Source organism: Homo sapiens, chromosome 4, assembly GCF_000001405.40.
Source record: "Homo sapiens chromosome 4, GRCh38.p14 Primary Assembly".
NCBI lineage: Eukaryota > Metazoa > Chordata > Mammalia > Primates > Hominidae > Homo > Homo sapiens.
In genome coordinates this window covers 62,627,811-62,699,899 of record NC_000004.12, presented here as the reverse complement: position 1 = coordinate 62,699,899, position 72,089 = coordinate 62,627,811, and positions in this window count along the sequence as shown.

Genomic DNA, 72,089 nt, shown 5'->3' with positions numbered 1-72,089 from the left:
AACACAGTGTCTCACACATATAAATTCACCTCAATAATTTTCAGATTTTCTCAGGAATTAATAAAACTATCCTTGTACCCACTTAGTCTCCATCTTTCTATGTCCTCAACATCAGAAAATTGTGATGGTTAGTTAATTAACCATTTAATCTTAGCTAATAAATCACAGACATATTATGCCTCATCACTTTTCACTTACTATAATGGCAACATTTTAAATGAATAGTCATTTGAAATAACATTAGAAAAATAATTTTGTTTGGGTACACTTATTGCTAGATTCCAAAATAAATGATTTTCCATAGTTGCTTTTAAAAACAGAAAATGCAAAACCTTAACTTGGCAGATATCTCATTTTATATGATCTTGCCCAGTTTCATTAGCAATATTTTTCATCATTCTTTCACACTCATAACAAATGTAATTTGATTTTTCTCATTGTATTATTACTCTCTCTCTCTGTAGATGCTATTTTCTCTTTCTACTCCTCCCTCTCCACTTCTCTTCAGCTGTTTGAAGCACACTCTTTTCTCTAAGTATAGTGCATATGTTAATTTGTTTTCCCAGAAAAGCAATTACGTTGCTATCTTGCAGAACAGTGTCTACCAGGAGTTTCTTGAGATGGGAGTTATTTCTCTATCTCTATCCTCTCATATTTAGGATAAAGCCTGGACAATCAGCCCTAAATAAATAATTGATGAAATAAAATTAGAAGTGTTCACAGTGAAATACATAGAACTCTTCTGACATGCTTTACTAGTGTGTAGTATTACAAATAATTTTTTGAAATCTAAAATGGACTGAATGTTTGTGTCCTTCTTAAATCCATTTGTTGAAGCCCCAACCCCCAGTGTGATTCTTTTTGGAGATAGGATCTGTGAGGAAGTTATAAACGTTAAGTGAGATCTTAAGAATGGGGCCCTAATTTCATAGGACTGATGTCCTTAAGAAGAAGAGACACTAGAGTTCTCTCCCTCTCTGCCATATGAATAGGCACCTTGATTTTAGATTTTCCACCCTCCAGAACTGTTAGAAAATAAATTTCTGTTGTGTAGGCCACTAAGTCTATGGTGTTTTATGATGGCACCCAGAGCTAAGGCAAACCCAATTAAACTTTATATAATATAGTGGATATTACACTCTATTTAATATTCTTCAAGAATTAACCCCACACTAAAATAACTCTGCTAGTTGAATGTGTATAATTAGTTTACCAAATCCAAATTAATATTAATAAATTGTGGAGGAAAACTGCATTTGGCATTTAAGACTTAGCTAAATGATGTGCAGATGCAAATGCAGAGTCTATTAAAAATCCCACTGGTTGCCAACGATTCTACTTAGAATTGAGCCACCTCCAGTTTTATACTTCCATTACAAAATTTGTTCTACTTAACGTATTTTAACCAGAGTGTGTTTTTGAGAGCCAGATTATATCACTTAAGAAAGCTTTGAACCACAAAAACATAGCTATAGCTCCTCTAAGGAACCTACAGTGAGAACAGCATGTAAGAAGATATTTCTTTGGTGAAGCTACTCTGAGATTGAATCTTCCTAATATTTTATTGACATGTGAATTTGGACTTCAAAGTTTAAAATAAAAACCAAAAAGACGTTCAAGCATTTAGTAGGAATTCTTCCTGAAAAGGAGACCTCTACCTCTATAGTAAATTAACTATATTGTCCAATACTTCTTCCCAGGTAATTAATTTGCTATTATTTTAATCTCTTGTAGTTTATCTCCATACTGATCAAAATAAATGAGCTAAAAAAAGTTTTTGTCATCTAGCTGATTTATTAAAGGGAATGTCTTTTTTCATAATTTCTCAATTATGATCTGAGTCTTAAAGACACTTATAAAATATGCATATTGAAAGGAACCCCCATATTAATTTACAGTACACAGAAGGGAATTATACAGGCTAAATGTTCTTAAGTCACCCTCACATCCATCCTAAAAAGTTGGTGTTACCCCTGTTTTATAAAACAAATGAGTGGAACAAAGAACTGGTAAGTAACTTGTTTAAAGTGGTATTAGTAGAGAGTGGTAGAACCAAGATTTAAATTGCATTTCCTTTAGAAAGTCTGATATTTTTACAAAACTAAGGAGTAAATAATAATAGCAATAATGAAATGGTTTCCTCTCTTTCTCAAAAGTTTTTATAACAATGATGGAAAAATAAGTCTTTCACCTGATCAAAAATGTATATAAAAGATATTAAGTTATGTGTTCATAAATAAAATGCAAAGTCAAACAGAAAGAAAATACACTACTAAAGCCATGGAAAGGTTCACACATAAACCCATTGTGCCAACATTGTTTATTTTTCATCTTAAACAGCATATGTTATGTGCATTATATCAATATTTTCCCTTGAATTATACAGTGCCAGGATGTGTTATGTGTTTCTGTTTTGAGTATTACCTTAATCTCAATTTTAAAATGAAGAAACTGACTTTAAAATGGTTAAGTGACATGTTCAAGGTCACTTAGCCAAAAGATGTCAGTGCTAGGTCAAGAAACTTTTCTACTGCTGCCCCAGAAACCTTTTCCTAAAATCTTCAAGGCCAGAACAAATGCCACTTCTTCCTCCACAAAGCTGGGCTTAAAATTGCCCTCAAGCTATAAGTAATCCATACCTCTTACAATACGAAATGCTAAAATTCATTAATCAAAGCACTTGTTTATTAGATTTGATACCAAGGCAAAAGACGTACATTAAATAAATATTTAATTTCCTCCTCAGGGCACAAAACCAACAATACCATCTATCTTCTATCCCTTGTATACACAGGCAGAGAAAGGTTGCTGAGAAATAAAGAGCTTGCAGGGCTCAATATTAGACTGTTTAGACTTACAAATTATTGGTGGTAACAATGTTAGTAAACATAGGCCACTTGTCACCTTTAATTTTAATCGCAGAATGAAAAAAATAACCTCTTACTTCCCACAGTACATGCTGAGTTATGAAACCAACAAAACTGAGATCAAATATTAAGTAAAAGGACTGACATAAGCAGAACAATGGATCTAAAGTGATATAAATTTACTAAAATTTAAACTTGGAATAAAATGCAAAGAGAAAGAATCACTGAAACTGTGTAATAGTTTCAGAGTACAATCTCATTTTCAGTTACATCCCCTACTAGCATAGAGATGCTACATGAGTGTGTTTGTAATAGGTTTAAAAGGCATTTAAAGGAGGCATTAAAGTCTTACATGGTAAACACAGCTTTAAACACTTTAAAAGGCTGCCAGCTTGTTTTTCGTATAACATTTTCAAACGTAGAAATGGTATAAAACATCATACAATCTAATGATCACTTACGTTACTTGTAAATTGGAAGTTTTTTACTCATTAGGCAGATGCTAAAATAATTAGTAATTAGGATACCAATAAGGTTGTGCTGCTTCCAATTCTTTTAGTAAATTCATATTTTGATTAATTGCCTTTTTCTTCTTTTTGATGCTGTTATTGCCCAGAAGAATGTCTCTTTTATCACTAGGTGTTACTAAGTAGCAGCAAGCTAAGGAGAATTTATTAATGTCCTCCTTTTACAGGTTAATATTTGTACACTTAAATAACTTACTTACTGCTGACAGTTCAACACATTGGATTAATTATACAAGATAAGAGCAAGGTTTTATCTTAGCCATTTCTAGTCATTATTCTTTGAGTTAAAAATATATGTAATTGGTAATGATACTTGTTGCTACCAAGACAACAATCCCAGAGTTCATTAAAATCTGCAATGCAAATTTTTATTTTAAAACTTCTATGAAATTCTAATTATGTTATATTTCTCTGTATTTATCTACTTAATTATATTTTTTGTAATTATAATCATTATATCTTCCATTGTTCCCAAGGGAAGTTAACCATTAAAACACGAAAGATGAAAAAAATCCAGGGATCTCATTTTATTCTTCTATTTCTATAAAGTAGAATACTGTAATTTTAAATGGATTTTACACATTTGACATATAAAAGTAAGTGTATTTTAAGATACTGACTTACAGGCCGGGTGCTGTGGCTCACGTTTGTAATCCCAGCACTTTGGGATGTTGAACTGGCAGATCACGAGGTCAGGAGTTAGAGACCAGCCTGGCCAACATGGTGAAACCTCGTTTCTACTAAAAATACAAAACATTAGCCGAGCGTGGTGGTGGGCGCCTGTAGTCCCAGCTACTCGGGAGGCTGAGGCAGGAGAATGGCGTGAACTGGGGAGGCGGAGCTAGCAGTGAGCCGAGATGGCACTACTGCACTCCATCCTGGGCCACAGAGCGAGTGAGACTCCGTCTCAAAACAAAACAAAACAAAAAAACAAACAAACAAATGAAAATACTGAGTTACTAATAGGGAGTCAGTTTCTACTAACATTTTTTCATCTCTGGAATTCATATTAAATAAGACCTCAGGTCCTGTATATGTAAAATGGTAAAATATAAAACGTTATACATTATACATATGCGTTATACATTATACATATGCATTATACATTATACATAAAACATTATACATTATACATACAGAATGATGTAAAGTCAATGAAATTCTATCAAGAAAAAATACTTAATAGATAAACATTTCTAATATTTTCTATTCTCATTCTTAGTGAGTTAAAATCATTTTAACCAGAGATCAAATATTCTGTGTGAATTTTATGATGGAGATTTGATTAATCACTCCATATCTATTTCAAAATTTTAACATTTTATACTTCTGTTATTTTTAGGTCATTATTTCTTTGAAGTAAAATTTTATCTGAATACATTGGGCAGATTAAAATAATACATAATAATTTTCTTTCATTTACAGTGATCAATAACTATTTTTGCTCCTTTAATGGTTGTCTATTTTATTTTATATTGATGTACCAATGTATTTTACCAGATAATTGTTTGTATTTTTTAACATTACTAATTAGATGAGATTTTTCTGTCAGTTTTAATTCTATTAAGAATTTTCCTAATGCAGTTTTAACTTCTATCAGGATTATTTTGAATAGCTTATATTCTGCATGCAACGATTAATACCTTTTGTGCATTCTTGGGGAGGATCAAAGAGTATGCCTAGAGCAAAGGCTTAGAATCCAAACATAGTCAAATGAGACAGTCCAAAATACTGAGACATTGCTTTCTGTAAAGTAAACTAGGAGTAGGTAAAGAGTTAGTTACCTTTATATTCAGATTTAACCCAGCCCATTTGTCCAAATAGAAGATATAACTTGTCATATTTTATTTACCCTTATTACTCATATGCTTTGTAACCTTAAAGAACATCTCATTTATTTAAGGTAATCTGTTTGTGCATATAATCCATAGGTAATTCCAGGCAGACCCTTGACAAAACTATTAAAATGAGAAAATGAGAAAATGAGAAGCTTAATTTTCAAATACTCGGCTTCTCTTTTCCATGTAAGTATTTCATAATTTATAATCCATCACAGTTTCAAAACTCTCATGTTATTTTCTTCCTCTGTCTCATTGATGACTTTGTGTGACATTAAGTCTGCATGAATATAAGGATTATTAATTTAGTATGAATAGCATGCCAAACTCTGACAGGTTCAAATTATTTTTACTATTCTCACAAGAAAAACAGATGGCCAAGGAGACACATCTGATAATAGGCAAAACAGACATTTGAACTCAGGTCTCTGATTAATTTAACTTTATCTTTGAACAACTGAATGCTTCTGTTTTTTAAAGGAATTTCCGACATTGTCAGATGCTCAGTGTGAAGCCTAACAAGTCAAGATCTCTCCTCCTCCGTATCCATAAACATTTACAACTAACCAGTCTACATACACACACACACACACACACACACACACACACACACAGAGAAAGGAAGCATTCTTATTTTCAAAATATGCAATATTGAATGATAATAGATTGATCTTCTTTTTATCTTAAAAAAGTCGGTTTCTGACTCCTTCATAAACAATAGCTGAAAGTCTGAAAGTCTGAAAAAAATCGGTGGATGAATGGTTAAGCAGCTAAACAATGCTTTCTCAGTTTCAGGCCAGAAAGGAAAATAATTCAAATTCAGAGACAAACATGGTGGAAGATCAGTCTTTAAATTGTGACTAACAGCAAAAGCATACCTACCACCTAGGTCTTGGTGTTTTAATACTATTATTTACTAAAAGGGACTAGAACTCCTTGGAGAAATGCCTAAGTCCAAGTCTGGGGCAGGGAAAGACCAAGATAATCCTGGAACATTTTTTTTTCCCCCAAATTAAGGAAGTGCTTAAGAATGATGGAAAACATTCAAAATGATTCTGAAACTAGCTTAAAGGTGATTTTACTTGTCAAATCTGGGGGAAAGTTAGTTTCAGAATAGTTAAAAACAGTAAGTTTGTAGTGCTATGAATGAAATATGAAAATATGAATCAATACTAATAAAAATTAATTAATAGAAAAAAAGAAAATTTGAAAAAAAATTGGATGCTCTTAAAGATTCATGTACCTCACCATGAGGTGAAAAGTAACTTTACACACACCTATGCTATACAGGCACTTCTATCATTAGGTGTTGATGTGCCAAGCAAATAGATCTGCTGAGTGAAGTTCTGGATGTCCTCCTGACATTATGAAGTGGAAGCCAATTAGATAAGGCATTGTATCACATTCCTGCGAGTATTTTCTTGCCTTGCTTCCCCTTTTTAAATCACCCTCAATGTTCTGGCCTTATGTCTCCTTAGTAAAGCCTAAGCATTTTAATCATAGTCTAAGCACTGCTGTTTCAGGACACTATAAGACATTTGGTTTTACACTTAAAAATAAAACATACAGCCAAGCGTGGTGGCTCACGCCTGTAATCCTAGCACTTTGGGAGGCCGAGGCGGGTGGATCACTTGAGGTCAGGGGTTCGAGACCAACCTGGGCAACATGGTGAAACACCATCTCTACTGAAAACACAAAAATTAGCTGGGCATGGTGGTGCATGCCTGTGGTCCCAGCTACTTGGGAGGCTGAGGCAGGAGAATCGCTTGAACCTGGGAGGCAGAGCAGTGAGTTGAGATCATGCCACTGCACTCCTGCCTGGATGACAGAGTGAGACGCTGTCTCAAAAAAATAAATAAATAAAAATAAATAAAACATAACAACTGCCATATCAACAAAGTCAAATAGAACAATCTATATAATTATCATGATAGATTAAGGAAAAACATTTAATAAAATTCAAAATTTAATTTATAATAAAGCTATTAACAACCTAGTAACAGAGATAACTTCATTAGATTAATATTGAATATCTAGAAATGGGTATCCACAAATAACAGCATAGTTGATGTTAAAAAAGAAAATTTTAAGTTGAAAGTATAATAAGGCCTATCAGCACCTGTAATCAATATCATATTCAATGTTCCATGAAATGTAAGACAAAAATAAGAATTTCAAAGAAATAAATTAAACTGTCATCATTTGTAGCTGGGATGATTATTTATACTAAAAATTTATTATCTAAATTACATCAATAGGCAATTAAAAGGCAATAGAGTAAGGTCATTTTACTTAAGTTCAATATACAAAAAGCAACTGTGTTTCCACATACCAGCAAAAATATTTAAAAAATTAAAGTATAATAATATTTGTAATTCATTCAATGTCACAAGAGTCTTGTGAACAAATCTAGTTGTTAGGAATTTCACACACATGCAATACAGAAAACTGTGAATATTTTCAAAAAGATTAAACTTCCTTAAAAATTTAAGAATATAATATGTCCATGGATGAAAAGATTCAGTTTTATTAAAAAAGTGATCTATAGATTCAATGCAAACACAAACAATGTCTTTTTTTAAATGTGTGTGTACATATGTGTTGAAATTTGTTTAGTTTTTTTCCTAAATTTATATGTAAATGAAATAGATAAAAAATGCCAAGGCAATAATGATAAATCAAACTCGATAAAAGACTTAAAATGATGTATATCAAGATATATTTTATTACTTTATTAATTGGGACTGAAGCTGTTGATGCAAGGAGAGTCAAAATGAACTAATGAAACACAACATTTAGTTTATGTCAAATATGGCATACCAGAGCAATGGGAGAAGTCTTTACAATAAATCATATCAATGGACTATATATCCATTAACTCCTAACTCCCACCATATACAAACAAAAAATTAGTTATATGTGAATTGTACATAAAAATGTGAGAGGTAAGGCATCATGCTTCTAGAAAAATAGCAATAACAAAAGAAAATAATAGTAAATGGGTGTATATAAGATTAAATTTTTATTTTAAAATCTTTTGCTCATCAAAATATACAATTAAGGGAGTAAAAAAGCAAGTCACAGAATGATAGAAGATATTTACAATATATATAACCAACAAGGTATATAGAAAACTACAAAGCTTCAATGGAAAAGAGGGCAAAAGTTTTTTGGGGGTAGAGGAATATGAATTTTATTAGATATAATTAATATACAGTAAATCCACCTTGTATACTTTTATGTTGACAAATATAAAGTTTATTTTTAAACACCACAAAAAATGCTATTTATAAGAAAAAATACTATAATAAACTGTACTATGTAAAAATTTGTAAAACTCTGATTTTCAAAAGACATTATTAAAAAGTAAAAGGTCAAGTCACAGAATGGAAAAAAAATTTGCAATGCTTATATCCAACAAAGTATTTGAATACTAAAAATATGAAGAAAAATTCCTAAGTCAAAAATATAAGCAAAAATAAAAGAAACGATATGAGCAGACACTTCAAAGCAAAAGATATTAAAGTGACAAACAAACTAAAGTATGCTCCAACTCATCAGAGAAATGCAGTTTAATATCAAACACTTGATCCTATCTTACATTCACCAATGCAAAAATAGACAAGTCTAGTTTTAGGAAGATTGTAAAGTGACTACAACTTTTATACGTTGCTGGTGGGAGAATAAGGTGGTACTAACACTTTGGGAAGCTGATGGTATACTAAAGCTAAAAATATATAAACTCTATATCCCAGTAACTCCACTGTGAGTATATATCTAAGAGAAGTACATACCAAAATATATACGTAAGAATGTGCATAACATCAATAATAACTACCAAAAGTCTTAAGACGACTCAAATATCCATTCACAGAAAAATGGATAAATAAACAAGGAAAGGTAGTATGTTCACACTATGCCCCATTATACAATATAATAACTGAACTATTCAATGACTTGTGTGCAACTGAAAAATATGCTGTGAAAGAGGCCAATAACAAAAGAATATATAATTTTTTCATTTCACTGAAATAAAACACAAAACAGGAAAAATTAATCTATGGCAGTGTTTATCTTTGCAGACGAGACTACAGGGAGAATGAAGGATGGTTAAGGAATTGCTTCATGCAAGTTAAAGAGTGGTTCACTTCATGATAATTCATCAAGCTTTATACTTGTGATTTGTTTACATTTCTTTAAGTATGGGATGCAGAGATAAAATATTTATTAAATTGATTGGTATTCTAGTCTCCTACATCTTTTTAATATAAATAAAACCATGTTAACCTAAGTGCCATAAAGAAAATTTGGCATTCACAGAAGATGAACCAGGTTTATCCTATGGTTTTGAATACTCCCTGAAATACCATTTCTGTATTCCTAAAATTGCATGTACAAAAGTTTGAGAAAATGGTAATCAAGCTATCTTCAGCTAATCTGAACTTGTTAGATGATAATGTAGCAGCAAATAGTAAGAAAGTGCAATGGTCACCAAAGTGAGCGTCAGTCCAGCCTCTCTCCTGGGGACGGCCTGTCCTAACCGTAAGGTTGGTTCCTTGTGTCAATGTTTCTTCTGTATGATTCTATTCCCCTGGATGCATGCGACTGACTATAGGAAGAAATAACACCCAAATTGGGACATTTTTATTCTATCTCTTGGAAGTTTAAGTTGGAAAACAGCAAGCCCAACATGAGCTAGTCCTTTAAGTGAAGATAATCTAAACCTGGAAGCCATTACTGGGCTAGTTTTCCCCCCACTTTGGACAAAGAAGCAAAAAGTGCTGTTTTCAGAGAAAGAAAATTGAGAAAATATGCAGAAAGTAGAAAAATTGAAGTCCAGGGAGAAAGATTGGCTAACTTTCCAGTATAGAATTTCAGTTCCTTGTTAAGTATCAACCCAATTTCTCCCTTGCATTACACAATTAATTCCACTATTGTTGTATTTATTTTTGCTCCTTTTAATTTTTATGACAAGCTTACATGCATTATAATTTTATATAGGATAATGTATATTTTGTATTTGCATGTGTGTACATGACAGGTAGTGGAAAAGAGGGGTAACACAAGATTTTTTTTCTATATTTCCTTTTGTTTATTTCCTTTTTCCTTTATCATGTGACATAAGATTTATTAGCTTCATATCAGCGTTTAAGTATAATTAACTTTATGTAATAGTATTTAGGATGAGGATGGTGTGTTTCCAGTTTTATGAAGGATAGTTGTATTACATTAGGCATAATTATGACCTTACTATTGTCTTTATTTGAAGATTATGTATAATCTCAGGAGACGTGTTATGTGTTCAAGTTGACAAGGGGTGAACTTGAGATGGTTAATACTGAGTGTCAACTCGATTAGATTGAAGGATACGAAGTATTGATCCTTGATGTGTCTGTGAGGGTGTTGCCAAAAGAGATTAACATTTGAGTCAGTGGGCTAGGAAAGGCAGACCCTCCCGTAGTCTGGGTGGGCATTGTCTAATCAGCTGCCATTGTGGCTAGAATATAAAGCAGGCAGAAAAATGTGAAGAGGCAAGACTGGCCTAGCCTTCCAGCCTACATCTTTCTCCCCTGCTGGATGCTTCCTACCCTCAAACATCGGACTCCAAGTTCTTCAGTTTGGGGACTAGGACTGTCTTTCCTTGCTCCTCAGGTTGCACATGGCCTATTGTGGGACCTTGTGATCATGTGTGAATACTTAATAAACTCATATATATATATATATATCGAGATATATATATATATGGATATATATGGATATATATATGGATATATATATGGATATATATATGGATATATATATATGGATATATATATGGATATATATATATGGATATATATATGGATATATATATATGGATATATATATGGATATATATATATGGATATATATATGGATATATATATATGGATATATATATGGATATATATATATGGATATATATATATGGATATATATATGGATATATATATATGGATATATATATGGATATATATATATGGATATATATATGGATATATATATATGGATATATATATGGATATATATATATGGATATATATATGGATATATATATATGGATATATATATGGATATATATATGGATATATATATGGATATATATATATGGATATATATATGGATATATATATATGGATATATATATGGATATATATATATGGATATATATATGGATATATATATATGGATATATATATGGATATATATATATATGGATATATATATGGATATATATATATGGATATATATATGGATATATATATATGGATATATATATGGATATATATATATGGATATATATATGGATATATATATATGGATATATATATGGATATATATATATGGATATATATATGGATATATATATGGATATATATATATGGATATATATATGGATATATATATATGGATATATATATGGATATATATATATGGATATATATGGATATATATATATGGATATATATGGATATATATATGGATATATATGGATATATATATGGATATATATATGGATATATATATATGGATATATATATGGATATATATATATGGATATATATATGGATATATATATATGGATATATATATATGGATATATATATGGATATATATATATGGATATATATATGGATATATATGGATATATATATATATATGGATATATATATATATCCTATTACTTCAGTCCTTCTAGAGAACCCTGACTAATACATCTGGATTTCAAAGGGAATGCTTCCTGCTTTTGCTCATTCAGTATGATATTGGCTGTGGGTTTGTCATAAATAGCTCTTATTATTTTGATATGTTCCATCAATATCTACTTTATTGAGGTTTTTTAACATGAAGAGATGTTGAATTTTATTGAAGGTGTTTTCTGCACCTATTGAGATAATCATGTGGTTTTTGTCATTGCTTCTGTTTATGTGATGAATTATGTTTATTGATTTGCATATGTTGGACCAGCCTTACATCTCGGTCAGGAAGTTGACTTGATCATGATGGGTAAGCTTTCTGAAGTGCTGCTGGTTATTATTGGCAGTATTTTATTGAGGATTTTCACATAGATGTGCATCAGGGATACTGGCCTGAAGTTTTCTATTTTTGTTGTGTCTCTACTAGGTTTTGGTATCAGGATGATGCTGGCCTCATAATATGAGCTACGGAGAAGTCCTTTGTTTTCTGTTGTTTAGAATAGTTTCAGAAGGAATAGTACCAACTCCTCTTTGTACATCTCGTAGAATTGGGCTGTGAATCCATCTGGTCCCGGGCTTTTGTTTTTTTTTTGTTTTTTTTTTTTTTTTTGGTTGGTAGATTACTTACTACTGTCCCAATTTTACAACTTGTTATTGGTCTTTTCAAGGATTTGGCTTCTCTCTGGTTTAATCTTGGGGGAATGTGTGTGTCAAATAATGTATCCATTTCTTCTAGATTTTCTAGTTTATTTGCGTAGAGGTGTTTATAGTATTCTCCGGTGGTAGTTTCTATGTCTGTGGGGTCAGTGAGGATATCCCCTTTATCATTTTTGATTGTGTCTATTTGATTCTTCTCTCTTTTCTTCTTTATTAGTCTAGCTAGCATTCTATCTATTTCAGTATTTTTTTCAAAAAATTAGCATGTGGATTCATTTATTTTCTGAAGGATATTTTTGCGTCTCTATCTCCTTCAGTTCTGCTCTGATCTTAGTTATTTCGTGTCTTCTGCTAGCTTTTGGATTTGTTTGCTCTTGCTTCTATAGTTCTTTTAGTTGCAATGTTAGGGTGTCAATTTGAGATCTTTGTAGCTTTCCGACGTGAGCATTTAGTGCTGTAAATTTCCCTTGTAACACTGATCTAGCTGCATCCCAGAGAGTCTGGTACATTGTCTCTTTGTTCTCATTGGTTGCAAAAAACTTTTGATTTCTGCCTTAATTTCATTATTTACTTAGGAGTCATTCAGGAGCAGGTTGTTCAATTTCCATGTAGTGTGGCTTTGAGTGAGTTTCTTAATCTTGAGTTCTACTTTGATTACACTGTGGTCTGAGAGACTGTTATGATTTCAGTTCTTTTGCATGTGCTGAGGATTATTTTACTTCTAATTATGTGATTGTTCTTAGAGTAAATGCCATGTGGCACTGAGAATACATATTCTGTTGTTTTGAGGTAGAGAGTTGTGTATATATCTATCAGGTCCACCTGATCCAGAGCTGAGTTCAAGTCTTAAATATCCTTGTTAATTTTCTGTCTTGATGATCTAATATTGATAGTGGGGTGTTAAAATCTCCCACTATTATTGTGTGGGTGTCAGTCTCTTTGCAGGTCTCTAAGAACTTGTTTTATGAACCTGAGTGTTCCTGTATTGGGTGCATATGTATTTAGGATAGTTAGCTTTTCTTGTTGAATTGATCCCTTTGCCATTATGTAATGCCCTTCCTTATTGTTTTTGATCTTTGTTGGTTTAAAGTCTGTTTTGTCAGAAACTAGGATTGCATCCCCTGCTTTTTTTCTGCTTTTGATTTGCTTGATAAATTTTCTCCCATCCCTATATTTTGAGCCTCTGTGTGTCTTTGCATGTTAGATGTGTTTCTTGAACACAGCACACTGATGAGTCTTCACTCTTTATTCAATTTGCCAGTCTGTGTCTTTTAATTGGGACATTTAGCCAATTTACATTTAAGGTTAATATTATTATGTGTATTGATCCTGTCATCATGATTCTAGCTGGTTATTTTGTACATTAGTTGATGCAGTTTCTTCATAGTGTCATTAGTCTTCGTATTTCAGTACGTTTTTGCGGTGGCTGGTTCCGGATTTTTTTTTTTTTTCCATATTTAGTGCTTCCTTCAGGAGCTCTTGCAAGGCAGGCCTGGCAGTGATGAAATCCTTCATCATTTGCTTGTCTGTAAAGGATTTTATTTCTCCTCTGCTTATCAAGCTTAGATTGGCCAGATATGAAATTCTGGGTTGAAAACTATTTTAAGAACTTTGAATATTGGCACCCCCTCTATCCTGGTTTGCAAGGTTTCTGCTGACAGGTCCACTCTTTGTTAGTCTGATGGGCTTCCCTTTATAGGTGAGCTGGCCTTTCTCTCTGGCTGCCCTCAACACTTTTTCCTTCATTTTGAGCTTGGAGAATCTGAAAATTATGTGTCTTTGGGTTGATCTTCTCCTGGAGTATCTTACTGGGGCTCTCTATATTTCCTGAATTTGAATGTTGGCCTGTGTTGCTAGGTTGGGGAAGTTCTCTTGGATGATATCCTGAAGTGTGTTTGCCAACTTGGTTCCATTCTCCCCATCTCCTTCAGGTACCCCAATCAGTTGCAGGTTCAGTCTTTTTACATAGTTCCATAGTTCTTGGAGGTTATGTTTGTTCCTTTTCATTCTTTTTTTCTCTAAACTTGTCTGCCTGCTTTATTTCAGAGAGATAGTCTTCAAGCTCTGATTCTCTTTCTTCTTCTTGATTGATTCAGCTGTTCATACTTGCATATGTATCAAGAAGTTCTTGTGCTGTTTTTCAGCTCCATCAGGTTATTTATGTTTCTCTCTAAACTGGTTATTCTAGTTAGCAGCTCCTATAACCTTTTATCATGGTTATTAGCTTTTTTGCATTGGGTTAGAACATACTCCTTTACCTCAGCGAAGTTTGTTATTACCCATCATCTGAAGCTGCTTCCTGTCAATTCGTCCATTTCATCATCTGTTCAGTTATGTGCCCTTGCTGGAATGGTGTGATTATTTGGAGAAGAGGCACTCTGGCCCTTTGAGTTTCCTGTGTTTTTCCATTGATTCTTTCTCATCTTCATAAGTTTATCTAGTTTCAATCTTTGAGGGTGCTGACCGTTGGAGGAGGTTTTCGTGGGTACTTTATGGTTGGTCCTGTTGTTGTTGCTTTCTGTTTGTTTCTCTTTCAATAGTCAGTCCCCTCTTCTATACGACTGCTGCAGTTTGCTGGGGGTTCACTTCAGGCCCTATTCATCTGGGGCACTCCTGCACCTGGAGATGTCACCCAAGGAGGCTGGAGAACAACAAAGATGGGTGCCTGCTCCTTCCTCTGGGGTCTCTGACCTCGAGGGCACCAACTCGATGCCAGTAGGAATGCTGCTGTATAGGGTGTCTGGCAATCCCTGTTGAGGGGGTCTCACCCAGTTGGGGTACATGGGAACCAGGACCCATTTAAGAAAGAGCTTTGGTTGTCTCTTGGTGGAGGGGGTGTGCTGCGCTGGGGGGAACTCCACGCGCCTGGGCTGCCTGGATTCCTCAGCACTAACAGGGGGAAAGACTAAGCCTGCTGGTCTGCGGAGACTACGGCCAACCCTCCCTTAGAGGCTCAGGCCCCTGGAGATCAGAGCTCTGTCCCTAAGCCCCTGGCTGGAGTTCCTGTAGGGAGGCCCCACCCAGTGAGGAGAGATGGCTCAGGGTCTGGACTAAAGAGGCAGTCTGGCCACCATCTGCCACAACCAATGTGCTATGCTGTGGGGAATAGCTCTTCAGACCAAGCCATCCAGTCTCCCCAGCTACAGCAGGGGAAAATCTTGTCCCGGAGCTATAGTGATGGCTGCCACCCTTCCCCCTCCAGTAGTTCAGTGACTTAGGCAGTTAGCAGCCACAGTGATGCCGGCTGCCCCTCCCTTGGGATCTCAGAGCCCCTGCCCCACTGAGCTCAGAAGGCTTAGGCAGCAGGCACTCGCAGTGATGATGGCCGCCCCTCCCTCCAAGAACTTGGTGATCTTAAGGAGATTCCAGCTGAGTGGCTGTTGAGAATCTGCACGGCTCTGTGGTTGGAGACCAAGCCTCTGGTGGCATGGGGTCGTAAGTGGGATCTTCTGATCTGTGGGCTGCACAATTCTGCGGAAACAACACGGTTTCCAAGGTTGGGTAGCATGCTCACTCACCGCCTCCTTTGGCTGGGAGTAGGGACTCCCCTGCTCCATGTGGCTCTCAGGTGGGCCCAAGTACCACCCTGCTTTTCCTTGATCTCCAAGGGTCGCGCCAACTGCCTAGTCAATCCTGATGATGGAACCTGGATATCTCGGTTGCCGGTGCAGGATTCGCACTTTCTTCTCGTTCTTCTCCAAAGAAAAAGTGGGAGCCTCCGACCACCACTTCTTCTAGTCGTCAATTTTGGCCCCACCCCCCACAAATTTTTTTCTAGTGAAGATATTTATGATGGGTTAAGATGTACTTTTATATTAAGAATTTAGATTTTAAAATTAGAATGTCTTGGTTAACTGATGATTTTTATAATTAACTAGAGAAACGCATTGAAATCAAAGAAAAAAAATGACAGAAATTTAGGCATAAAAATAGAATAAACCAGAGTTAAACCAATAACTATTTGTCCCTCATTAACCAATAACATTATCTGAATTGTAAATTTGCACTCCGACAGACCACTACGTTGTGATAAAAGTTTGTACGAATATTGTGTTTATACAGAATGAACATCCCTGAACTGTCTTCACAAGCCATTCATTACTGTTGTATAAAAAGCACTCCTTAAGTGACTTATAATTTAGCTGCAATTTTCAGTTTACAAGTAATCTTAATGATTGTGTATAATGCTAACTATGGACATAACACAAAGTTTGGAGAATAATGTGCATGTCACAAGATCAAAATTATAATACAAAAAATTTATTCACTATATATTTGTGCATTTGACAATTCTTCAGAAATTAAAACAAAACAAAACATGCTTCAAAGGAAGGAATTAGGGAAGGGGTGTGTTTGTGTGTGTGTATTTGTGTGTGTTTGCATAAGCAAACTTGCTTCAGATAATATATGAATTAAACATTATAAAAATAAACAAAAAAATGAAAAGCATTCTACGTTAAACAAAATTATTGGTTGAAATACACTATCTGTTTACCCTAGTTTTTTGTAGAAAAAAGTGATCAACCAAATATAAGCTTTACATCAGAATGCCATTTTAACTCTTATGTTATAAGCATCTAGATTAATAACAAAAACAAAATTTTTCTGTTTTGCATCCCTTGTAGAATTTTTCCTAATACCCAGTGGTCATTAGTGGCTTAAATAGAAATCTTTCCTCTTTCTGCTTTCACATCCAGTAATAAAGTCAATGTTATTTTCATAGGCAATAATTGGGTGCACAGCGTTCAAGTCAGTATCATTCCAAAAGTTCTGAATTTGAGGTTAAAAGACTTGGGGTTATATCCTTGTTCTTTGACTAGCTAGCTGTGTGACAAATGGGAACTTGCCATTTCTCTGAATGTCATTTTTCTAATTTAAAAACAACAATGGTACTTTTTTATTTGCAAATCTCTTATAAGAATTAACTAAAATATTAAAGATAATGTTCCTGCCAAAAAAGTATGTTTTTAGATCATATTTTCTTCTTATTTGCATAGATGCTACTTGAGATTCTAGTCATATTGTCATCATTAATTCAATAGTTACCAAATATTTAATTGAATGTCTCCGATGATTTAGGTTTTGGAAATACAGTGCTGAAAAAAATCTTATTTTCTTGAAATTTACATTATAGTGAAGAAGGTAATTAAACAAAAACAAAGATATAATTATTTGTAATAAATTTAGTAAAATAGTCATACAGGACAAGGTTATAGACAATGAGTAAGATAAGTTGGTCAGGTATGGAGTTACTGAGTAGATGATATTTTAAGGGAAAAATACAAAGGAGTTAGGCATGCAGAGACTTTAAATAAAAAGAAATAGAAGGAAAGTGTTGCTCTATTGTAGTGAGAGGAAAGATTGTGGATACATTAAAAAGATAGGTACAAGCTGAGAGCCTTGTCATCCTTATTAAAGAGTATGATCATTTCATATGAAAATAGAAAGTTATGTGAAGATTTTTAAGTAGGGCAGTAGTATAATCTCGTCTACAGTCAGATTACAAATCCTTGTACAATCCATATTTGGTGTGTTCATGTATTAGAAGAAGGTGAGTAGGAAATCCAGACCAGTTACGGTATTATTTACACAAACCACAAATGAAGCATGTCATCCAGTATTAGAAGCAGAGAATATTAGAATATGCCCCAAAGAAGAAATTTAAAAATCAACTAAAAAAATTCAACACTTATTTTCTTCTTGTCTGTACCAAGAAGCCTAATTTATTTATTTATTTATTTTTTAGAAAAAGCTACACCCTAAGAACTGAGATTATACAGTTTGTTACCAATCTCACATGGAGTATCTGTGTTACACATGTTACTGCAGCAATCCAAAGTTTTATCAGTTCTAAAACAATGCTCCAAATTTACAGATAATATAAATGCAATCAAATTGGTATACTTTGATTTTCCTGATACAAAGTGCTACATCATTCTCTTGTGTGAAGACAGATAATTGGTTTACTTTCTCTAAAGCTTATCCTGCTCCTCAATTCCAGAATTTCGCCAACTTTGAGAACATTTTACTATGTACTAATCTTCTCATGTTGGGTTATACTAATATTACCTCAACTATATATCTCAATAAATTGAATACCTAGTCAAATTTCTCCTGTTAGTGGCTTTGATATAATTCAGGCAAGAGATAAAAGGAATTTGGGTAAAGGTAATAGCAAGAGAATGGAGGACAGTGTGTGTACATGTATGTGTATATAGAAACATGCATATAAACATGCTTATAAATATGTTTTATGCATATATAATATATTCAATAGATATATGGAAAGTACAAAGAATCAAACTTGATAAATCAAGAAACAGAAAGAGAAAAAACAGTGGTGATACAATTCAATGTCACAGAAGATTTTAGAAGAAGTTCTAAGAAAATAGCCGCTGCAGAAATGGAGTATGATAATACAAAGTACAGAAAGGGGAAATGAACATAATTTACTCTTGCAAAGAAGTTTGGCTATAAAGATCAAGTAAAAGGAAGATAAAATCAGAAAAAAAAATTCAGTTGAAGTGGGATTTTGAAAAGAATGATGTTTTATTTTGCTGTTGTCATTGTTGGACGTCAAAATATTTATGTACTTATGGGAAGAATTTGGTAGAAAAAGAGGTATTGAAGATCTGGCAAGGGGTTTAAGGAGCTGAATTTGAATCACATCCATAATAATGCACACAGACTTACATAGAAAAGTGGTTGGTAATATTCAGTAAGATAAACATTTCTTTGAATATTGAAAGAAAAACATAGGAAAATGTGTGCAAAAGCAGTCACTTATTATAGATAATAGCAGACATTTGAAGGAATTTCAAAAGGATGATGTTGCAGCCATTGACATGCATAACTCATATCTTTCTTCGAGAGGGAAACTGCTGTGAGAAGTGTAGTTAGCTGATCATCTCCAGTCACTGCCAATTCAGAATTCACTGATGTTTACTCTGAAGTCACCTATTGCCTGGATTGCTTCCAGCCAAAGTCTGAGCACTGAAACAGTATCACAGCCTGTCATTTAGGCCCAGTGCAGGCCTCTTCTAGTGAGCAATCTTTGTTCTGAAGGTCCCCATCCCCACAAGCTTGGCCAAGACTTTCTCAGAGCTGCGTCGCAACCTGAGGTTCTTTCTACCCAATTTTTCCTCCAACCTGTCTTATATCACAAGCGTCAGATCTGCATTGCAGTCTGAAGATTTTCTCTACCTACTTCTGTTCACTCTGTCTTTATCATTTACAGGCATGTCCCCAACTAAATCTTTTGTGTTCTTAATTCCATCTTGGTATCTATTTCTCAGAGAGTTTGAACTCACAGTGATAGATTATCAATCTTTGATGTAGGATTGCATTTAATAATGGCCTAGAAAAATTTAAAAGGTAAACTGCAAAGAGGATTTTATGCTTAGTTATTAGCATATTAGTTATTAAACATATCAATAAACTATAAGCTATGATAAGCAAAATACACAGGAGTAAGGCAAATGAATTATTATAAGCTTTCAGTAACAGATTCTAATATTATTAAACTTTATCCTTATAATAAAGAGAATATTACAGATTACATTGAATCTGCTTCTATTTGAACAAAATTGATTTGATCTTCAACTCAAATTATTAGCTATACAACATCACAAATGAAATAATGGAATGACAGATATAAAAAAATTAAAGAAAAAATGTGGTGGTTATATAAAATAATCATTGGAATGAGGAGTTGTATTTAATCTTAAAGCAATGAAACATTGTACAGAAATTATTGATATATGCAATTATAATAAAAATTAAGTGTCTGTATATTGCAAAAATTCTAAACAAAACTTAAAGACAAAGAACAGTATTAATGGGTACAAAAATACAGCTCGATAGAAGGAACAAGATCTAGTATTCAACAGTGCAATAGGAAAATTACAGTTAATAATTTATTGTATATTTCAAAATAGCTAAAAGATAAAACTTGTAATGTTTCTAACACAAAGAAAAGATAAATGTTTGAGGTGATAGATATTCCAATTACTCTAATGTGATCATTACACATTGTATACATGTATCAAAATATCACATGTACCCCAAAATATATACCACTGTGATATATCAATCAACCAATCATCAATAAACAATATGTAAAAATTCAATAAGCTTTCATACAAGTGTTAATATTTTCAGTATAACCATTTTACTGAAATTTGTATTAAAGAGATGACATCAGCAAGATGGAGAATAAGGAAAATTCAGGCCTTTTTTCTTCACAAGCAAATGGAGTTAACAACGATACGCCAACAAGAATACCTCCGTGAAAACTCTAGAGACCAACTGAGAAGCTACTGCACCAAGGCCATTGTAAAACCAAGAAAGCATTCCAGCAAGAAAGTATAAAAATTAGATGCTTTTTTCACACAGTCTGTGCTCCTCTTTCTACATGACATAGCCTACACACAAAACACATTATGATCAAACTAACTCAAAAACAAAAAGACAATCTTGAAAGCAGCAAGGGCACAGTGATTCATCACATACAATAAAGATTTCAAAAAATTATCAGCAGATTTCTCAGCAGAAAACTTGCAGTCCAGGATACATTGGGATGATATATTCAAAGTGCTTAAAGGGAAAAAAAATGTAAACCAAGAATACTGTATCTGACAAAACTGGTTTTCAAAATTGAGGGAAAAATTAGAACTTTCTCAGATAAACAAAAGTTGAGGGAGTCCATTAACACTAGATCTGCTCTGAAATACATGATAAAGGTATTCTTTTAAGTTGAAAAAAGGATGCTAGATAGCAACATGAAACCTAATGAAAACTTATAGCTCTCAAGTAAAGATAAATTACAGACAAATATAATAATCTGAATTCTTATAATTTTGATTCATATAATTTAAACAACAAAATATTTTAAACTATAAATCCAAGTTGATAAATGTAATATACAAAAACATCATTTGGGACATTAGTAACATGATGTGGTGGGAATGGCTATGTAAAAGTGTAGAGATTTTGTATGCAATTAAAGTTAAGTTGTTATAAGTTTAAAATAGAATGCTATAAAGTTAAGCTATTTTATGCAATTGCAATGATAACCACAAAGAATATATCTACAGAAAGCTTATCACTACAAAACATCAACAACACATAAAGAAAGGCAATGCATTAGTCTGTCCTCATGCTGCTAATAAAGACATACCAGAGACTGGGTAATTTCTAAAGGAAAGAAATTTAATTGACTCACAGTTCCATGACGGGGGAGGCCTCACAATCATGGCAGAAGGTAAATGAGGAGCAAAGTCACATCTTACATGGTTGTAGGAAAGATAATGTGTGCAGGGGAATGCCCCTTTATAAAACCATCAGATCTCATGAGACTTATTTATTATCATAACATCATGGGAAAGACCCACCCCCATGATTTAGTTACCTCCCACTGGATCCGTCCCATTACACATGGGAATTATGGGAGGTACAATTCAAGATGAGGTTTGGATGGGGACACAGCCAAACCATATTAGGCAGTAAAAAGGAAAAGAAGAACAAACTATTACAAGACTAAGAGAAAACAATGAACAAAATGAAAATGGTAAGTTCACTATCAGTAATTAAACAATACAATCAAAAGGCATGGGTGGCTGAATTTTTTTAGAAAGAAAACAGGATTTGAATTTATGTTAAGAGACATATATAAAGAGACTCATTTTAGATCTGAGGACATACCCAGGCTAAAAGTGAAAGGATAGGGTAAACCTGAGATTTCAGCACAAAATTTTTAGTATAAAGTGAGAGAAACAAGAGGGAGGCTGGTTCTCTTGCTCATATCAATAGGCTATCTGTGTCCTTCATCTTGGTGTTGCAGTGTTATTTCTGTCAGTATTATAAATATGTGGTTGACCCATCCTGTCAAATGTACCAACATTTTCGAAAGAATTCATTCAGATCTCTTATGCCATCAGAAAAGTTCCTTCTTGTGTAATATCTCTTTACCTCAGTCCTACATTTTGATTCTCTGGAGTAGATTTTAGCTTGTCTTAAAAAGTCAAATTTGGAGTCATCAAGCCTGCTGAACCTGATGGGGCAGCTTTTTAAACAGCTTTCCTGAAGCAAGAGATTCAGTTGAAAAGCCCTTTGATTGCTTCAGTCCGGGACATGGCCTTCAGATGGCTTATTCTCAGTAAAGCTTTATGTAGACTGTGACACTGTATATGTGTGACTCATACAACTTTGACGTGTTTCTGAAGTAGTTTAATCATATTTGTTATTAGCTTCTTTGTGGAAATGCAATTTTTATACTAAAAACATTGTTTACTTGCAATGCAGTACATTATGTATTTGTTGTTTATATTATTTGTATTAGTCTTAGCCTAATGAACCTAATTATTTTTCTTTCTGTATTCTTTGCTTCCTCAAACAGCATCTGCAGCAATTGCAATGAGAAATCCAGATATGTGTTTCAAGTAGTACGTTGCCTGAATCACAAATCACTTGATCACAGTATTGTATATAATCCCTGATCTTATTTGTTTCATTTTATTGTAAATTCCCATTTGCATCAAAACCTAATGATAGTGATTAATAAGTAAAAACAAATGGTGTATTGCTTTTCATCCAAGTGTTTTCACAGAAGCCATTTGCCTAGGAGGCAAAAAAAACTAATTTGTTGAAAAAAGTTTTCCTTTGTGTCCAAAAAAAAAAAAAAAGAAAGTGAAAGGATAGAAAAAGATGTTCTACAAAAATGTTAACCAAAAGAGAGCAGGGACAGCTATACTAATAGCAGATAAAATTGGACCTAAGTTAAATTAAAATAAATAAAGACATTATATAATAATAAACCAGTCAATTTGCCAAGAAGATATAACAAATATAAATATGTATGCCCCAAACCTTAAAACTCCTAAATAAATAAAGCAAACAGAATTAAAGGGAGAAATGGACAGCAGCACAATAATAGAAGGATACTTTAATACTCCACTTTAAATAATGGATAGAACAATCAGACAGAAGATCAATTAGTAAATAGAAGGCTTGAACAATACTATAGATTAATTCGACCTAGCATCCATATCCAGAACCTTCCACCCACCAACAGCAGGTTACACATTTTTCTAAAGTATGCAGGGAGCATTTTCTAGGATAGACCACATTTAGGCCACAAAAAAAATCTTTACAAATACAAGAAGGTTGAAATCACACAAAATATCTAGTGTTATCAAAATAAAATGAAACTAGAAATTCATAGCAGAAGGACAACTGGAAAATCCATAAATATGTAGAAATAAAACAACACAGTCTTACATAGTCAATGGGTCAAAGAAGTCACAAGAGAAATTAGAAAATGCCTTGATGCAAACAGAAAAATAAAAACACAACATATCAAAACTTGGAATGCAGTGAAAGCAGTGGTAAGATGAGGGTTTATAGCTATAAATATGCATATTAAAAATAGAAATATCTGGGCAGTCCCAGACTTAATATCAAAACATAACTTTATACTCAATAAATCAGAAAAAGAACAAACTAGACCCAAAGCCTACAGAAGGAAGGTAATAATAAAGATTTGTGCAGCGACAAATGAAGTAGAAAATAGGAAAGCAATAGAAAAGAACAAAGACATTAAGAGTTCTTTTTCGGAAAAGATTGACAAAATTGTCAAGCCCTTAGCTAGATTAACTAAAGCAGAAACAAAAGGGATATTACAATTAATGCCACAGATATAAAATGGATTGTAAGAGAATACTATGAACAATTATATGCCAATAAACTGGATAACCCATAAGAAATAAAAGCCTAGAAATATAAATCTTATTAAGACTGAATTCTGAAGAAAGAGAAAATCTGCACTAGTAAGGCATTTGAATGAGTGCTCTAATTGTCCCCACACCTCCTCAAAAAGTTCAGGAGAAGGTAGACTCACTGGAGGATTTTATCAAACATTTAAGAAAGAAGTAACACCAATCCTCCTGTAAGTCTTCAAAAACTTAAGGAGGATGGAATATTTGCAAGCTCTTTCTACGAGATGAGCCTTAGCCTGAAAGAAAGCATGAAAGAAAGGGAATTGTCAAATATCTAATGCTAATTAAAGGTCAATAACTCACAGTCTTGCATTTTTACCATCATTTAATCATGACCACAAACACTGTTGTTCTACAACATATCTATCTATATACTAAAACATCATACTTCATAACATTTTCTTAAGCTCTTAACTTTGGCCTTGGAAATTTAGCTGAATTGCTGTTGAAACTTGTAGAATTTTAACTATAAACAACACTGAATTTCTTAATTTTTTTGTTGTTTTTTGAAGACTATTTACAGTGTTAATTTAATAAATGTACCGTATCAAATTTAAAACAAAATTATATTTCTAACATTAAAACATTCTAAAGCACTACTAGAACATGACAACCCCAACAGTTAAATAGGCAAATATGTATAAAAATTTTAATCCATAAATGGCAAATAACCACTCACTAGTTCAATCTCCTTAGCAATCAAAGAAATTTGAATTAACATAACAAATGATACATTTCAAATTAGAAATTAGAAGAACATTAAAAATTGGCATCATTCAAATCCGGTAAGATTGTGGTACAACAAAGTCTAATGAGAATGTAATTCAGTCATATTTTTGTGGTGGAAGTGTAATTTGGTAATAATTTCAGGGTAGGTTTCTACTCTTCTGCCCTATTGAAGAAGCAGAGGCTGGCCATCACAGACTTAATAGTGCTGAGGAAACAAGACAACAATTGTACTCGGCTGGTTATATAAAGCATGAAAATGAAGGACAAAACTATATCCAGAAGCGTAACATTTGGGCCAAAGGTGTTCATTATAACCCAGATATAGAAAAGCAGGTAGAATATAAATCAAGAGTAAAACATAACAGTATTTGGAGCAATACAGCAGTTGGGTTATTTTGAGCAAGATAATTGCATTAAATATGAGGAAATCTATTTGAAAATATCAATCAAGGACATAGAAAAAGAAAGCGAATCTTCAGCTGATAAAGAAAAGTTGATGTGATACAGAAAATAAGCATTGGTAGCCAGATAGCTGTCAAGAGGATAGGCTACAGAATCAGATAGTCAAGCTATGAATCGAGTTCCAACATGTTATGGCCAATAATTCCATTTTATCCCTGTTAGGGGATATTGGTTGGCTTTCAAACTCACAGTTCTTACTTTTTTATATTCTAGAAATTTTATCCATTGACCTTATTCATCCAGGAAATGTTTTATTTTCTAAAGGATCCACATTTCACCATCTTTATTTATCTTGTCTCATTTCCTTTTAGCTATAATTTAAATTCCCACTTTAAAAATTGTGTCTTCTTGATAGGATTCAGATGACAATGGGGAGAAAATGTTTATGTTGGACAAAAGAAACAGTAGAGTTTTATATCCCTGGGAAAGGGTGCAGTGGGAATAGAAAGTTAAGGAAACTCATGAATAATATAAAAACTTTAGATTTGCTTGCATTATTTTTATTTTCCAAAAATAATTTTTTACATGTTAGTGGGAAGGTTTGGAGCATTATTTGTGGAAAAAATGCAATTCTCAACCATTTCATGTAGAAGGCATAAATTTTAAATCATCTATATTTTGCGTATGAATAATACTTTTTAACAAGATCAGAAGCTAGTCCTCACATTACTTGGGGCATGTATATGGGAACTTTTATGAAAAAGTATTGAATAAAACCTAGATGCGTTGCTTGGAATTGATTCTGATATTGAAAAGATTGTAATTACATGCCACGCTTCTATGCACAATTGTTTAATTTTTCAAACTTTAGTTAAGAATCCATATTAATGTTGAATTATTAGAGGAAGGGATACATCGCTTAAGGTAAGTGTCATCTCAAGCAGACTGGAAAATTTCCATATCCTCTCTCTAACTTCTGTCTCTACAATCCCCAATCTACATCAGTTATTTGAATACCAATTAGATAGCCAGAAATTACAGTTTCTGACAATGAAGTATCACTGAGTTGAGTTTAAGAAACATGTGGACAGAATTTTTTCCAAAATCTCACAGTTGCCTCTAGTCACCCTCAAGCAATTGCCACTCTGATAGAGTAGTATTAGATAATGATTGCTCCCTGAAACCGCATTTTGAAACATAACTACCAGATGTGTAAAATTTTCTTCTATTCAAACTTTTGTCTATGTTCAAACACAGGGTAAAATATAGGGGCTAAGAAAATAACATTTGGATTTCTCCCAACCTGGACTTAAACACCAGCTCTGTTACTTCCTCATTCAATGAGATTTGTCACGTTACTCAAACTTTTAAATCTGTGGTTTCATCTAAAAAATTTGGACAAAAGTTTCTACCTCATAGATAAATAAAAGGATTACCTTAACTAGAACACTGTGGGTAAGTTTCAGAGCAAATATTTAATGCATAATAACTATTATTACAGTAGTAGTAATATCTATTATTTTGAAAATTTACCTCTATTATATCTGAATGATGATTTATTGAAGTAGCAATAGCACATTCTAGACCCCACTTAATACCACCATTATTATGAAAGTGAAATGTAATAATTTGATTAGTGGAAGCAGAGAATTAAAGTTTTACTAAACCACTGAAACAGGTTCACTAGGAACCCATTATTTACTAGGCAAAAGTAAAGCTAACCTTAGTGAACACTGTCTAATGAACCAAGTACAACTACTTGCAGTGGTGACAATAGCTAAAATTTATGTTCAAGCCATTGAAAGAAATTTTATTTTCTCTACCCTATGGTCATGAGTTTCTAATTGAATACCAGTGAGAATAAAGGAAGAAAAATTGTTCACCAAGAATTGAATTGAGTCCAAAACTATGTAAACACATCTAATATCAACTTTAGGTGACATCCAAGTCCAAGAAATGGCTTCCAGAATCCGTGGAGGCAGCCAAATCATAAAGATTAAGATCAAAACAGTTTTTTATACAAAAATTAGCCAGGCGTGCTAGCAGTTACCTGTAATTCCAGCACTCGGGAGGCTGAGGCAGGAGAGTCGCTTGAACCTGGGAGGCAGAGGTGGCAGTAAGCAAAGACTGTGCCACTGCACTACAGCCTGGGCAACAGAGCAAGACTCCATCTCAAAAAACAAACAAACAAATGGTTTTTTTATTGTACTTATTCCAATTTGCATAAAACCACAAGGTATGCTAGAGAATTGAAAAGTCGTCACTGTTGCTAAATGTTCTGTAAATAGTAACTAGATAAGTATATTAGCTTAATCAAAGGCATTCATTAAATCCACATGGAGATCAGCTGCTGGGGATGCTGTGTTGGGCATTGTGAACAAGGCAGCCTAAAGTATAGAGTCTTACACTCCTTGAAACAAACAAACTAAATTTGGCACTAAAGACAAATGAAATAGCATTAATCAAACATAGTAATAAGAAATGTATATGTATTTTGATGTAAGACAGAAAAAAATAAGAAAAAAATCTTCATATTTCAAAATAATTTTATATCAAAGGCATCTCTTTCATTGTTCCTTTAAAGAAATAATTATCAATGCACTTACATCAAAAGAAGTTTGATTCAATCCCAATTTGAAATGTTTCATTAATTACATACACTGTGACATATTTAACAGATGTCATTTGAACTCATTTGCAAAAGCTGGAGGAAGTAGTCAGTGTAGGGTACACTCAGCAACCCGTGAATTTCAAAATTGTCATCTTCAGAATTATCAGAATAGAAAGACCTCTGTATGTTCTTACATAATGGATTTTCATATGAGTGGTTGCCTTTATTACACCATATTTTAACTAATATTTCACACTAACAGGATATTCTAGCACGTGTGTGAATGTGCTAGAAATTACAGTTTCTGACAATGAAGTATCACTGAGTTGAGTTTAAGAAACATGTGGACAGAATTTTTTCCAAAATCTCACAGTTGCCCCTAGTCACCCTCAAGCAATTGCCACTCTGATAGAGTAGTATTAGAGTGTGTGTTATAGCAGATGTGTGTGTCTGTGTTTGTAAAGAGGGATGAATCAATATATCTGAGAACAGGAGATAATTGTTCAGAACATTTGGAAGTCCGTGTCCTGCTCTTAAACATGTCTTTGAGTCAAAACGCCAAACACTACGTATTATTTAAAAAGCAATGCCTAGAAGAACTACTCAAAAATCTTCATAAAATCATACATTCTTTAAGAATATTCTGATTATATACGGAGTATACCTACCTCACTTATTTTTGCACATATCAGTTCTCATGTTATGAGATGTCATTGAAAACATACAGAAAATGTGCAGCTGTTTTATAAATGGATACACTTCTTTTAAAATGTTTCTTTTATCCTCAGGTAAAGGAAAGATAGCATCAACCAATCAAAAGAAGAAGCAAGAGCAATTCAAAGAGAGACTTTCTTATTGTTAATTTCCAGAGGGAATTAACCAATTTTCTGTATTATGATAGAATCAGCATATTGAGGATTGGACCTATAGATAATGTCAAAGCAGAAGAGGTACTTTCAGCTTTGTGTGCCTGCTGAATCTTAAATATGAGCAACTGCTGAGCTTCTGTTTGCTCCATGATTTCCGGTCAGGTTTCATCAGATCGGAGCCTGCTGTTTAAGCTATATTTAGGACATGACCCTAGCAGCTGGCTCTACTGAATGAGCCACTTCAAGGTGGTTATTACTATGCATGTAATAACTAAAGAATTTGGAAGAGCTAAGAAAAGCACTTAGCCCTGTGTATTTTATTGAATATTTTGGTAGATTTGAAATCCAACTATGAAAGACACATATGAAAAATAAAAGTATGGTAATTTACACTAAATATAACTTTAATATTACCATCTGGATAAGAAAAATGCCATATGACCATGTCAGAGTAAAAAGAATCTATTTTGTAAATGCCCACAACTTAAAAGAAGTTTGAAAGGTTTTACTAAGTTTTATAAATTTAAAAGCATATTTCTGCAAATAATTGATTTTTTAATATCTGACAAAATAAAACAAAGTCAAAATACATTTACCCTTGTATTTACTGTCTATAAGAATGAAGATTACAGCTTATTCACCATGTAATAATAATAATTCGAATGTAACGACATTCCTGTAAAACATGCCATAATTTAGGATGTTTTATCCCTGTAAGACATACCAAGTCATAGTCACCAATAAATGTTTCTTGAATTTAATGTTGTCTTTTGACATTTGAGAATAGAAAATGAGAGCTTTGGAGAATGTCTAATGAATTTTTAAAGCACTAAAAAATTCACATTATAATCTGAAACATCCTGAATACTCAAGTAAACTCAGTCTTGTATTTTCTGTGAGAAAGACTAAAAATGAAAATACAGCCTAATGATAATTATTATATTTCCAATATTACAGATGAAGATCACGAACCAAAAATAGTGACTACATACTTGCTAGGTCTTGTAATATCTATGTGACTCCAGAAAAAACAAGATGTGAGAAGGACAATATCACTTTTTCACACTAGTAAACAACTTGAATGTGATCAGTACAGTCCTGTGATGTGTGCATGCATGCACGCGCATGTGTGTATATATATATATACACCAAATACTTCTGTACTATATATATTAGTCACCCAATACTTCTGTAGCTAAATACCATTATCAAGTTTATCAAGCAATGTAAAAGTTCATAATAACATATACTGAAAATAATTTCTAAGTATTTCCACGTAAGGTGGTGAATAAGATGGTTTTAGGGTAACATTCAAGGGTTGCTTAAACACTAAAATATTCATAGAAGACCCCGGGAGACACTGTGTCATTAGAAACAAATGTGAAACTAATATGTTGGGCTGACGGAATGTGGAGGATTTAATAAGGAAATTTTATCAGCACTGAAACTGGGATAAGATATCCACCATATTTTACAACATGACAGTTTTAAAAAGTAGTATTTTTTTCACCATTTTAAATATGAAAAACAATAGAATTTAAAATATTTCTCCCTCACTCTTTCACTAAGATGTAAGTGAATATTCTTCTGACCTCTTTCAGTCACCCTACCCTATCTGAATGATACACCAGAACTAAATTATATCTGATCAAGAGTTGTTTGGAGTTGGTCTCTGAGAGTAGGCTCAATTTCTAGATTCATAGGTATCTCCATGACTTTATCCTCAATCTATCTTATTATACCAACAGCGTCACTTGGATGGGGATATTATAATCTCCCTGTAAGGAATTACTATAGAACAAACATTTATCTTCCCAGGAAATCTGGGGATAATATTTAAGTATAAAGCTACTCTCACATTTAGTTTTACTAAGAAAATTCAGAAATAAACATTTTATATAGGAATATAAATATAAATAAGTGCTTTGAGTTAAGAATTCTCTTTTGACCTGTCTCTATTCAATACAGACAATGGATTCATGTTGTTTCCACTCAGTTCTTTCCCATTCATTCTAATTGCTTAATGCAATTGCAGGTCATTACATTGCAATTATTCAGTAAGAAAATACTTTGAAATAAATAAGAGTCTATAAAAACATTTTGGATTATTTCATTTATAGCCAAAAATAACTGCATATACAATTATTATTTTAAAAAACACAACAACACAATAAATAGAAAAACTATGCTTAGGTTTTTTTTCATGTACATTGCTAAAACCGAAATATGGAAAGTTAATATCATTTGTTCTTTCTTTATATCAGGTTAAATGTGAAGAATGTAGTTGTCAGACAGCAATGAATTTGAACTCATTTATTCTACTGTAGCTTTCAGCAATTATATGTTAACATGTCCACATTTATTAATATATTTTTATTTATGTTTATTTTACTAGAATTGCATCAGGACAGATAATGCTTTTGAAAGTCATAATTTTAAACAATTATTATAAAAAGGAAGTATGACATTTATATTTAATAAATTAGTAAGTATGTTTAAATAGTTCATACTCAAGATTCTGAAGATATTTAATATATCTAGCTTCTAACCTTTAAACATATTAGAATGACTGTAATTTACAATTGTACATAGCATGCAACTACATAGCATTTTCAAGCTCATGCTGATAATTAAAAAAGGAATATTCATGTAAATAAAAAGGCATTATAGACTGTTAAAGTGGTCAGTATTGTGATGAAAACAAGTATCAATTTCTGTTTCTTTTTATTTACATATAAATTTTCTGCATGATCCCTGATATTTTGTAATTAAATATAAGATATGTTAAATCACTGCTGTTGAATATTTAATTTTCACATTATTTCAGTATCTGCAAAGAAATAACAGATTTTCAAAAAGTTGTTCACTTATGATAAAGTCAATCATGAGACTGTCCCACTTAGAATCAGTGCCTCATTTTCTTTCTCCTATCCCCCAAATTTATAGGATGGCCCTATTCATTCTTCCTCTTCTAATCAAAGTAAAACTTATACTGAGGATGATGGCTTCCAGCTTTATCCATGTCCCTGAAAAGGACATGATCTCATTCCTTTTTATGGCTGCATAGTATTCTATTGTGTATATGTACCACATTTTCTTCATCCAGTCTATCATTGATGGGCATTTGGGTTGGCTCCATGTCTTTTCTATTGTGAATAGTGCTGCAATAAACATAGGTGTGCATGTATCTTTATAATAGAATGATTTATATTCGTTTGGTTATATAGTCACTTATGGGATTGCTGGGTCAAGTGACATTTCTGGTTCTAGATTCTTGAGGAATCACCACACTGTCTTCCACAATGGTTGAACTAATTTACATTCCCACCAGCAGTGTAAAAGCATTCCTATTTCTCCACATCCTTGCCAACATCTGTTGTTTCTTGACATTTTAATAATTGCCATTCTGACTGACATGAGATGGCATCTCATTATGGTTTTGATTTGCATTTCTCTAATGATGAGTTATGTTGAGCTTCTTTTCGTGTGTTTCTTGGCCATATAAATGTCTTCTTTTGAGAAATGTCTGTTCATGTCCTTTGCCCACCTTTTGCGGGGGTTGTTTGTTTCTTGTAAATTTTGTTAAGTTCCTTGTAAATTCTGGATATTAGACCTTTGTCGGATGGGTAAATTGCAAAAATTTTCTCCCATTCTGTAGGTTGCCTATTCACTCTGATGATAGTTTCTTTTGCTGTGCAGAAGCTCTTTAGTTTAACTAGATCCCATTTGTCAACTTTAGCTTTTGTCGTCATTGCTTTTGGTGATTTCATCATAAAATCTTTGCCCATGCCTGTGTCCTGATGGAATCGCCTAGGTTTTCGTCTAGGGATTTTATGGTTTGGTGTTTTACATTTACGTCTTTAACCCATATTCAGTTAATTTTTGTATATTGTGTAAGGAAGGGGTCCAGTTTCAGTTTTCTGCATATGGCTAGCCAGTTTTCCCAGCACCACTCGTTAAACAGGGGACCCTTTCCCCATTGCTTGTTTTTGTCAGGTTTGTGGAAGATCAGATGGTTGTAGATGTGTGGCCTTATTTCTGAGGTCTCTATTCTGTTCCATTGGTCTATATGTCTGTTTTGGTACCAGTACCATGTTGTATTGATTTCTGTAGCTTTGTATTATAGTTTGAGGTCAGGTAGCATGATGTTTCCAGCTTTGTTCTTTTTTGCTTAGATTGGCTTGGCTATTTGGGCTCTTTTTTGGTTCCATATGAATTTTAAAGTATTTTTGTGTTCCAATTCTGTGCAGAATGTCAATGGTAGTTTGATGGGAATAGCATTGAATCTAGGAACAGAAAACCAAACACTCATAAGTGGGAGTTGAACAATGAGAACACATGGGCACAGGGAGGGGAATAGCACATACCACGGCATGTCGGGGGTTGGGAAGTGAGGGGAGGGAGAGCATCAGGACAAATAGCTAGTGCATGTGGGGCTTAAAACCTAGGTGATGGGTTGACAGGTGCAGCAAACCGCCACTGCGCATGTATACCTATGTAACAAGCTTGCATGTTCTGTGCATGTATCCTAGAACTTACAGTAAAAAAAATAAATAAAAATGAAAACAAAATTCAGTAAGTTATTTCATTTCAAAGCCTTTAACACAATTACGGTGCACAGGAAACTAAATGTTAACTATTGTAGTTTTGATGCCAATTCTGATGGTAAATATAAGAATGCTATCAATCCATTGGTAGGATGGTAGTCATTGGCTTGGTAGCATCCCTTTATTAATATTGAGTTTGAGGTAGTTACTGTCCTGTTTTGTAGAGGTGATATCCTGTCACTTTGTCACCGTCTTAACAATTTGAATAGCAACTATTTCAAGTAATTGAATTTATCTGCTTAAGAAAATTACTAAAACAATTCAAATCATATCTCTAAGAGGCAACAATAAATGGACATAAAAGAGAAAAAAAGAAAAGAAAAACTTTTTCTAGGCTTTATTCCTTGCCCATCTATCATAATAAAATAATGAGCAAGTAAAATAAAACAAAGCACTAAATGAAAAAGAGCTATAGTGCCAAAAAGAGTAATCTGAGATGAAACCCCTCACTTTTTGGAATGGCATATATAAAACTCTATTGAAGTACCTTGGGCTGGTACTTAATATATGTTGAAACTACATTAGGTTAACTTATCTTTAACAAAGTATTTAAAATTCAATCAGTAACCATGGTCAAGTGGGATTTATCCCTAGGATACAGAGATGTTTCAACATACACAAATTAATAAATATGATACACCACAAAAAAGAATGAAGAATAAAAATCGCATGATTATCTCACTGATGCAAAAAAAAGCATCTGACAAATTCAACATCTTTTTATGATAAAATCTTCCACAAATTGGTTATAGAAGGAGTAAACTCTAAAATAATAATGTCCACAGCTTTATTATATGACAGGCCCACAACTAACATCATATTGAATAGTGAAAAACTGAAAACTTTTCCTGAGATCAGGAGCATGAAAAGAATGCCCACTCTTGACACTTCTATTCAACATAGTATTAGAAGTCCTAGCCAGAGTAGTTAGAAAATAAAAAAGGCATCCAAGTTAAAAAGAAAGAAGTAAAATTGTCTCTTTTTGCAGATAATGTAATCTTACGTAGAAAATCTTAAAAACTCCACCAAAAAACTGTCAGAACTAATAAATGAATTTAGTAAAATGTCAGGATACAAAATCAACCTATAAAAATTAGATGCATTTTTATACACTAACAAGAAACCATTTGAAAAAGAATTTAAGAAAACAATTCATCTACAAAAGCATGAAAAAAAATAAATTTAACCATGGAGGTGAAACATTTATATACTGAAAACTATAAAATATGGATGAAAGGGAACTGGGTGCGGTGGCTCACACCTGTAATCCCAGCACTTTGGGAGGCTGAGGTGGGCAGATCACCTGAGGTCAGGGGCTCGAGACCAGCCTGGCCAACATGGTAAAATCCTGTCTCTACTAAAAATACAAAAATTAGCCAGGCGTGGTGGCACGTGCCTATAATCCCAGCTACTTGGGAGCCTGAGGCAAGAGAATCACTTGAAGCCGGGAGGCAGAGGTTGCAGTAAACCGAAATCGTGCACTCCAGCCTGCGTGACAGATTGAGACTCTGTCTCAATAATAATAATAATAATAATAATAATAATAATAATGAATTTGTTGAATACACACATGAACGGAAAGATATCTCATGTTCATAGATTCAAGAAATTAGAATCATTAATATGTCAATACTATCCAAAGAGATCTAAAGATTCAATGCAATCTCTACTAAAATTCCAATGGCCTCTTTTTACAGAAGCATAAAAATAAACCTAAAATTTGTATGGAACTAGAAAAGACCCTAAATAGCCAAAGCACTCTCAAGCATAAAGAATGGAGCTAGCAGCATCATACTATTTGATTTCAAAATATACATCAAAATTACAGTAATAGAAACAGTATGATACTCCCATTAAAAACAGACATGTAGACCAAGGGAACAAAAGAGAGATCCCAGAAATATAGCCACATATTTATGGACAACTGATCTTTGACAAGAATGCCAAAAGCAAACAATGAGGAAAGGGTTGTCTCTTCAATAAATGGTTTTGGGAAAATTGACTATCCATATGCAAAAAAATAAATATTGACCCTATTTACACCATATGTAAGAATCAACTAAAAATGATTAAAGACTTAAATGTAAGACCTGAAAGTATAAAAGTAGTACAAGAAAACACAGGGGCAAAGCTTTCTTACATTGGTGTGGGATATGATTTTTTTGGATATGACACCAAAGCAGAGACAACAATAGCAATAAGAGACAGGTTTAATCCCATCAATTAAAAAGCTCTGCACAGCAAAAGAAATAACTGACAGACTGAAGAGACAACCTATGGAACAGAAGAAAATATTTGCAAGCCACAAATCTGATAAGTTGTTAATGTCCAATACAGGAACACAAGCAATTCAATAGCAAGAAACCACCCAATTTAAAAAGGGCAAAGGTCCTGAATAGATATTTTTCCAAAGAAGACATACAAATAGCTAACAGGTATATGAAAAAATGTTCAACAACACTAATCATCAAAGGAATGCAAGTCAAAACCACAATGAGATATTAACCTAACACCATTAACCATAGCTATTATCAAAAAAGATAAAAGATAACTGTTGGCAAAAATCTGAAAAAAGGGAACACTAATATACTATTGGTGAGAATGTAAATTGGTACAGCCATTATAAAAAAAAGTATGTAATTTCCTCAAAAAATTAAAAATCGAACTATAATGAGTCATCAATTCCACTTCTGAGTATATTCAGAGGAAATGAAATCAATATGTCAAATGATATGTATATTGCAGCATTATTCATAATAGCTAAGATATGAAAACAACCTAAGTATCTTTTGATGGATGAAAGAATAAAGAAAATGTGACAAATAAAAATTTTAAAATTATATATATATATATATATATATATATATATATATATATATATATATAAAGTAATGTTTTCAGCCTCTTTAAAAAAAGGAAATCTTGCCATTTGCAAGAACATGGATGAACCTGGAGGATGTTACATTAAATGAAATAAGCCAGACTCTAAAAAAGAATGATCTCATCTAGAGGTGGAATGTAAAACAGTCAAACTCATACAGGCAGAGAGTAGAAGGGTTGTTGTCAGGGTCTGGAGAGTGAGGAAAATGGGTACACATTGGTCCAAGGTTACAAAGTTTCAGTTAGGATAAATATGTTCCGGAGATCTAATTACAGCATGGTGGCCATAGTTAGTTATAATGCATTGTACACTTGAAATTTGTACATTGAAACTTCAAATTTGAAATTTCAAGCAAATTTCATTTTTAAACATTCTCCCTACACATACACAAAGGTAATTATGTGAGTGATGGATATGCTAATTAGCTTGATGTGGTGATAATTTCACAATGTGTTTGTATGGCAAAACATAACACTGTACACCTTAATTATATGCCATTTTTATTTGTTAGTTTATACCACAAAGCTGGAAAGAAAAGCCAATCAGCAAAATTTGGAGCAGGGCTTTTCTGTACATTTAATACAATTGAAGTTAAAAGGTATGGATATGATTGCTTAGTTCTTTTTAGTTCAGATTTTATGTACACTAGTTCCATAAATGAGTTAGTTATACTGTAACATAGATTTTGTAATACAAATTTTAAAAATTGAACATGTAAGTATAAAGCAGCATTTTAAATTTGAACTTTACTTCTTTAAAAAATCAGTATTCACAAATGAAACATTAGGTAAAAACTAGCTTGGAACTTTCACAGTAGTCAGAGATTCCAAAGAACTATATATTATTTATCTCTTTAGTAAAAATCCTTTTATTTAGTTACTATATCAATTAAATATGATTAATTAAAACAGGGTATTGGAGTAACAAGGAGATGCCTAGTAAGAAATAAAGATAATTCTGAATAATAAAAGAACTGCAGGAATAATTAAAAATATAATAGTAGATATAATACATAATAGTTACAACTCCAATGCCTGAGATAGAGCATCCCAGGTAGACTCTCCTCCCTGCCTGCCCTCTACCTCCACCAAGGGCTGAAATTCAGACCTCCTTGGAGAGGGCATGGCCAAGACTAGCTGAATGGCAGAGAAGTTACTGTAGTGATGTGCCAGTGAAACTTGCTAGAAATCTTCCCTTGGGAACTTGCCTGAAATCTGCCCTCAGGTGAGCCAGAAAAAGCCACATCCAGGGATATGCCACTTTTCAGAATTTGCTGTGAATCAAATCATAAGTGTGCTAGGGAAAGCTATTGACTGCTGAGTGCTGCTGGTTGCCTTAAACTGCAGAGCCAGGTGCTACCAAAGCCCCAAGTTGAGAAGAACACAGCAGGACCAGTAAGAGAGAGCCTCCTGCTCCAGCATCTCTTCAGGGCACCCTACTGGCAAAGCTTAACATCATCTCAGCTGGCAAAGGAGGCTTGCGCGACTGGGAGGTAAATTGATCACCGTCCCAGTCATTTATCTTATCAATACGTATATCTCTTTTTACCCACTCACTTTTTCTACCTAGGTTTGTAAAACCAATTCTCCTAACAGTTTTGTTTTCCTTTCTTAAGAGAATGTAAAAAAGTATCAACTATAAGCTCTTATGCCTTTTTATAAATCTTTGTTCAGTTTCCCCATTATGGGTAATGGAAGAAAGTAGTTTTATCTTTATAATACTTTTCAATCATAAGCAAAGTTTAGTTTAACTATTATTGACAACTGCAAGACAGATGTAGGTCTCAAGGCTTTCTAAATTCTTCATTTTAGTAGTAATCAATAATATATATTTTATAGCACTATAGGGATTGAAAAGTTTTCCTTTTCTTAACTTTTAAAACTAACAGTAAGGTGGTAAAAGCTATAAACTCCATTATACAGGGGACAAATCTGAAGCAGCCAATCCAATCCATTACTGCACTCTTCTCACAGTAAGCTCTTCCCTTCCACCACCACCCTCACCCTGTTAGGAAACTGCTTAAAATGTATGTCACTTTTCTTGTTCTCAGGTAATGAAATCTAAACTCCTTAATTTGGGAAATAAATCTTCACATTCTGAACACAACTGACATTTCTTTTTCATCCTTTATTTTCTTTGAATGTATCACATTCAGCATTCACTCTTACAACAGAAAGTTGTTCCTCAATAAGCCACGTCTTTTTGACCAATATGTGACTTCATACAGCTTATTTAGTCTTGTGGTTAAAAAAGCCAAGGCTAATAAATGGATATATTATTTCCACCTGGTGGGAGTAGAAAAACCAAATTACTTTATTGTTTTGAAATACAGTAAATTAATATGTGTAATATGTTCAGAAGAGTGCTTGGCATATTATAAGTACCCAATAAATGTTAGCTCTTATTATTTGCTTAACTTCTGATTTCTCACCTCCAACATTTGTGAAGTAAGCTTTTAGATAGCTACTACAATTTCCAATTATCCTAACTCTAGAGTGAATAGAAATTTAAAAATAAATACTGGGCGGTAGAGGGAGGAAAATTGCCAAGTTAATTGCATAAGTCCCACTTCTGGTTCTTACAACCAGAAGTGTCTCCTAATCTTTGAGATCTCTGCCTTCTTTCCAGTCCTTCATCTTATATATAAATGTAAAAAGCAATGAATCTTATTAATTTTGATGTTACCTGAATCAATAATTGGGGTCAGATAACATAATATTAAAATTAGCCAAAATTAACCTATAACATATCCCTGTACCTATTGAAATTAAAGGAACTGAGTGTAGGATGGTAGCCTACAGAGGAGAAACCAAAATATCAAAAGAAGGCTGGATGAATGCTGGAGGGCAAAACAAAGGGACATATATCCATAGAAAATTGTTTATTTTAAAGAATTCTTTAGTAAGAGAATACCTGATATACCTTGACAATTTAGGTACCTTGATCACCACTTTCAATTGTATTTATATTTTATTTTATTTTCTAATTGTATTATTTTACAGGAAATACAATAATGGCCCAAAGATTATCTATTTAGTACAAGATCAAATGCTGGAAAATATCAGAGCCAGGAGTAGAACCTAGTTATTTTAATTAGGTTTATTGCTCTCAAAAAGAGTTATTCTCTAGAAAGGTACTTCAGCTAACAAGCCAAGAAATGTAACCAAATTAGTAGCATCAGTAAAGAAAACTAATAATTTTAAAACCGCTGCATACTAACCGCAAAGAAGGAGTATCCAGCAAAGGAGTATCCTCCTGAATGCTGCATCAACCCTTCAAATCTAACCAAAATTCAAAAAGCATCGTAGGAATGCATTTTTCTAACTTTTCTCTAAACTCATTTATTCTATATTGTATCTTGGCTTCATGTTTCTCATTAGCTAAGTTATTATTTTCATGTTGTGCAGATTTAGCATAGTTATTTGTGCTATGCTCTTCAGCACTTCCCAGGAATGCTGATGCCCTTTGCTTCCTGATAGCATGCTTTCTATTTTGACATTGATGATAATATTATATAAACAGTATGAAACCAAACAAGTAATCAAAAATGCAGTAGATGTTACAGATTTGCAAGTTCTCATACGGTTTTCCTACCAATAAAGCATTCTAAAATTCAGTAGACTTTATTAATTCACAAGTTCTCATATAGAATTTCTTCACCAAAAAGGTGTTCTAGAGTAGGTCTTAACACAGAGGCTAAGATGTTTGTCTCAGGATTCAGATTTGAGTTCAAATCCCAGCTGGAATTTAGAAGTGGTGTGACCTATGGCAAGTTAATAAACACCTTGTAACTCATATTACACATCTTTCAAACAGATATAATATTAATATCAAACCTATAGTGTTAATTTTAATGTTAAAAAATAAAAATATATAAAGTACTTACTACATTACCTTGCCCACAGGATTTACACAATTAATGTTGAGATTGTTGGTATGGTAGCTATTAATGGCCTGTAGGGTAAGTCAAGGAGTGCAGTGAGGCTAGTAGTGTCACCACAGTCAGAAAATTAAGTGGCAGAATAAAACACAGGGACACCAGCCCTTATTAGTGAGAATGAAAAGGTCAGCATCAAATGAGCCAGATATCAAGGCCTGTAAGGTCAGAGGGAGCATTTATAATAAGGAATGTCTCAAATATGAATTAATTACAATAGCTAGCAAAATCTCCTTTCAGCAACTCATCTCCCCTAAACCTCAGCCTCTTCTCATATCTAAAATGACATTCACAGTTGACATTCACCGAGGGAAATTCTTTGGAAGGTACTATTAAAATATTCAAAACAACCTTATGAGTTAAGTTTAATTATTATTGTCTTTTCACAGATGAGGAAACAGAGGCCAGAGAGGTGACATAAATTGCCCAAGATCAAACAAAAAAAAAAAAAAAATAGATATTGGAGCAGGGCCATGTAGTTTGGATGCAGAGATCACACTCTTAGCCATTTGCCAATTCTTTCAACTATGCCAGCATGAAAGGTACTTTGTAAGGTTTGTCTAAAGATAAAGTATAATGCTGCACATAAAATAATAATCACTAAGCCTGTCACACAGATAAACTTGTAATAAATTTTAGCTATTGCCACAAATAAAACATTGGAGTAAAAAGTCCACTGGAATTGGATGGCTTTGTTATGCAAAGAGAACTTAAATGTATTTGTTTTACATAAATAAGAAAGTTAAGAGATAAATTCATTATTGAAAGAAAAAAATGTATACTTAGGTGAGTTAATACTTTAAAAAGCAACAATTTCAATGTTTTCACATTTATTATATTATATCATAATTAGTAGTATTATATTTGTTTAGTATTATATCTTATATATAGTTATAAAATTATCTATCACATATAACCTCCATTTTATTTTTATGTCGTTTGTTACAAGAATAAAGAAGTAATATATCCTTTAAATATTATATTGCTCAGACTTTTTGGATCTTTTTTTTTTATCAGACCTACATCATAGTTTATTAGCATGAACTTGTGCACTTATAAAAATTGTTTAGCCTTCTTGAGACTGGTTTCTAAATTCTGTAACATAGAAATCATAACTAGCCACTTTAGAATGGTCCTAGGCAACAAATTTGATGGCAGATTTGAAAAAAAAAAAATCTTACATGGCCGAGTGCTGTGGCTCCCTCCTATAATCCCAGTACTTTGGGAGGCCAAGGCAGCAGGGTTGCCTGAAGCCAGGAGTTCAAGACCAGGCTGGGCAACATAGCAAAACTCCGTCTCTACAACAAATACAAAAATTAGCCAGGCGTGGTGGCGCATGCCCGAGTACTTCCAGCTACTCAGCGGGGAGGCTGAAGTGGGAGGGTCACTTGCACTCAGGAGTTTGGGGCTGCAGTGAGCTATAATTACTGCCACTGTATTCCAGCCTGGACAACAGAGGTAGACTCTTTCTTAAAAACAAAAAACTTACAAACTATAACATTCTTTTTAAAAGTAGAGAAATTTATCTGTTTATATTTCTAGTACGATGGCTCCAAAAGATCCATTTCAGAAGCAGAATTCTAGTCCATATTTGAAGACCACTGGACCCATGAGCAAAAAAGATACCTTCAGTTTTTAAAGTGTATAATTCTAAGTTCCATCTTTAATACACAGAAAATTTACATGAAAAGCCCCGGTTAACAGAATCACCTCTTTCAAACATACTTTTCTTTAAAATGTAGCAAAAATAGAAAAAAAACTACGTTTTTAAAAATGTGTTAGTAAACCTATGCTTGCATAAATTACATTTGGCCCTTCCTACCTGTGAGTTCTGCATTTATGGATTCGCCAAACTGCAGATTAAAATGGTGGCTCACGCCTGTAATCCCAGCACTTTGGGAGGCCGAGGAGGGTGGATCACCTGAGGTCAGGAGTTCAAGACCAACCTCAACATGGTGAAACCCCGTCTCTACTAAAAATACAAAAATTAGCCAGGTGTTGTGGCATGTGCCTGTAGTAGCAGAAACTTGGGAGGCTGAGGCAGGAGAATCACTTAAACCCTGGGGGCGAAGGTTGCAGTGAGCCTCGCACCATTGCACTCCAGCCTGGGCGACAGAGCAAGACTCTGTCTCAAAAAAATATGTATATATATATAAATTGTGTTTGTACTGAACATGTGCAGATTTTTTTCCTTGTCATTATTCACTAAACAATACAGTATAGCAACTATTGATATGGCATATTCTTTTTTTTTTTTTTTTGAGACGAAGCTCTGTCGCCCAGGCTGGAGTGCGGTGGCATCATCTCGGCTCACTGCAACCTCAGCCTCCCAGGTTCAAGTGATTCTCCTGCCTCAGTCTCCCAAGTAGCTGGGATTACAGGCACACGCCACCACGCCCAGCTAATTTTTATATTTTTAGTAGAGACTGGGTTTCACCATGTTGGCCATGATGGTCTCGATTTCCTGACCTTGTGATCTGCCCACCTCGGACTCCCAAAGTGCTGGGATTACAGGTGTGAGCCACCACACCCAGCCTTATATATCATTTTCAATAAAGTAATCGAGAAATAATTTAAATTATACAGGAGGATATGTATAGGTTATATGCAAATGCTATGCCATTTTATATTAGGGACTGTGCATCTGTGAATTTTGGTATCCTGTGGAGTACCTGGAACCAGGGATACCAAGAGACAACTCTACAATTAAAAGTTATTTATTATAACGAGAGTTTTATATAAAAAAACTAAAATTTTACCTAAATGTCTATTATTTTGAAGTGTAAAATGTTTCATTAAAACACATTCCTATAAGAAGCTGTTTAACACATTTTCATTGTTTTAGAGTTTTCATTTGTCAAGTTCTCTGAATGTGAATCACTGTAGTCTTTCTCTGTTATATTTCTACATATTTCCAAGTCTTCACAACAAAATTTAAGATTCAATATGCATATTTATATGTTTGTAGATATATGTATTAAAAGATGTTCTGTGAAGTATTGCTTTGCTACCATACATCATATAACTATATATATATATATCAATTTAATGTTTTATAATGACAACTCTAGCTGTTTTCCATTTTTCTGTGCCTCTGTTCTTCCTGCTCCTTTAAAATACACACCATTGAAAAGAAGTGAAGCTATTAGAATACCCACTTTATATTAGCACTCATAGTACACAGTAAAGTTGAATAAAGAAATTGGCAAAGGATAAGAGTTTGACAGGGTTTTTTCTGTTCTTTGCTATTTTTCCTGGGCACATGCAGATGGCTGTTTAAGAATGGGCACAGTGTTCACCCTGAGGTTTGATGACAATGTAGACTTAGAAGGTAGAATAAAGAGAGTCATCAATGAGCATAGTAATGGCAGGAAATGGTTCCAAAGGGAGCTCTGCGTTGCATACAGAAATATCCTAAAAACCTAAAAGGAACTTGAGCAATCATTAATTACAAAATGTAGGTTTTCAATTTTGGCAAAGTGAGCATAGCTGAAAATAAAAATTAGAGCTGAGTAATTTAGGTATCTAAAACTTTTGGAAGCTAATATTTATAACTAGGATATCATTAATCCATTTATTTTCATTTATAACATCAACTAATATTTACAGCATGTTAATGATGTGCCAGACACTATACCAGGAACTAGCAACAAAACGTTGGGCAAGATATCTTGGTTATGGTCTCACAGAACTTTCATCCAAGCAAAATAAACATACAGTTAAACACACAAATCTATTAATAATTAAGAATAATGTGTTCCATAAATGTGTTCCATTTTCTCTAGGGAGCTGTGTGTGTACTGGAGAGACCATGAGCTTTGGAGTCACAGATAATTGCTTTTAGGATTCTCATTCAAACGCATGCTAGTTTAGGTATCTTTAAAAAGTTATTTAACCCCTAAAAACTGTTTCACTAACGGAACAATAACTATATCTATCTACTTTGTTGTGTTAGCTCAAGTTTTAAATCAGACAGTGAATATAAAGACGTCATATCTGGCTCAATATGAGTAATTGGTATTTTATATCTGTTGTTCTACATTTTCAATAATAAAAGCAGAAATTAATGAGGTCCTGACATTTTACCTAAATTATTCTCAGAGAAATTCTGTGGGCCATTCCAAAGTCATTACTGTAGTTAAGGTGAATACTTTGAATCTGTGTAATGTTATTCCAAGGGTATTAATTATATTCTCTTTATTCTCTTATAAGAAGGAATACTAGAAAACAGAATTGATCTTTAATATTAGGAGAGCCTATGTTTTGCCAGTTTGCTTAGTGGTTAAAATTTGTAATCCCCAAAGCAATGCTTTCAGCATTTGGGGTCATTTGCTCATGTAGGGGAGAAAAAAGAGCATAATTTTTTCATTTATTACAAGGCTCATGGATGACACTCCTATAATAAAAGATGAATTTACAAAATAAAAGCATACAAATGAATTTAACTAAAATTTTACATGTCATGAGGGCCTTTGGAAATGCAGATCCAAAGACAAGGAAAACTGTGTATTTGTATGCTTAGGTATGATAAAGAATGGACAGTCGTGTAGAAGTATGACTGGACCAAAATGGTGTATGACCTAATGGAAATAAAGAGGGTAAGGGAATTTAGCAAGATCTGTTTATTTTAAATTCTTCTTGACCTCTGGGTATAGGGCAAGGCCCCTCTTGAGTACGAGTCTTCTGACCTACTTCCAGGTGAGGTCATTCAGATAATTCTATCATGACCGTGCTTCAGGAAAAAATCAGGAAAATGTCAGATTGACCTTCTAACTTCTGTAGCATTCTCAATTACTAAGGTGCCATATTTTGCAGTAGCATGTTCTGAGGCCCAAACTCTGACATATGTAGAATGGAAAAAAAAATTGAACTGTCCAACTTGCACATTCCTGTCTGATGTCAAATTAGACGACCCTTTGCCTTCTTGTTTTGTTTTCATATAGAGATGACCAGAAGCCAGGGGTTGCAAATGGCAGTGTAATGCAAGGGTCTCCTGATCTGGGGCCGATGAGAGGGTTTGAACCCCAACTCTGGCACCTGTGAGTGTAGCAGACTCAGGCAAGTCACTTAACACATCTCAACTTTGCTTTTTCTTTCATATAATAAAGAAAATGTAATCTACCTGCTGAAGTGTTTTTAATATAATCTCTGAAGATATATGTGTATAGAGATGAGAGATAGATTATTGATAGATAAATGATGATAAATGAGAGATGATTGATGATAGATAGATAGATATAGATAGATAGATGATGGATAAAAAGATACGTAAAAATATCTCCTAGGAACAACACCTTTAGTACTTGCTACCTCAGTGTTTGTGGAGATTTTACAAAATATAACTACCATGAATAATAGAATAGACTGTAATTTTTGTTTTCCATACTTTATCTTAAATTTTGTGTTATTAAGACAACAATAAAATAATAAACTACTTCAGAACATAACTTAAATATTTTGGTTAATTTCATTCTGAAACAGAAAAAGGCATAAATGTTAGTGTTAGATGACAATGAGCTCCACCCAGGAGACAGAGAAGTTTATTTTTTATTATAGAGTGATTAAAAGACTTCCTATCTATGACATGGTAAAGGAATTCAGAACTGCATTTGTTACTTCTGTGGATAAATTTTTAAAATTATGACATGTTGGGAAAATTTAATTTTCCAATTTGTGAAACCAAAAATTATCAGGGTCTGTCACATTCCAATTACTTAAGTAAACAAAACCATAAATGAAATTACAATGTACATAAGACATCCTCAATAGTCTGCCATATTTATTTTGTGGAAATAGAGACAATTCCTATAATCTCTCTGCTTAGACTGATTACAAATAACTGTAATTCTATAAATAGATATACCTATTGTAAATTTTAATCCCATTATTTGAAATTTAAATATTAAAATACATCCTATGCAGTTTCCGTAAGCTAAATACATATGCATTTTGTATCTGAAATACACTTGAACACAATACTCTTCCTTTATCTCCCATGATACAAACACCTCAGAGGGAATATTTTCAACTTAAGCTATAAATTGCTCAAAATTGTGGTCTCAAACAATAAATTCTGAAAAATATGCCATGATAACTTAAAAGTCTTCCTGTGTTAAGCATGAGGCTCTTTTATAAAGCTCCCAATGAGATCTGTCAGGCAATGCAAACTGCAGTTGAAATTATAATCTTCAAACATACCAGAAATATGCTAAGCAAAATCAGATGCTCAGAACTAATGTTCATATACATCACCATGTATTTTAATCCAAGTGCATAGCTAAGAAACTGATAGAAGAAATAAATTTCAGTGCTCAGAGTGGCCTGCCAACCTGACCCAATCTTTCTTCCTCTTTCTCTTCTTTCTCGAACAACTAATTTTCAATGTTTATTAAAATATATGTTGTATATATAAATGTTCATTTTAAAGTAAAAGAAAATGTACCAATGTGAAAATGTATCCTATTATTTTTTAGATGCTTACCTAAAATAAATTGCCATTTTCTATAAAGAATAATTTGTGATAGTGTTGTGACCCTGATTTTATCAACTCACAATATTTTCAGATATTCTGCCGGTAGGTGAGAAGAGCTAAAATAATCACACTGAAAGGGATAGGAATCATAGATACAATACAATTCTTATTCTGTAATAATATGATTCTTATAAAAAAGACATAAAGCTGAAGAGGCAGATATCTGAATAAAATTATATAATTCCCTTAGTGGTCATGTAACCTGAATACAGCTTCTGGGGTTTCTGTTTTCTCATATGGATGCAAATTGTTCAGGGATCACAGATACTTTCTTTTTTGAATCCTACAACACAAATAGAACTCTATGGATATCAATGCAGGAAATAGAACTTGACATTGTTTAAAATAACATGAGCTAGGTCTCTGGCTCTGTGGATTTGCCACAGAATTGAACAAAATGAAAGTGAGAAGAAAGCATCTTGATATTAAATAAGGCTGAGACATTTTAAGGGGAAGTTCAGCATTAGCAATTCTAGCATCATTAATAATAGTAACTAAAAATCAGCTTATTTGATTACTGCTGCCAGGCTTTTTCTACCATGTGACTGTCCTTCCTTGAAATGGATTTGAAGCACAGTTCCAAATTTCATAAATATATTAGCATTTCATTATAGCAGAGTTCATTATTAAATGTACTGAAATACATGTTGGGTCAAATCATGCACCTTAAAACTCAACTTCCAGCAAAAAATGTCCTATAAATAAGATGATAAGCCCATAGTTAACATTCAATTTATAGCCTCAGAAAAGCAGAATTGCAGTATTATTTTATTTTTCAGAATTATAAACCACGAAAATATCAAAGAAGAAAAAAGTACTACATTTCCAGAAAAGCAGAGTATGTAAAGTGTGCTGTGGTAAGCAGAGTAATGCCTTCCTCCCACCCCCCAAGGAAGTTCATGTCCAAATCTCCAGTCTCACAAGTTCACAATATGCAAACATATGTTGCAACCACTATGCAACATGATAGAAGGAATTTCTCAGGTGTGATTAAATCGAATATCTTAAAACAGAAGGACATTCTGAATTATCCAGGCACGCCCAATGTAATCAACAGACTCCTTAAAAGATGGAAGTTAGAACTCTCACAACCAGAAGATAGTCATATGAAAAGAGCTCAGCCCAAATTTGCTAGCTTGGAAATGGTGGAATGAGACCATGTGACAAAAATGCAGATGAACTCTAAAACCTGAAAAAGGAAAGATAGAAGATTCTCCCCTAGGGCATCCAGAAAGAACTACCCTGACAACATCTTGATTTTAGCCTAGTGAGATCTACTTTGGATTTTGACTCTCTAAAACTATAAAAGGTATCTGTGCATGCATGTGTGTTAAAGCAAGTTACTTTTGGGGTACTGGAACTGTCCTGTATCTTGATTTTGTTTGTAATTATATGTTAGCATGTGTTTGTTAAATCCCATAAAACTAGAAACCAAAAGTACTAAATTTTATTATAGGTAAATTTAAAAGTTTTTCTAAACTCTATTTGCTTTAATGCTGAGGCAATGCTTCACATTTCTATGTTAAGTTTTCCTGATTTCTCTTTCTTGTTTCCTATGTATATTATTTTACTTTACCATAAACTTCAGAAAGTAAATTAATGTATTATTTTCTCAGTAAAATACCTTTGAAATATTTGTACTGATTAGATCTACCTCTTACATTAAACCCTTAATACTGTTTTGGAAGAATAAAATGAATTATACTTAACTATTTATTTCCTATGTAAAACTTTGAGCGCATACTCTACTTCATATGTTTGAGCTTTGACAAGCATGAATGGAAAGATGATGCCTGATATGGTTTGGCTGTGCCCCCACCCAAATCTCATCTTGAATTGTAGCTCCCATTTCCCCTGTGAAAGCAGCTATACCCTCCAAAGCCACAGGGTGAAGCTGCCCAAGGCCCTGGGAGCCAACATCTTGCATCAGTGAAACCTGGATGTGAGATACAAAGTCAAAGGAGATCATTTTGGAGGTTTATGGTTTAATGACTGCCCTACAGTATTTCGGACTTGCATGGAGCCTGTAGCCTCTTTGTTGAGGCCATTTTCTCCCATTTGGAAAGGGTATATTTACCCAATGCCTATACCCTCATTGTATCTAGGAAGTAACTAACTTGCTTTTGATTTTGCAGGCTCATAGGAGGAAGGAACTTGCCTTGTCTCAGATGAAACTTTGGACTGTGGACTTTTGAATTAATGGTGAAATGAGTTAGGACTTTGGGGGACTGTTGGAAAGACATGACTGGTTTTGAAATGTGAGAACATGCAATTTGCGAGGGGCCAATGGTTAAATGCTATGGACTGACTGTGTCCCCACGCAAATCTCATATTGAATTGTAGCTCCCATAATCCCCACGTGTCATGGGAGGTACCCAATGGGAGGTAATTGAATCATGGCGGGGGTTGGGGGGGATCCCATGCTGTTCTTATGATGATGAATAAATTTCAGTAGAACTGCTGATTTTGTAAAAGGGCAGTTCCCCTGCACATGCTATCTTACCTGCCACCACATGAGATGCGGCTTTGCTCCTCCTTTGCCTTCTGCCATGATTGTGAGGCCTCCCCAGCTATGTGGAACTGTGAGTCCATTAAACCTCTTTTTCTTTATAAATTACCCGGTCTTATGTATTTCTTCATAACAGTATGAAAATGGACTAATAACAATGTCAAATTCTAAAAAATCTCTAGTAGATATCTCGGATAGTTGCAACTCAGGAATAATGATAAACTATTCAATAATTCAACATTTGTGGAATTTATGCACATTAGAACCCAATCAAGAATAACTATATAGGCAAAGAATCAGAAAAATAAGAGTCAGAAGATAAAGAAAAATAGTCAATTAAAACACCCAGAAGTGACAGAGATGATGAAATTAACAGGCAGGAAATCAACAAAGAAATTTTGGAATTAAATTGGACTTTAGACCAAATTAACCTAACAGACACTTATAGAACATACTACCCAACAGCCACAGAACATATACTCTTCTTATTTATGTGTGAAACATTCTCTAAAATTGCCCATATGCTTGGCAAAAAAGCAAGTCTCTGTAACTTAAAAAAATCAAAATTTTATGAAGCATATTTTTGGACAACAGTGAAATAAAAGTGGGACCAATACCATGAGGAACTCTCAAAATTATACAAATACATGGAAACTAAACAACCTACTCCTGAATATTTGTATCAATGATAAAATTAAGGCATAAATTAAAAATGTTTTGAAATGAACAAAAATAGAGACACAGCATACCAAATTCTCTGGGACACGGCAAAAGCAATACAAAGAGGGAAGTTTATAGTGTTAAATGCCTCCATGAAAAAGAATAATCTTAAATGAACAACCTAATGTTGTACCTCAGGGAACTAGAAAAAAGCAAGAATGAACCAAACCCAAGTTCAGCAGAGGAAATTGCAGAGATTACAGCAGAACTAAATGTTACTGAATCAAAAAAAAATTCTTTTAATCAATGAGTTCTTTGAAAAGATAAACAAAATTGATAGACTGCTATCACGTGAACATGGAGGCAAAAATCCTCAGCTAATACTAGCAAACCAAATCCAACAGCACATCAAATAAACTAAACACAGGATCAAATGAGTTTTATACTCCAGAGAAGCAAGGAAGACTCAACATGCACAAAGCAATAAATGTGATTCACCACATAAACAGAAGTAAAAGCAAAAAAGATGTTATTATCTTAATAGATGCAGAAAAAGCATTCAATACAATTGAGCATTCTTTTTTAATAAAAACCCTCAAAAAACTAGACATCAAAGAAACATACCTTAAAATATAGTAACGAGTATGACAAACCCACAGCCAATGTCATACTGAACAGGGAAAAGTTGAAAACATTCTCCTAAGAACGGGGAAAAGACAAGGATCCCCATGTTTACCACTCCAATTCAACATAGTACTGGTAGTCCCAGTTAGAGCAATTAGACAACAGAAAGAAATAAAAGGCATTCAAATTTGAAAAAACAAAGTCAAATTATCTCTGGTCACTGATGACATAATCTTATACCTAGAAAACCCCTACAGATTTCTCCAAAAGACTCTCAGATTTGATACATGAATTTAGTAAAGTTCCAGGGTACAAAAACATTGTACCAATATCAATAACATTTCTATACAATAATTATAATCAAGCTGAGAACCAAATCAAGAAGGCAATTACACTTATAATAGTTACAAAAAAGATCTGGGAATACATTTAAACAAGGAGGTCAAAGATTTTTACAAGGAGAAATACAAAACACTGAGATAAATCATAGATGACAAAAATAAATAGAAAAACATCCCAAGCTCATGGTTTGGAAGAATCAATATTATTAAAATGGCCATACTACTCAAAGTAGTCAGATTCAACATTATTTCTATCAAATCACCAATGTCATTTTTTGAGAATTGGTAAAAGAAAAAGAATTCTACAATTTATATGGACCCAAAAAAGAACCTGAATAGTCAAAACAACCCTAAACAAAATAACAAAGCCAAAGGCATCACATTATCCAACTACAAACTATACTCCCAGGCTATAGTAACCAAAATAGCATGGTACTAGTATGAAAATATACACATAGATAAATGGAACAAAATTGAGAACCCAGAAAGAAAGTCACATGCCTGCAACCAACTAATTTTGACAAATTCGATAAAAATACACACTGGGTAAATGACACCCTATTCAATAAATTGTGCTAGGAAAATTGGATATCCATATACAAAAATGAAACTGGATGCATATCTCTTACCATATAGAAAAATTAATTCAAGATCAAGTAAACACTTAAATGTAAGACCTGTAGCTATAAAAATCCTAGAAGAAAACCTAGGGAAAACTCTTCTTGACATTGGCCTAGGCAAAAAATTTACTAAATCCTTAAAAGCAAATGCAACGACAAAAAAAAAAATAGACAAATGAGACCTAACTAAACTAAAAGCTTTTTCACAACAAAAGAAATAATTACCAAAGTAAACAGACTACATGTGTAGTCTGGAGAAAATATTTGAAAACTATGCTTTCAACCAAGAGCTAACATCCAGAATCTAGGAGGATCTCAAAATGACTCAACAAGAAAAAAAGAACAAATAACCTTATTAGAAAGTAGGCAAAGTACATGAACAGACATTTTTCAGAAGAAGACATAGAGGCAGCCAAAAAACAGAAAAAAAGCTCAATATCACTAATCATCAGAGATATGCAAATTAAACCACAATGAGATACTATCTTTCACCAGTCAGAATGGTTATTATTAAAAAGTCAAAGAAATAAAAACAGATGTTTGCAAGGATGTAGAGAAAAGGGAATACTTATAAACTGTTTGTGGGAATGTAAATGAGTACAACCTCCATGGAAAAGAGTATGAAAATTTCTCAAATAACTAAAAATATAATCATCATTCAACCCAGCAATCCCACCACTGGGCATCTACCTAAAGGAAAATAAATCATTGTATTGGCCAAGTGTGATGGCTGACACCTGTAATCTCAGCACTTTGGGAGGCCAAGGCAGGCAGGCAGGCAGACTCCTCACCTGAGATCAGGAGTTTGAGACCAGCCTGGCCAACATGGTGAAACCCCGTCTCTGTTAAAAATACAAAAATTAGCTGGGTGTCGTGGTGCATGCTTGTAATCCCAGCTATTCAGGAGGCTGGGGCAGGAGAATGGCTTGAACCCAGGAGGCAGAGGAAGCTGCAGTGAGCCAAGATTGCACCACTGCACTCCAGCCTGGGTGACAGAGTGACAATCCATCTCAAAAAAAAAAGGAAATAATTATATCCAAAAGACACCTGTACTTATATGTTTAGTGTAGTACTATTCACAATAGCTGAGTCATGGAATCAACCTAAGTGTCCATCAACTGATGATTGGATTAAAAAAATGTGAGAGATATATATATGTATATATACACACATACCATGGAGTACTACTCAGCCATAGAAAATAATGAAATCATGTCTTTTGCAACAGCATAGATGGAATTAAAGGCCATTATCCTAAGTTAAAAAACTCAGAAACAAAGAGTCAAATATTGCTTGTTTTCACATATAAATGGGAGCTAAACAATGCATACCCATAGTCATACAGAATGAAATAATAGACACTGGACATTCCATAATGTGGCAGAGTGAGAGGGGGTAAAGTTTGACAAATTACTTATTGGGTACAATGTTCACTAGTTGGGCAGTCAAAGGCAACCACAGTAATAATAGACGAATGAGACAGCATCAAACTTAAAAGCTTCTACACAGCAAAGAAAACAATCAACAGAACGAAGAGACAAATTACAAATTGTAGAAAATATTTGCAAGCCATATATCTAAATATGTCTAAATATGTCTAAATATAGAAGGAACTCAATAGCAAGAAAACAAGCCAATTGAAAAATGGGCAAATAACCTAAATAGACATTTCTTCAAAGAGGACATACAGATGGCCAACTGGAGTATGAAAAATGCTCACATCATTAATCATTAGATAAACACAAGTCAAAAGCAGAATGAGATATTACCTAACACTGTTAAGAATGGCTATTACAAAAAAGATAAGAGGTACATTTTGGCAAGGACGTAGAGAAAAGGGAACGCTGCAGCACTGCTGATGTAAAGTAAATTGGTATAGCCACTATGAAAACAATATGAAGATTTCCCCAAAAATTAAAAACAGAACTATCAGATGATCAGTCAATCCTACTGCTATGCATATATACAAAGGAAATAAAATTAGTACCTCAAGGAGATACGTTTATTGCAGCATTTTATATATATATATATATATATATATATGCACACAAACACATACACACCCACCGCCCCGACACACAAAGGCAATAGAATATTATTCAGCCTTATAAAAAGAGAATCCTGAAAAGAGAGAAAAAGAAAAAGAAAAAATAAGTAAATAAATAATAGGGAACTGAAAAAAAAGGAAATCCTGCCACATGGTGAATGTGGAGGACATTATGGTAAGTTAAAAGAACCAGACACAGAAAGACAAATGCCTCATGATCTCCTTTATATGTGGAATCTAAAAAAGTCACTCAGAGAAGTAGAAAGTAGAATGGTGGCTGCTGGGGCCTGAGGGGAAGGGAAAATGAGGAAATGTTGATCAAAGAGTACAAAGTTTCAGTTAGACAGGATGAATATATTCTGGAGATCTACTGTGCGGCATGGTGATTATATTTGATAATGTATACTTGAAAATTGCTAAGAGGAAAGATCTTAAATGTTCTTACCACAAAAATAGTGATAAATGTGTGAAGAGATGAATACATTAATTAGCTTTATTTACTCATTTGATAATGTGTATACATCAAATAATTACATTGTAAATTAAAAATGTATAAAATTTTTGTTTGTTGAAAAAATCATCAATTGTATGCCCATAATTTAAGAAGAGAAGTCTAAAATCAACAATCTAAGTTACTACCTTAGAAATTTAGAAAAAGCAAATTAAATCAAATGCAAGAAGAAAAAAGAAATATTAAGAATGAAAGTAGAAATCAATGAAATCAAAAATAGAGAATTAATAGAGAAAATCAATGAAATGAAAATATGTTTCTCTAAATTATCAGTTAAATCAATAAGCCTCTAGTCAGGCTAATTAAAGACAAAAGAGAGAAGACAGAAATTACTAATGTCAGTAATGAAAAAGGAAACGTTGCTACAGATTCTATGACCATTAAAAAGGTAACTAAGGAGTACTATGAACAACTCTATTCTAATAAATTTGACAACCTAGGTGAAATAAACCAATTGCTTAAGGCACAATTTGTCAAAACTTACACCAGAAGAAATAGACTACATTTGTAGACATAATTATATTAAAAATTTAACGAATAATTAATATATTTCCAAATTAGAGAGCAACAAGGCTTAAATGGGTTCAGTTGTAATTCTACCGAACCATTAAGGAAGAGATTACATCAATTGTTAGTAATTTTTTTTAGAAAATCAAACAGATAGCACATTTACTAACTCATTTTACAGGGCCAGCATTACTTTAATATGAAAGACAGGCAATTGCATTAAATAAACCGCAGGTCAATTTAGATCATGAATATAGATGCAAAAATTTCAATAAAATATTACCAAATACAATCCAACAATATACAAGACAAATTATACACAGCAACTAAGTGGAATTCATCCCTGATATGCAAGGTTGGTTCGACATTCAAAAAAATCAATATAATTTATTATAAGAACAGGCTAGAAAAAAAATCACACAATTATATATATGCAGAAAAAGCATTTGACAAAATCCATCACCCATTTATAACATGTAACAGTAGGGTCTATAAAAGGTAATTAAGGTTAAATGAGAAGCCACAAGGTGGGGCCCTAATCCAATAAGACCAGTGACCTCTTAAGAAAGTGAAGAGATGAGATACGTCTCTCCTGTCCCTTTCTGCCTCTGTCTCTCTCTCTTCCTCTCTCTCTCTCTCTCTCTGTGTACATACAAAGGCCATGTGAGAGCACAGCAAGAAGGCATCCATCTACAAGCTAAGACGAGAGCCTTCACCAGGAACCAAATCAGCCAGCACCTTGTTCTTGAACTTCAAGTCCCCAGAACTATGAGAAAATAAATTTCTATTGTTTAAGCCACCCAGCCTATGGTATTTTGCTATGGGAAGCTGAGCAGGCTAAGGCAGTATTTATTTCCTAAGTCTTAATTTGCTGACTTATAGACATGTATGTCTCACTCAATTTCACGCTAGAAGATCAAGCAAGATCATAATTCTTAACAGTCTATGGAAAAGAGAATCATATTTTTTAACTCAAACTGAAATTCACAGTATGCTACAAGTTATTATCATAGCTACATTCAGTTTTCTGTTACCTTGAATGGGTTTTCTTCCTATTCTCTGGGTATAAGTTTCTTGTCCTTACTAAGCTAACATTAAATCACCAAAAGGTAAGTTAGATTGATTGCCTTAAAATAAGGCTTATATATTAGCTCTTCATGTCTAGAATGATATGCTCATTTGTATTCTTCATATATAAAATAAATTTTAGAAGAATAGCAATGGTTTAAACATACAAAATAATTTCTATTCTTACATAAATTATTAATGATAAAAATAGAGTTCTTTATTTGGTATTGCTCAAGGACCCCAAATATTGATCAAGCAAAGTGCCTGAGGGAAATGTATGTATCAATAATATGAATACAGGGGCTTAATACAAAGTGGGAATGTATTCGAAATACACATCATCAATTTTCTAAACCATGTATTTTTTAATATATGTGATATATCCAGTTCTAGGTCTGCATTAATACCCAACAAATCATCTCACTTCATATGTCAATTATTTTATATTTATTGATACATATTATTTTACATATTTATTGGGTACATATGAGTATTTATTGCACTCACAGAATGTATAATGATCAAGTCAGAGCATTTGGAACATCCATCACCTTGAGCATTTAGCATGTTTATGTATTGGGAATATTACAAATCGTCTCTTTTAGCTGCTGTGAAATATTCAACACATTGTTGCTAACTATAGTCACCCTAGTTTTTCTTTTTATGAAATTGGTGATCTTCATTTTTGCTAATGTAGTAAAATTCATAAAGTTTCTGTGTGAATCATTTAATCAATAAAGATATTACAGAGGACAGACTTATACATATATATGAGAATGAAATAAAATGTTTGTATTTATATATGTGATTATATATGACACACATATATGTGACTTTTAACTAAAATCATCAGCATAAAATTACTTTTAAGGTGCAGTTCTCTAAGTCATTTTCTTTCCATTCATAATATTCTATTGTGAGCATTTCAAGTGATGATACATACAAAATAACTCTAAGAAATTAACTTTCCAGAGTAAAACTTCTTTAGTCCTAATGATCATGCTTTCTATAGAAAACGAAAATGATATGTTAAGAAGAAAAGAAAATTGAGCAAGACGCTAGACAATTTAGCCTCTTAAGAGCTAATTACATATATAGATATATATACACACATATTTAAATTTTATATATACAATTCATATATATAAATCTATAATATGTATATTACATAATATTATATATTAGTATACTTATATGTATATTAATATATAACTTAAATATATGTATACCTACATTTAACATGTATACACACACAGAGCACACATTTTGTTCTTTTCTAATATTTAACATATTCAGGATCACTGTAAATATTATGTAGGATACTGCACAGATTTTATCTATCTAGATCTCTTCTTCCAAATTTATGTAGCATTTTCACATAAGTCTTTATTAACAAAAATCATATCTTTCATTAAAAAAATTGTTCATAATTAAAAATTAGTGAAATTATGTGGATAGATATTCCATATTAGCAACATGGCTTCTAAAATTTAGATTTAACTATAAAATATACATATTCTATGATACTAAAAATATTCTATGATTATTATTTTCATTATTCCAATATTTATTTCATAAAAAATATTAGTAGTTAAGTAATCATTATAATTATTTTATTTAAAAATAAGGACTGAACTGATTTAGCCAGGACAGGACTGTCTGATAGAAATACAGTGTGAGCCATATATTTAACTTTATATTTTCTAGACACATTTAAAAAAGCAAAATGAAAAAGGTAAAAACTTTTAATAAGATTGTTATTTAATCCACTGCATCAAAAGTATTCTCAAATATATACTCAATAAGAATGTTATTAATGAGATGTTTCACATTCTTTTTTCACACTAAGTTTTTAAAATCCAGTGTGTATTTTACAGTTTGAACACATCTCAGGCCATATACAAATTGTATTGGAATTATTTCAACTGTATTTATATTTTACTTTTTCATTTCATTTTGTTTTTTTCAGTTTAACCTTTCTATATACCTTCTTGTTATTGGTTACCCTACTAGGCAATGTGGAGCTAGAGGCTACCGAACTTAAGGCAGAATTTGTGTTATTTCTCAAATCTACTTCGTAGTTTGATACTAACGCATCTCTTGTTTAAAATGTGGTTGAGGTGCATGAGTTATTTTTTTAGGCCTGAGAAACCATTTCTAAGTCTGAAGGTGAAATATTTGCAGAAATAGTGTTGCTTAGCATCAGCAAATGAAATCTAACAACAATAGAAGTAAACTGGAAACATATTCTGAATCTCAGTGTGATAAAAGCTGTGAATCTGGAGGAAGATATCAGGAGGATCAAAAGCAAAGGTGCATCTTGAGGAATATGTCTGATACAGTATCAAGAAGGAAGGGAGCTTAGTTGAACAAGATATTAAGATATTATAATATGAGATAGAAGGTTGAAATAAATCTGAACTATTGTGAGAAAAAAATAATTTCTGATACACGAACCAGGAAAATGGGAAAGGGAAAAGATAAGAATTTGTTAACTTCTCAGCACAAATCCCCAAACTAACAAAAACAACATAAATAAATGGAAGATAATTAAAAGAAATATGGTTGTAACTTTAATATATTTTTATTAACTTGAAAGTTTACTGCTATAATAGTTAATACTTAGTTAACATTGTAACAATTGTAATGCAATAATATTGTGTTAATATCATAAAGAGACTAATTAGCTTAGATATATTTTAATTGAACATTGAAATGTCTCATGAATCTCTCATGATGTCCTATGCACTGGATATCAAGATAGCAAATTTTTAAAGAAAAATATTTTATTTCTAATAAAACCAACAGAAGTCAAATGTTTAAATTTTTAATATGCAGTTTAAGACCTATCAAACAGTAAATCTCTTTTCCCTTTTTCATTGTTGTAAAATATACATAACATAAAATTTACCATCTTAACCATTTTTAAGTGTCCAGTTCAGTGGTATTAAACGCATTTACAATATTGTGCAGCCATCACCACCATCCATCTCCATAACTCTTTTTATGTTGTGAAAATAAATCTCTTGCATTTTAAACAATACCTCCCCGTTTTCACCTGCTCCCAGCCCCTTGTAACCATCACTCTACTTTCTGTCTCCAGGATTTTGATTACTCTACATGTATCATATAAGTGGAATAAAATAATATTTTTCTTTCTGTGACTGGCTTATTTCACTTAGTATAATGTCTTCAAGATTCATCAGTATTGTGACATCTAGCAGAACTTTCTTTATAAGGCTGAATAACATTCCATTGTAAGTATATACCACAGTTTGTATATACTGTTAGTGAACATTTGGGTTGGATCCACATTTTAGCTATTGTGAATAATGCTGCTATGAGCATGGGTACACAAATACTGCTTCAAGATCTTGTTTTCAGCTGGAGTACCTGGGAGTCAGTGATTGGGGAACGATTTCAGGGGGAAAAAAAGGGAGAGGCTGAAGCATGTTGAAAAATTATTTATTGTCTGTTGTTCCTCTGTATGAACTGGTTGCTGGTTTATGCAACGCCCAGTAATTAAAATGGCTAGAATGCTTTTCATATTTAACTAAACATGAAGGTGACTCAGAGGCCTAGAACTGCAGCCAACTTGAGGGGGATTCACTGATCCTACCCTAGCTCCCCCTTGGCTTGGCAGAGGTGAATCATATCTGGCTCAGGGAGAGGGGGTGCAACAGGGAGGTGGGAGGAATTCAAAAGTGTCAGGAGTTGTTCCCACTCCTCCCTCAGGTGCATCCAGGTGCATGCCTCTAGAATGAAGGTAGGCATAAGCCACACACCTTCTGGAAGTCTGCAATAATTAGTGGTCATGCCTAGGAATGATAAACAATGTTAAAGATATCCTCTATTAAATATCTGCCATGTGCCAGCTGCTAATTGTGTAGAATATATTTTTTAGTCCTTTCAGATTTAATCTACTTATGCATTTGTATTTATATATTATTATGTATTTGGATCTAAAGTGAGTCTTGTGTAAACAATATATAATTAGATAATTTCTTTGTATCTATTCTGCCACTCTCCTTTGATTAGAGAGTTTATTTACACTCAAAGTAATTACTGATAAGCAGTGATTTACTTTTGTCTTTTTGTTATTTGTTTTCCATGACTTATAGCTTGTTTGTCACATTTCTGTATTATTGCTTTCTTTTGTGTGTTTTTTTGTAAAGAAATATTTAAATTCGTTTCAAATTTCCTTCTGTATATTCTATAGCTATTTTCATTGTGGTTACCACAGAGATTACAATTAGCATTTTATAATTACGACAACCTAATTTGAATTTATACCAGTTGAATTTCAATACCATACAAAAGTTCTTCTCATTACAGCTTCATCCCTATCCCTTTGGGTTGTTTATATCATTAATGACATCTTTATGCATTGTGCACCCAAGAATATAAGCCAGTAATTCTTTTTAATGTATTCGTTTCTTAACGTTACAATAACACTAGCTTTTAGAATAATTTTTTCTAACATATCGGTGCCATAAATTATGTAGAAAGCAAAAAATTGGAACTATAATCTGTTCTTATAACAGCTTTTATAATTGTATAATTGCCCATGTATTTACATTTATTGAGATCTTTATTTCATTTGTATGATTTTAAGTTACTGCCTAGTGTCCTTTCATTTCAATCTGCTGAACTTTCTTAAGCATTTTTTTTTCAGCACAGATCTAGTGGTAATAGACTCCCTAGGCTTTTATCTGGAAATGTCTTAATTTCTCCCACACTTTTGAAGAATACTTTGCCAGATATAGAATCTTGTTTTACAGCCTTTTGTTTGTTTGTTTGTTTTAACATTTGAATATATTGGTCCACTCTCTTCAAAGTTTCTGATAAAAAAAAATCTGCTTATTATGTTATTCAAGATCCCTGTGTCAAGTTGCTTCTCTCTTGCTGCTTTGAAGATACTGTTTTTTTGTATCTTTCTTACAAATGTTTGGTTATAATATTTCTCTGTGTGGGTTTCTGTTAATTCATCTTACCTACAGTTTATTGAGATTTTAGATGTTTATATTAATGTCTTTCATCAAATTTTGGAAGTTTTCTACCATTATTTCTTCAAAGATGCTCTGTGCTCGTTTTCTCATTCTTCTCCTTCTGGAACTCCACAATGCATATTTTGTTCTACTTGATGGGATCCCACAGGTCTCTTAGGCTCTGCTGACTTTGCTTCAATATTTTTCTTCCTGTTCCTCAGACTTGATAATTTGCATTGTCATATCTTTTAGTTTGCCGATCCTTTATTCGGTCTGCTCAAATCAGCCTGTGAATCCTTCTTGTATATTTTTATATCGGTTATTTTTCTTTACATCTCCAGGATTTCTTTCTGGTTTCTTTTTAGATTTTCTCTCTCCTGAAATATTGATATTTCCATTTTGTTCATACAATGTTGTCCTGATTATTTTTCACATTTTTCTTTTGTAATCTGAGTTTCTGTAGGACAGTTGTTTTAAAGTCTTTGTCTAGTATCTCTATAATCACACCATTTGTGGGACAGTTTCTCTTTATTTTTTTTCCTTTGAATAGGTCATACTTTCCCTTTTTCTTTGTATGCCTTATGACTTTTTATTGGAAATTTGACATTTGAATTTAAAGATGTGATAATTCTGGAAATGAAATTCTCTCTGTTTCCTAGAGCTTGCTGTGGTTTTTGTCATTTTTATATTATTATTATTATTTTATTTATTTATTTATTTTGCTATAAACTGTCTGTACCAAGAATGAACCTGAGATGTAAACTTCAGAAAAGACTTCCCAGGTCTTTTCTGAGCCTGCATCTTCCCCTAGGATTGTTGAGGAGTGGGGGATGGGTAACAGCTACTTTGCTAAAAGTTGAAATTGACTAAAATTTACAGCAACTTACCTTACAAGCCTTTCTCTGGAAGTTACAAGTCTTCAACAGTCTCTAGAGTTATGAAATAGTTATATTAGTCAGATTCTTCCAGTGCAATTGTTGACTAGATGGGGAAACAAATTTCCTGGAGCTTTCTATTCCACCATATTCCCATCAACATAATATGTCTTTTAAAATTTCTTATTAATTAATCAACTATTTTCTTTATATTTCAAATTATTCAATTTCCTGAAAATACAAAAAAGTTAAAGATACATTTTGTATAGAGACAATTAACACAGGGACTCATTAGAAGTAGACATACACTTGATTGAGCCAATTGTTTAGGAAAGAATGTTTCATTTCCTTTCAAAGATATTAAGGTAAAGAAAATGAAAGAAAAGATACAATTAAAATGCAAAGCTTAGGTTACTCTTTATTGAAGCAAGTAACAGACTGTGTAGACACTAGAATAAGAATATTTTAGCCCATAGAGTAAGTAGATTTATCATTAGCCATCCATAGGAAAACACACTCTCCAACCTAATGAAACCATACTTGCAAAGGACAAAGCCTGTGATTTGGAATATTTTCAAAAGAAACAAAACAGATGCAGGGAAATTAGCTCTATATCTTTATAGCTCCAAGGATGCTCTTTAGAAGTTTACTGAATGCATCATTGATCTGTCAATATCTGTTAATATTATTGTACATCAAACTATATGGGAAACCATGCAAATACATCAAACTACAGAATATAATTTTTCTTCTTTTGTGTTTTATAGACATTTGAATCTTTGTCATATTCTCTCATTTTTTCTTTATTTGATTACACTTTTTTAAAGTTTTTTATTTCATCCTGTCAGAGCTATTATGTAATAATTTTAAAACATGATTGTAAAAATATCTCATTGCTTAGATTTGCTTTTGTTCCCAAATTCAGTTTTTGTTTTTAAGAGACAAAGGGATCAGTTTGAAAGTCTCTCAGCTATGTCCTTGTGACATTATCTTTTGTCATTAACACAGAAAAAGCAGAATGTATTCTTGTAAATTTTTTCTATGTGACTATGGACAAGCAATTTTTTTTTCCTAAGATAGTTCATTATAAGTGTCTCAGTGTTTGTTTCCCTCTTTTTTTGTGATAGATGTTGTGTGTATGCAAAGTGTGAAATAATGGTTATCAGTTTCTGTTACATTTCTTGGAGGTTTCTCTTCTTCAGAAACTATTTATTGTAGGTTTATTAGTCAGATCCCTCAGATGTATTATAAATAATTATGCTACATGGTGGCATACCTAATAAAATAATACACATTGCTATGCATTACAGCACCTTTGTCCTTGTTTGTTTGTTTGTTTATTTTAATGTGCCATGCTCATAGAAGTTTGTAAAACACAGCAAAGGTAACAATGTTTTCTCATACAAAAACCTTTTTAAATCACATGGATACCAATAAACTCAGTAATATTCCATGTTAGTGAACTTCTACTGCTTAACAACAATGTACTGATGAAAGGCCCATCTCATAACTTTCTTTATGTATCTTAGCTCTGCTGCTTTACAATGGTTAGCATTCGTAGATCTCACTTTGGTCTGTTGTATTACAGATCACTGGAATCACCGATTGAGTGAGAGTAGAGAGAGAGGTCTTTTCTCTTGCTCAGGAAAAAAAAAACATGAAAAAAAAATAATAAAATGTATGCTAAACTAAACCCAAAGTGAATAGATTCATCATTGTAAGCAAATAAGTAATTTTTCCTTATTGTATTTAGTATCAATTTGTATTTAGTATTTTTTGCTAGAAAAACAAAATTTGATGTGACAGCTAACAAAATATCTCGTTTTGCAAAATCTCTGGATTTTTTTTCTTTTCTAATTTTATTTTAGGTTCAAGGGGTACATGTGCAAGTTTGTTGCACAGGTAAATTGCATGTAGCTAAGGTTTGAGTGTATTAATAATCTTGTCATTCAGGTAGTAAGCATACTACCTGATGATAGGTAGTTTTTCTCTCCTCTCCCCCTTCCCAATCTTCCCCTTCAAATAGTCCTCAGTGTCTATTGTTCCCACCTTTATATCTCTGTGTACTCAATGTTTACCTCCTACTTATAAGTGAGAACATGCAGCATTTGATTTTCTGTTCCTGCATTAATTTGCTTAGGATAATGGCCTCCAGGCCTATCCATGTTTTTGCAAAGGACACTATTTTGTTCTTTCTTGTGGCTGTTGGTATTCCATGGTGTATGTATAGCATATTTCCTTTATCCAGTCCACCACTGATAAGCATCTAGGTTGAGTTACTGTCTTTGCTATTGTGAATAATGCTAATATAAACATAAGAGTATATGTGTCTTTTTGGTAGAATAATTTATTTTCCATTGGTTATATACCCAGTAATGGGATTGCTAGGTCAAGTGGCAGTTCCATTTTAAGTCCTTTGAGAAATTTCCAAATTACTTTCCACAGTGGCTGGACTAATTTACATTTCCACCAGTAGTGCATAAGCAATCCCTTTCCCTTTTCTCTGCAACCTCATCAGCATCTGTTATTTTTTATCTTTTCAATAATAATTATTCTGATTGCTATGAGATGCTATCTCATTGTGGTTTTGATTTTCATTTTTCTAATGGTAAGTGACTATGGGTACTTTTCCATATTTTTTTGCTGCGTGTATATCTTCTTTTAAGAAGTGTCTGGTTATGTCCTTTGCCCATTTTTTGATGGGGTTGTTTGGGGTTTGCATATTGATTTGTTTAAGCTCCTTATAAATTCTGGATATTAGAAGTTGTCAGATGTACCGTTTACAAATATTTTCTCCCATTCTATGGAGTGTCTGTTTACTCGATAGTTTTTTTTTTTTCTGTGCATGAGCTCTTTAGTTTATGTCCCATTTGTCAATTTTTCGTTTTCTTTCAATTGCTTTTGAGAACTTAGTCTTAAATTATTTGCAAGGCTCATATCCAGAATGGTAGTTCTTAGGTTTTCTCCTAGGATTTTTATAGATTTTGGTCTTACATTTGAGTCTTTAATTTATCTTGAGTTAATGTTTGGATATGCTAAAAGTAAGGGGTCCAGTTTCAATCTTCCACAAATGGCTATTTATCCAAGCATCATTTATCGAATAGGGAGTCCTTTTCCTATTGCTTACTATTGTCTTTTTTTTTTTTTTTTTTGAGATGTAGTCTGGCTGTATCGCCCAGGCTGGAGTGCAGTGGCGCGATCTCGGCTCACTGCAAGCTCCGCCTCCCGGGTTCACGCCATTCTCCCGCCTCAGCCTCCGGAGTAGCTGGGGTTACAGGTCCCCGCCACCACGCCCGGCTAATTTTTTGTATTTTTAGTAGAGACGGGGTTTCACCGTGTTAGCCAGGATGGTCTCAGCTTCCTGACCTCGTGATCCACCCGCCTCGGCCTCCCAAAGTGCTGGGATTACAGGTGTGAGCCACTGCGCCCGGCCTATTGTCATTTTTTTTAAAGATCAGATGGCTGTAGGTACGTGCCTTGATTTATGGGTTCTCTATCCTGTTTGTTTGGTCTACATGTCTATTTTTGTACCATTGCTATGCTGTTTTGGTTACAGTAGCTAGTTTAATGTAGTATAGTTTAATGTCAGGTAATGTGATGCCTCTTTGTTCTTTTTGCTTAGGATTGCTTTGGCTATTAGCACTGTTTTTGTTTTCATACAAATTTTAAAAAAGTTTTTTCGAATTCTGTGAAAAATGGCATTGGCAGTTTTATAGGAATAGCATCGAATCTGTAAATTGTTTTGGGCAGTATGATCGTTTTAACAATATTGATTCTTTCTATCCATAATTATGAATTTTTTATTTGTTTGTGTTTTCTTTGATTTCTTTGAGCAGTGATTTGTAGTTCTCATTGTAGAGATCTTTCTTCTCCCTGGTTAGCTGTATTGTTAGATATTTTATTCCTTTATGGCTTTTGTAAATGGGATTACATTTTTGATTTGGCTTTCAGTTTGGACAATACTGGTGTGTAGAAATGGTACTAATTTTTCTACATTGACCTTGTATCCTGAAACTTTACTGCAATTGTTTATCAGTTCATGGAGGCTTTTGGCAGAGTCTTTAGGGTTTTGTAGGTATAGAATTGTAGTATATGCAAGGAAAGATAATTTAATTTCCTCTTTTCCTGTATGAATGCATTTTATTTCTCTCTCCTGCCTGATTGCTCTGGCTAGGACTTCCATTACTATGTTTAAAAGGAATGCTGGGATTAGGCATCCTTCTCTTGTTCTAGTTCTCAAGGGGAATGCTTCCAGTTTTTGCTTGTTCGTATGATGTTGGCTGTGGGTTTGTCATAAATGACTCTTATTATTTTGAGACATGATGCTTTGATGCCCAATTTGTTGAGGGTTTTTAACATGAAGGGATGTTGAATTATATTGAAAGGCTTTTCTGGGCCTATTGAGATGAACATATTGGTTTTGTTTTAAATTATATTTATGTGGTAAATCACATTTATTGATTTGCATAGGATGAATCAACCTTGCATCCCAGGAAGAAAAGCCTTTTTGATTATGGTGAATTAAATTTTGATGTGCTTCTGGATTTGGTTTGCTAGATTTTTATTAAGGATGTAGGCATCTATTTCATCAGGGACATTGCTCTGAAGATTTTTTTTTTCTTTTTTTAATCCATTGCATCTCTGCCAGGTTTTGGTGTCCAAATGATGCTGGCTTTGTAGAGTGAGTTAGGGAGAAAGTCTTCCTTCTCATTTTTTTTGGCAATAATTTTAGTAGGATTGGTACTAACTCTTTTTTCTATGTCCAATAGAATTCAGCTCTGAATCTGTCGGATCCAGGGCTATTGTTGTTGGTGTTGTTGGTAGGGTTTTTATTACTGATTCAAGAACTCATTCAATACTGTTATTAAAACAAATAAAACAATTTTGGGGTTTGTTGATCTTTTGTATAGATTTTCACATCTCACTTTCATTCATTCCTGCTGTGATGTGGTTAATTTTTTCTCCTGCTAGCCTTGGGGTTGGTTTGCTCCTTTTTTTCAGTTCCTCTAGGTGTGATGTTAGGCTGTTAATGTGAGATTTTTCTAACTTCTTGCTATAGACATTTAGTAGTATAAACTTTACACTTAACACTGCTTTAGCTGTGTCTCAAGATTGTGGTTTGTTGTGTTTTCTGTTTTATTTCTGCTTTAATTTTGTTTTTTATCAAGAAGTCATTTAGAAGGTTGTTTAATTTCTATGTAATTGTGTAGAACTGAGAAATCTTGGTATCAATTTATATTTTTATTGCACTGTGGTCCATGTGTGTGGTTAGTATAATTTTGATTTTTTGGAATTTGTTGAACTTGCTTTATGGCTAAGCATGTGGTTAATATTAGAGCATATGCTGTGTGCAGATGAGAAGAATGCATATTGTGCTGTTGTTGGGAGATGTATTCTACAGATGTCTGTTAGCTTCAATTGTTCAAGCGTGGAGTTTAATTCCAGAATATATTTGTTAGTTTTCTGCCTCAATGATCTGTTTAACAGTGGCAGTGTGGTGTTGATGTCTCCCACTATTATGGAGACTCTTGTGTGGTAATCTCCCACTCTTCTGTGGTTATCTAATTTTCTTTGGAGGTCTCCAAGAATCTGTTTTATGAATCTGGGTGCTCCAATGTTTGCTTTGTATATATTTATGATAGTTAAATCTTCTCATTGAATTGAACCCTTTAACATTTTAAAATGCCTTTGTCCTTTTTTATCATTGTTGGTTTAAGTCTGTTTTATCTGATGTAAGAATAGCAAAGAAGTTCTGTTTTGCTTTCTGTTTGCATAATATATCTTTCTCCATCTCTTTATTTTGAACCTATGGGTGTTGTTACATGTGAGATGGGTCACTTGATGACAGTGGACAGTTAGGTTTTGCTTCTTTATCCACCATGACACTTTATGCCTTTTAAGTGGAGTGTTTGGTCCATTATTATTCAAAGCTAATACTGATATGTGAAGATTTGATCCTGTCATCATGTTTTTAGTTGTTTCTTGCGCAGGTTGGTCCCACAGACCCTGACCAAACGATGGATGAATAAAGTTCACTGACACACAGATATTCTGCTTTGCCAGTTCAGCTGAGCATGTGGGCCACTTATAGACTGCCAGGAGAGTGCCGTAAACAGTTGTGACCATGGCCCATCCAGCTAGTGAGACTCACATTTATTTAGTAAAGATTAATTGACAAAGGCTTGAGTCAACACCACTAGAGGGTAATTGACATTGTGGACTTCACGAGTAGAAAGCAATTAAACACCCACAGTAGATAAAAGGTTAGCCTTAGGACTCCATGAGTAAACAAGCTAGTTAGATAAACTTCCCACATTCCTTTATTTCTACTCTAATTTATTTAACTAAAGGGACAAGGCCACCTTCAGCCAAGTTTATTACTGGAGCTTAGGCAAACCCCCCAGGCCTTCCAAGAGAGTTTGTGGCTATTATAACTAAAATTTTTCCACCAGCCTGACTGAACCCCCACAGTTTCTTATGTAGGCTTGATTGGGTAGTTGCTTTATAGTGTCAGTGGGCTATGTGCCTAAGTATGCTTTTGTGGTGGCAAGTATTGTTCTTTCCATGTGAGGATTCCCTTGGGACTGCTTGTAAGGCAGGTCTAGCAGTAACAAGTTCCCTTAGAATTTGTCTGTCTGAAAAGGATTTTATTTTTTCTTCCCTCATGAAACTTATTTTGGCAGGATATTATATTCTTTGTTGGATTTTTTTTAAGAATACATAAAATAGGACCCTAGTCCCTTTTTGATGGGAAGGTTTCTGCCAAAAGGTCTCCTCTTGCCTAAGGGAGTTCCCTTTGTCAGTGACCTGCCTCTTCTCTCTGTTGCATTGATCTTGAGAGTCTGATGACTGTATTTCTTGGGGATGGTCATCTTGTACAGTATCTCACAGGGGTTCTCTGAATTTCATTAACTTTTCCTATAGACTTCTCTAGCAAGATTAAGAAAGTTTTCAGGGATCATATCTTCAAATATGTTTCCAAGTTCCTGTCTCACTCTCCTTCTCTTTCAGGAATGCCAATGAGTGCAGGTTTGGTCTCTTTACACAATACCATATTTCTTGGAGGTTTTGTTCACTTTTTAAAATTTGTTTTCCTTTATTTTTGTCTGCCTGCGTTGATTTGAGGAGCAATCTTCAAGCTCCAAGAGATTTTTCAATAAATATATTATTTTATTTTCTCTTGCTCTAATAATAGTAAATTTATTTTATAACAGTATTTCATATACATATTTATTGCACAAAATAGTACATAACAAGCACTAAACTAGGTGCTGTGGATACATTATTTCTAATCTTTACTATAGACTTGTAAGGTTTCACCCCCACTTCAGATTAAAAAAAAAATTAAGCTAAAAGAGGTTGAGTGACTGGCTGGAAGGTTATGAATTGCCCAAAATGGCTTTTGGGAAGATCACTAAAGACACTTGGGTTTAGTGTAATTAATCATCGAACAATGTGATAAAAGCACATAAAACAGTTAAAGAGTTATTTCCCCTAAAATAGAAATTGAACATAAAAATTTTCTTAAAATTTAAATTTTCTTAAAATATGTTTTATGAAATAGGAATATCTATAATTATGCCAAAATAAATTAATAATGAACATTTATTTTTACAGTTCCCATTTAATAAAGAGAATAATTTCAAGGACTTAAGATTGTTTCAATTATTTTAGCTATAATTTTAAATATAAAGTAGAAATTTTCTTAGTGCTATATTGAAATCAGTTTCCTATTCCTGATTTGTATCCTCAACTTTTTATTTCAAACAGCCATTACCAGTAGATGCATAATTTTCTTATTAAAGGATATTTTTAAAAATCTACAAGTAAACATAAGAACTAGAAGTATTAACCAATAATTCTACACATGAGAACTCACAAATGCAATTAACACGTCAGCATGATGCTTCAAAAATCAACTTTGCAGTGCTTTGTGAACTTGTTTCTGACTTGAGGTCCAACCATTCTCAACTTTCTATAACGTAATTTGATTATGAGCCACAGTTAGAGTAACTTGGACATATGAACATTGTGGATACTAACTGGAGAGGAACAAATATGGTTGTTGAATTAGAACATAAGTCATTACTACTTTTCTATATAAGACAATTTATTTTTCCTAAATATGAGTACAAAATTACTCAAATAATAACAAGATATTTGATGACAGACTGAAGAAATACATGGAGATGAACATACTTTGATTATCTTATGATTTCTATTATTCATCCTCTCTTTAATATATGCCTGTTTCTTCTACCCTTTGTATACAGCTTGGCTTGACATTGTCACTAGGTCTTAACCTCCTGATCAATGGATTGCTTATCTTGTGGTGAGTCATCTAGACATACCCTAGACCAAGTAGCCACCGTAGTGTGTATGGGAGTAGGGATGGGGGATTGTTAATGTCCAAGCTGGAGTGAGTAATCGTGCTGCCCAAAATTTTAAATGACTGTTTTATTTTACTTTCTAATTTCTACATTTTATTCCCTCATCTCAGTAAAAGTTATTTTGTTTTTCAGAACAATGTCATGTTTCATTTATCACATTAAGCAGGTATTTTGAACTTGTATATTAGAAACAGAGGACAACAAACCAAGAAAAAAAGGCAAGAATCTTAAACTATTGAGAGAGATAAAGATGTTTTTATTTTACTCTCAGAAAATCTCCCTCACACTGGAAATTAATCTAATTATTCAGTTAGGTTCAAAATAAAAAAAAATTACAATAACTTTTGTTATTTTTCCTTGATGACAGTTAAGATATTTGATAAAACAAAACATGAAATATTTGACATCCACAGAGTGTGTGGATGTAGTATGTAAACTACGAATTAATACTACTTTCTTTCTCTTAATAAAAGAAACCTTAAAAATCCAAAAGATTTTAAATTAATTAACATAAGTCATTCATTTTAGTTTTAAGAGAACTTGGCCTAAATAATCATACCCATTCAATGTAAAGACTATATGTCAAGGGAAAAAAAAAACTTGGTTAGTCTACACAAATAATGTTCACCCATTTTTCAACAAACACTTATAAGGCTTGCTTTTTTAGTTATGAATGGTAGGTGATGATAGTCAAATACCTGGTAAAATATGGATTTCATTCCAGTCTGTGAAATTCCAGGTTTCTCCTTGTTTGATGACTAGACTTGACTGTTTCTCCCATCTTAGCCTCATATACCATAATCAAAAGTGAGAAAGTCCAAGGGTAAAAAGGGTAGAATTTTTCTTCCTGTTTCCTTCACAAGTCTATCTCAGGTTGTATTTATTTTTAGCTAAAAATCCTAGACATAAAATTCTAACCCCTTAATAAGAAGCATTTTATCTGCAGTTCTGAAAATTATTAAAAACACTGTAATGAAAAAAGAACAAGAGACCACCTTGGAGAATATTGTGAGAAGAAAGGGAAATAATAGTAATAAACATCTGGCCATGAAAGCTGAATGTCTAAAGAAAATCACATGTTTATTAATCAGATTTTTCATTATAAAGAACATATTTTATTATTAATTTAGGGAGGAATTAATATTGTTTACAATTATGTTTATCTTAAGTAGGTAATTATGTAGCCAGAATATTTGATAAAATTTATATAAGTGGTTCTTAGTTTCTTATCTTCATTTCCTCACTGACAAAATGAAATTGACATAACAGCCACATATACTATCAGAGTCAAAAGTAAAATGGGAACAAAAGAGATTTTTATACAAAACATCTCTTCCACATTTAAATATTATTATAACTTTTCTTTTATTCCCTTTATTTATTCTTAAAATTGTTTTAGTCAAGAAAAACTGACAATGAAGGTTTACTTTAGTAAGTTTATACATTCAGGAATATCATAAGTAGCACACTTAGAGACAAATGAGCTTCATTTAATATTAATACTATAATTAGTATATCATGCTTGTATGAACTGATACTAATAATGGTTAAGAGAATAGCTTGGGTTCACTTTGGATCCTCTGCTAGAAGTCTGAACTCTGGTAAGATGCCACCTTTTGTTTTTAAATGCCTATTAATAAATCTCAATGTCTTCACATGCTTTGCTCATTTTGTTAATCCCAGAATTGACTGCATAGGGAGGTAATATGCACTCCTTCTAATCCAAGTATTCTATTAATATATTTGGGTATTCTTTTTTTTTAATCTTTTGTCTGCTTTATTAGCAATTTTTATTGGCTTTGAAGAAGGAAGGGTTTCTTAAGCCCTTTTAGAGGAAAAGTCATTTTCAGGTTGAAGTGAAAGTTGAAATCGAATTATGCATTTTTGAAGCATAGATGACTGAGTCATGCAAGATGACACTAACAGTTGCAAGAAGGAGAAAGTCATAATATTCATGCTGAGGCATCTTAGAGTCAAAGGGTCAAAAGAGAAGTAAAACCAA